The sequence below is a fragment of the Dromiciops gliroides genome, chromosome 2 (genome assembly GCF_019393635.1).
Source record: "Dromiciops gliroides isolate mDroGli1 chromosome 2, mDroGli1.pri, whole genome shotgun sequence".
NCBI classification, from domain to species: domain Eukaryota; kingdom Metazoa; phylum Chordata; class Mammalia; order Microbiotheria; family Microbiotheriidae; genus Dromiciops; species Dromiciops gliroides.
This window is the reverse complement of record NC_057862.1, coordinates 610,509,739-610,581,827: the sequence shown is the minus strand read 5'-3', so window position 1 is coordinate 610,581,827 and position 72,089 is coordinate 610,509,739. Positions and strand designations below refer to the sequence as shown.

At 38.7% G+C, this 72,089-nt stretch overlaps 1 protein-coding gene across 2 annotated transcripts; it reads right to left on the bottom strand.

The window, feature by feature from the left end:
* Window positions 1–15,464: 15,464 nt before the first annotated feature.
* Window positions 15,465–66,973, bottom strand: KCNG3 (potassium voltage-gated channel modifier subfamily G member 3). 2 transcript variants are annotated; one of them, XM_043989979.1, is made up of 2 exons: window positions 66,280–66,973; window positions 15,465–17,753 (listed from the first exon to the last, which is right to left on the bottom strand). In XM_043989979.1, the coding sequence occupies exons 1-2, from the start codon at window positions 66,945–66,947 to the stop codon at window positions 17,108–17,110; spliced, it is 1,314 nt and encodes a 437-aa protein (XP_043845914.1). In that variant the 5' UTR covers window positions 66,948–66,973; the 3' UTR covers window positions 15,465–17,107. The 2 variants fall into 2 exon arrangements, with proteins under 2 accessions (XP_043845914.1, XP_043845915.1); XM_043989980.1 differs by having other exon boundaries at window positions 66,313–66,973.
* Between the last annotated feature and the right edge of the window lie 5,116 nt (window positions 66,974–72,089).

Sequence of the window (72,089 nt, the reverse complement as noted above, 5' to 3'; positions counted from 1 at the left end):
AATAATTATGTATCAGGAGTACCCATTACTAAAGGTAAGAATAATTATGTATCAGGAGCAGAATGTCAGTTTGGTTCAATAATAGGCTCAATAAAACCTATCCCTTGGATGAGCAAAGCTCTTTGTGCTGAAATACTTGGGCATTGATCCAAAACCCAGGGGACATCTAGGTGATGCAGTGGTTAGAGTGCAAGACCTGGAATCAGGAAGACCAGAGTTCAGATCTGGCTTCAGGAACTTACTAGCTGTAATGACCCTGGGCAAGTCATTTAAAACTGCCTCAATTTCCTCACCTGTAAAATCAGCTGAAGAAGGAAATGGCAAACTGTTCCAGTATCTTTGCCAAGAAAACTCCAAATGGGGTCACAAAGAATCTGACTGAACAACAACCAAGTATTTACAAAATAAATACAGAGCAATTTGGGGGGAGAAGTTTGAGGTATGGGGAAGCACTGAAGACTGGAGATATCAGGATAGGTCTTGTGTGGGAGGTGACACTTGAGGGAGTCAGGTTCCAAGAGGTAGAGGTAAGGAGTTAAAGACATTCAAGGAGTTAAGGACAGACTGTGCAAAAGTATGGGGGAAAAAAGTGAGAGATGCCTGTTATAGACAGAAGCAAGTAAACAGGCCAGTTTGACTAGAATATATTGTATGTTTTGAGAAGTAAAGTGAAATTTGTCTAGAGAGATAGGTCAGAACCACTGTGAAGAACTTTAAATGTCCAACACAAGACTTGATTTTATACCTTAGAGGTAATAGGGAGCTACAGAAGTTTCTTGAACAGCAGAATAGTATCTAAGACCTAATCTTTAGGAATATAAATTTAGCAACTGTGTTGAATGGATTAGATCAGGGAGAGACTGGAAGCAAGATCAATTAGGAAGCTATTACAATAGTACAGGCAAGAGGTAATGAGGAAGTCGGGTTAGAAAATTGAACAGCATGATTGAGGTACTTGTTCACACCTCCTTAAAGGAATGGGGAAAAAAGGTTTTTTTTATACTTTCTTTTCCCCATACCCATCAAAACCTGAAAGGAGTTACCTTTACAGGTACAATGGAGCATCTCTCATTTTCATAAGCTTTATAATTTGAGAATGGTCACTCTGAAGTATGAGCCACTCAAAGTTTTAGTCTTCATGAGCTACGAATGCAACCACTCCAAGTGTGAAAAGGGTAAGACATTAACACTTCATCAGCTCCTTTTCCTGGAGAACTCAACTGATCAAGGATTCACTGATCAACTCCCAGCTACAAGTAAAACTAAGTCCATTTTAACAGTCATTCTTTTTTTACCTTAATTTTACCTCAGTTTTACCTTATGTTCAGGTCAGAATTCTCTTTGCTCTTCCCCTCCCGCCATTCACCCCTACTGAGAAAGCAAGAAAAGCAAAACCTCTGTTAATCATCTTGTATAGTCAAGCAAAACAAATTCCCATATCAGCCATGCCCCCAAATGAAAGAATGAATAAAAATATATTAAATAAAAATTAATAGATTAGATAGATAGATAGACAGACAGACAAGATGTCTCGATCTGCACTCCAAGTTTATTTACCTCTATGCTTCATCATGAGACCTCTGGAATTGTGGGCAGTCATCGTGTTTAGCTATAACTCTTATGAACTTAGCAAACAACATGAATATCCACTGGGTGGGGAATCCATCCTGATTTCACTGGAACACTTGCTTAAAATATACTATCCTGGGGCAGCTAGGTGGCACAGTGGATAAAGCATTGGCCCTAGATTCAGACACTTGATACTTACTAGCTGTGTGACCCTGGGCAAGTCATTTAACCCTCATTGCCCCCCCCATACTATCCAGAACATTATTCTTACTCCATCCACAAATCTATCAATGTATGTCGTTAAAAGAGTTATACACACATATATCTATATGTGTCTGTAACTGGCTAAAAGAGGGAGAAAGTGGGGGTAGCTAGATGGTGCAGGGGATAAGACAAGGAGAAAGAAATCATGTGAGAACTGGAGTAGAAAGGCTACACAATCACTCAGTTGCACACTCTTCACAATTAGAAGACAAGTTTTGTGCTTTTGTCACGATTTAGCCACATTTAGCCTTAGGTACCCTATCAGAGAAATAGGGAGAAAGAAACCATAAACAAGTTATACACTAAGTTGACATAAGAGATAACATACAAAATAGTTTGTTCTAGAAGCCAAAATTTATTATTTACATATTCAATTCTCAAAGCTATACAGAATATTTTACAAGTCTGCATACAATATATAAAATCAACATTCTTTAAAAAACTATAAACTATTTAGTAAAGAACTAAAAAGTTTGAAAAGCTGCAACCACCACCATTATTGTCTTTAGAACTGATTAACTATTGAATGCACATTTATATACTTATGGAGACCTAACATATACACAAGTCACAATGTGGGATGAAGAGAAGGGACATCTTCAGCACCATCATGCACCTTAGCAATTGTGCCCTTGACTGATCAGCAAAATCTTAATAAAATGAGCTGGTTTTAAGAATTTTTGTGAGAAGATAAAATCAGATCCCATTTAAAGGTTCTACGTATTTATGAAACAACAAAGTGTTCCTCTTGAAGTCTAAGCTATACTGCTATCACTACAACTTAGTTTTTTTCTTTTCAATTTCTTCACATTATATTTGGTCCTTGAAAAAAGATCTGCATATATCTGCAATGTACACTGTGACCATTAAGATAATCAGCATGAGGCTTTATATACATTGGAGAAAAAAAATCAAACTTACAACACATGCATTTTTACGAATTGAAGATACTCTCATTGATTATGTGGCCAATGGGAAAAAAATGGATATAACCTCCATATTTAATTTGTTTAAATCCAATTCTCTTTAACAACCAAAGCTAAAGAAAATCATACATCCCTCCTCCAGCAAACCTTAGAATATTGAAAATAATCTACATTGAATATTTGGAACATAAGTAGGAACACACTTTTACTCTTTTTTTCCCTCACCTCTACACATTTTATCAGGTTTTGTCTCCAAGTCACCTCCAAATAGGCATACGGTGAGATTGGCATGTTTATAGGACAACATTTTTTCATTTAAGGCAAATATCTGTTTTGCATATACACAAAAAGCTTAAACTATTGAGAAACTGCTAGCAAGAACCTGTATAAAACTGAAGACTAAAGTATGATTTGAATAAAATATTCATCAGAACAATGATGTTAGCTAGATATTATCAACATGTTTTCTGCATAAGTGACTAGTTATAGAACTCTTCTCAAAATATCTATATCAGAAATATTCTAGATTTTGTAATTTAGAAAATAATATTGGAAAATTAAACACCCTAAAATTTCAATAAGGCGATCTGTTGTAAGGCTCCCCTTGATATAAGGCTACTTCAACTTTGTTTCAAAAAACAGCAAAAGTATGCACTAAGCATAAAAAGTATGCACTTTCATAAATTAAAGAAGGCAGTGAGTTTAATTATCAAAATTAACTTTATATTCAAAACAAATTAAGAATATGTCAAATATGAATTTCCAATGTTATATTTTGTGGTATAAAATAAAATGAAAGCAATGTAAAAATTTTAGGATATGCAAGGGAGTAGTAGTAACCCTCATTGAACCACAAACATACCTTGATATAACTTGGCATCCATTTACATATTTTTTATCTATATTCTTAAATCTTTATACAACTAAAGACTTTTTTTAAAGGGGGGGGGTCAGAAGTATTCTAAATTCTTTGGAGCCAGTCAATATATGGCTAGGTTGACAAAATGAAAGATAAATAACCACCCAAGCTCTCAGAAAATCTGATGTATTTGCTCATTAAACTTCAGTTTGGGACACTAATATCTAAATATAGCCTAATCAAATTATTTTCCTGATTTCAATTTCTACTCCTCTTCATGTTTTTAAGCAAATAAACAATATAAATGATGAATACAAATTTCAATTCTGAGGACAATAAATCCTACTAATTTTCAAATTTTTTTTCCTTAAGATGAAAATAAATGACACCAATTACATTGAAATACAACCCGAAGACTAAAAACATGGTCTTTTTTTTTTTTTTTTTTTTTGCAGGGCAATGAGGGTTAAGTGACTTGCCCAAGGTCACACAGCTAATAAGTGCCAAGTGTCTGAGATCGCATTTGAACTCAGGTCCTTCTGAATCCAAGGCCAGTGCTTTATCTACTGCACCACCTAGCTGCCCAACATGGTATTCTTTTAATGTTTGACAGTGAACCCACTTGTTTTGTTAACACAATATCAGAATCATCATCAAAGGAGACACAGCTAGTTATTTTCATCTACTAATTCAATTCAATTCTTTGGAAAAGTTGCGATAGGGATTCTGACTGGTCTTATAATCTCAGCAGCAGAAAAACTCCCAAAAGAGGGAAATCCCTTCAACAATACAGATCAGTACTTCCTCAGCAACTTACCGTCTTAGTTGAAGAAGAGATTTGAAAAGTTAAATAAATGGAAAATGACAAGGCATTGTCTTTAAAAATCACCACATTGAATGAAAACTAAAAGATACTAGGTTCCCTCTACATATGTGGCACTTCCCATTGAGATAGTTGGGCTGCCCATCTATCAAGTGAAAAATCAGAAATACGGGTTATGCCACCCTCACACTTAGGGTACTCTGGTGAGCCATGAAGACCATAGGCAAAACTACTTCCCAAGGAGTTCCCTCCAGATGTACCAGCCAAGGAAGCCACCCCTTAGGTCCCAGTGTGGGTGAGGGATGGTCCCAACAAGGGTTATTTGGAGAGTGCTATGAGAAATCTCTCTAAGGCTGCATTCACTTAAAATAGGTATTAGTTTACATTTGCCACCAGTCACCCAGTTGGTAAAGGGACGGGTCTTTATGAGGTCCACATGGGCAAAGTAGAAAAGTCTTGCTTTTGTCTTCTCTCTGGGTCCATGTATCACTTAAGCAGCCATTTCAAACGAATGAAATAGGGATCTACTTACTTTGTAAATGTCTAGCTGCGATACTGATGGCAACCAAAAGCTAGCTACCCATCTATACACAGCTACAAGCTAATGATTTGTTCTGACTCTGTGACTAACTAAAGTAGCAACTTAAGCTTTTAGTATAAATAATTTACCGTGATCAAGAAAGACACTCCTTGGAGGTACTAAATTGCACCTATACCACCAATCAGGTCATTTCTTTTTCCAAGGAATTTTCATGTTTTCCCCACAGTGACACTGACCTCCACATCTTGAATGCTTTTTTTAAAAAAAATGCTAATAAGAGGCCTAAACAAATATTATAATACTGGGAAAACATATTTTTCCATTATTTGTTCAATTTAAATGTTGGAGTAATTTTTGGTCAAATATCCAAAATACCAGTAATTCATTTATTTGTTCACTCACCACTCATTAAGTGACCATTGTTCAATGCATAATAATTTGGGACCCACATATTCATAAAAATATCAATCATTGTCATCAGTTGGCATAGCGTACTGTTTATGTTCAATTCATGGTCCCAGTACTGCACGACTCCCCTTGGAAGCTATTTTCTCATTCTATTTAGTAAATGGGTGACATTATGAATGTGGTGTCAGAACCTGCAGAGCATAACCCCATTAATTTTGATCTCACATTTGCATTGTTGAAGATTATTCACATTCAGCCAGCACATTCATTTATTGGATTTATTTTAAATGGACCCATTAACCAAAGGCCTCTAGGGCACATGTGCAAAAAATATAAGAATTCAGTCAAATACCACACTAATGATATTGCTCATTAAAAAAATACCACAGAAAGCTCTCTCCATTAGAATTTATCGGGTTTGAAAAACACATCTCACAGGTATTCTTCCAAACTTTAGATTCAGCTTAGTTTACAAATGCTATTGGATTTCTGATCCACTTGTTTTATTTATATTTCCTAGGGAAATTTTGATAAGAATACGTTAGTGTGGTTCACTAAATTTAAAATTCCAGGATTAGCATGGTAGTAAAACAAAAATAAAACCAAGCCTATATTTTGAGGTATCCATGCTGGGTTTTTAATTATTTAAGACCTTTTGAAGAGATAGAGATAAGAACTGAGATACATTCTGGACCTATGATTCCACTGATGAGGGGAAAATTGGTGTTGAAGCTCCCCCTACCAAAGGCAAACCAAATCAGTTTGTCTTCTTAAGATTGATCTAGGTTTCTGAAACACTTGTCTCAGTCACGTCTCTTTCTCCCTTCTCCCAACCCAATTCTTATGTTGTATTTTGCCATTACATGAGGATGAAGAACTTATTCACTACCACCAAGATTCAATGACACAAAACAAAACCTTCCTGAAGAAGGAACAAGTCACTGAACTTAATCCATTGCTGTTCAGATGATGCTGCCAAGCAATAATAGAAAAAACACCCCAACCAATCCATCTCCTCACCTTTAGACCCATAAATCAAAATTAAACTCAGGGTAATTTTTAAAAAGAAAATCATAGCCATAATGTACCTTGAAAACACTGGAGATCATATCAATTGGAGAACTATCATTAAGTCTCAGTGAATTTTTTAGCTTACTATCTCCCAGACACTCTATTTAACAAAATTCCTGGTCTGGGCAGATGAAGAGAACATTATCATTCGATATAACAAAAACCTGTCCTTTGTTCCCTCCCTCTCCTCTCTATATTGAGAGGCAGAGAACTAGCCTTGTTGTTCTCTGCCTGAGTCTGATCATATCTGTAGGATTGTGTTCAATTGAGGCCATGGTGGACCTCAAAACTCAGCTAGCAGTGCCTCCATGAAGAGCTGGCTCTAGGCTCTTCAAGAAGAAGCCTAGAGAAGAGAAGCCTGAGGAGTTGGCAAGGTGGAGGAGGAAGGAAGGGAGAGATGATAACTCACTGTCTTCAAATAGTAGCAGGCTCATTTTACCTGGTCTCAGGGAGGAGCCAGAACTAGTCTCAGTGGGTTAAAGTTACCCAGAGGCAGATTTCAGCTTGACATAATACTGTTCTCAATAAATGACATGGGCAGAGGAGGGAGGCAGCATTATGAGCTTTTCAAACAAAGGTTAGCAGTCATCAGGTTTTTTGTAAGGGAGGATTCTTAGTCAATTACAAACTGAACAGAATGACCTCTGCTACGGTCTCTTCCAACCCGAAGATATTGTCCTATCTCTCTCTATCTCCTTAAAAACTTGTTTAAGTCGTAATGTGTCAAATTGTGACACAGCCCCCCTTTTCATATGATATGCATCACCCTCTCAACATTTTCCATAACTAGATCCAACCCCTCTTGCTATTCAAAGGTAGCCCCTCTTTTGTAAAAAAGCACATTACCTATTTTTTTAAAAAAGGAAAATGAAGAGATGATTATTCACATTAAATAATTTTTTGCCTTTCAAAAAAAGGAATAAACTGTAGGACTCCTTGAAATAGTGAGGCCCTGGTGCATTTGATGTATTATTCAATATAAAGTTTAAATTTATATAAAAAAACTTTTTATGACTATACCTATTGCATAAAGTTAGGAACACCTTAAAAATTATAACTCACTTGCCTATAAAGTTCCTTTTTCCTAAAGACACTGCAATTAGTTATATACTGTGGCACACATTGGCACAGAATGCTAAATATATATAATAGCGTCCCATTTGTTCTATCTAGGTATTTACTGTTAAAGGGACTTTTAAATGGGGACAAATGCAAATCATTCTTTAAATGTTAATAACAGAAACCTTAAAATGTGAGGAAATTTGTTGTATTATTTTGAAAATATTCTTTATAAAAGTTCATACATTTTAGGAATTTCTGTATAAATTATAAAAAGTTATATAGTATCTTTTATAATTCAATGGAAAAACTCATATCTTTACTTTTCTTTGTAATATTAGGCTGAATAAGACATGTTTTGTTCAACTGAACCTCCTTTATTACCACATGATGTGGAAGTGCTTCTTCATCAGTGGAGAAATACCCTGGCAGGTAGTTTGGCAAGTATCAAGTCTGGTCATCCAAGAGGGAGGGGTGCAAGCCCTGTCCCAGAAGCCTTCAGAGTGTTCTAGCTGCAAACAACCTATAGCAGGTCAGCAAGAAAAGTGGCTTTGGGGAGGGGAGTGGGTTAGGTGAAAAACCCTAGGTGGCAATTCATTAGTTAATCCTACAGGAAGGTCCTTGGCTCTTCCCTTAACACAGCAGAAGAATTTGTCAACTATGTTTACCAAGACTCTGGCTATGGGGCAGCTAGGTGACACAGTGGATAAAGTACCAACCCTGGATTCAGGAGGACCTGGGTTTAAATCCAGCCTCAGACACTTGACACTTACTAGCTGTGTGACCCTGGGCAAGTCACTTAACCCTCCTTTCCACCCCCCCTCCCCCCAAAAAGTCCAAGAAGACTCTAGCTTGCCTGTCCTGATGGAGGCCAGGTGGAAGTCACTGCTACCTACAGGACCTAGAGACAGCAAAAATCCAGACAATGCTGTGAAGAACTCAGTGGTTGACAGAATTAAAGTAGCAAAGCCATCAACCCAAAGGAGGAAATGACAGCATGAACAGTGACCAGGAACTCAAGTGTCTGATCTGTCCCACAAGACAGTGAGAGAAGTCCCAGCCATCTTGACATAGACCAATAACCTTCAAGTATCATAGGAACTCTAAGCCTTTGGCACCTAACCACCGACTCAGATTCAAAGTCCTAGCAAAGGTAGGCAGGGGCAGCTAGATGGCACAATGGATAAAGCACCAGCCCTGGATTCAGGAGGACCTGAGTTCAAATCTGGCCTCAGACATTTGACACTTACTAGCTGTGTGACCCTGGGCAAGTCACTTGACCCACCAAAAAAAAAAAAAGATAGGTAGGCAGCCTTTGAAAAGGAGGACAGGAGGTTCCAGCTATCTGCAGGGCAGTCCTGGAGGACCTCAAACCTTAGCTAGGTCTAGGCTCTTCAAAAGGAAAGCTACAACACTTTAGGTATCCTCTACAGTGAATTGAGCAAAAGTATTTTTGGACTGGACCCCCAGAAAAAATGCACCCAGTCCCTCAAGGCTCAGAACTCCTGCCCTGAGCCAAACTGCCTTAATTGGTGACTCTCTATGTAAATACAGTTATGTTAAGAAAAGTGATTATGTATAACCACTTCCTGTATATCAATATTCAGGTTCCCCCGAGTGCTGTGTTGAATAGACACACGCCTCACATTGAGATGTTATTGTTGTAATACTTGGAAGACTACCAAGCAAATGATGAGTCAAATTTAACTTTTTTTAAAAAAAATGAATCTATTCAAAAATCTTCATGGTTTGTTTTTTTTTTTTTTGAGAAAGAAAAAATGTGTATGCTGAAGTCCCTTTCTCAGAGGCAGCTAAGTGGCACAGTAGATAAAGCTGGACCTCCTGTCAGGAAGACCTGAGTTCAGATCTAGCCTCAGACACTTACTGGCTGTGTGACCCTGAGTAAGTCATTTATAACCTCTGCCTCAGTTTCCTCAACCATCAAATAGGGATCATAATTGCACTTACTTTCTACTAAGGCTGTTTTGAAAAGCAAATAATATTTGTAAACCATGCCTGGCATATGTTGCTGTTTGATCATGTCCGATACTGTGACACCATTTGGGGTTTTCTTGGCAAAGATACTGAAGTAGTTTGCCATTTCCTTCCCCAGCTCACTCTACAGAGGAAGAAACTGAGGCAAACGGGATTAAGTGACTTGCCCAAGGTCATACAGCTAATGTCTGAGAGCAGATTTAAACTCACAAAAATCAATCTTCCAGGCTCCAGTTCCAGCACTCTCCACTGCACCACCTAGCTGCTTGCCTGACACACAGTAGTTGTTTAATAAATGTTTGTTTTCTTTCTTCTGTTCACCTCTGAGACTCTGAACATATACTTTGAGTTTCCAGATCTAGCTAAGTAACTCAGGCTTTTTAAAAGAGTAACTGAACAACAGAAGCATCTTTCTCTCCCTTCTGCTCTGCCCTGCTCTTCAGGGTCACTTTTCCTCATACAGGAAGCACAGACTCACTGTCATATTCTCTCTCTCTTTCCCACTCTGTATCCATCAGTGAGAGAGAGTCAACCTGACGCTCAAACTTCCTTCCACATTCCCAAGGCTGGTCTCTACAGCCATGCCTATTTGATTACCATTTTCAAAAAGAACAGATACACCTGAAAAATTTTGGATAGCTTTGCCTTGGCCCAGCTGCTTCAGCAGAATGGTTAAACTAGTTCTACTGAGGCATCCATCACTATAGCCCAATACCTTTGGAGTACCAAATGATGTAAGAAAAGCCCATCTAATCAGATGGGGGTTTGACCTTGTTTTGAAGGGCTCATCCACTTCTCTGCATCAACTAATAGTGAATTAATGAGGTTTCTCACCTCAGGTAAGTCTAAAGTGACTATGTTTTAAATATAGTCCAGTGTAAGTCGGGGAAAGGGGACAGGGCCAGAATAAAGGTGGGAGGAATCCTGAAAATGATGAGTGGTAATGAAGATGACTGGGGGGGAGATAAAGAGTTTAGGAGAGGAAAGATAAGCAAGTTGAAAAAGATAAAAGACAAGAGAGAAGATCTAGGGGAACAAGATAAGAAAGAGGGGAAAACAGTGAAAGATGGAAGGATAAATTAATCTGTTCTATTTGGCTTTGCAAATATTTTGTAAATTTGGCTTCTGTTTAATTGCAATTTGATTGCTGGCAAAGAATTAGAGCTGACTGACAGATGTGACTGAATATCCCACAAATGCTCCCTAGAACTTCCAACTGTTACAAGGTATTTATTACATGTAGTTAGAAATCCACATAAACTTCTTAATAGGGAGAAAAGGAGAAGAAACTATTGCTGCATGTTAAAATTAAATGTTCTCCAAATGAACATTATTGTATGAAGTTAAATTCTGAGCCCTTAAGCCCTAAAGAAAGGTCCTCTTTACCTATTGTTGATACAAAATTAAAAATTAGAGCTACTTCAGTGATTCTTGGCTAAAATCCATGGTCTATATAAATGCAGTGTTTATGGAGATTAAGGTCTTTGCTAACTTAAGCAAGATTAGAACTAATTGGCCATATGTGTTTGTATGACTCTACTATAAGATTTGGACATCAAAATTTGCCTCAAAATGGACCTGTGCTTGCCTCAGAATGTAAATGATGTTATCATCGTCATGCTATGTCAGTTAAAAGGTTGAATCCTCAAGCTGAATGAGTGCCTTCTCTAACCTCTCTTAATTCTAGAGCCTTCCTTCAGTTAATTATTTTCCCTTTATCTTATATATAAACCAGCTTTGTATATATTTCTTTTTGTGTTCTCTTCCCCATTAGATTGTAAGCTCCTTGAGAGCAGGAATTGTCTTTTGACTCTTTTTGTATTCCTAGTGCTTAGTATGGTGCTTGGCACATACTAGGCACTTCATAAATATTTATTGATTGATTCATAGGAAACCCTCTCTCTTACTGTGTTTAATGAAAGCAAACCCAGTGCTCCTTGATTTTCTTCCTGCTGAGTCATTCTGTCTCTAAAGCTTATCTATGCTTTATAGTATGCTATATTCCATAAGATCCTTCACTCTTCCCTTCTATTGTCTCTTTCCCTCCTGGAAGTGTATAAAGATGTCCCTGACATGTCCATCTGTTTTACCCCTCTCAACACCTTGGAAATAGTGCCCTAGTTTTGTTTGTTTGGGGGCTTCTTTATTTGTTTTCTACTTTGGGCTCCTGGACTCCAGCAGACCAATGGCAAGCAATCTTGGCAGGGTACCTCAATGACAGGCTTAGAATACTCTTCCTGCTACTAAGAAACGAAAAGTATTTCTACTTTTGTAGAAGCAATATGGCTATAGACCTAAGACAGAGCTTCTAGCAAAGTATAGTATAGTTATAGTAGCATGGGGTTTTATAGAACTTTCACATCTATTTTTAAACTATTTCCTGGTAAAAGAGTGGTGGATTAATAGAATAGATTGGGCATACAATACACAGTAGTAAATGGCCATAGTAATACAGTTTTTGATAAACCCAAAGATCCAAGCTTTTGGGGCATGAACTGCTGGGAAAACTGGAAAGCAGTTTGACAGAAACTAGGTATAGACCAACATCTCACACTATATACCAAGATAAGGTCAAAATGGGTACATGATTTAAACATAAAGGGTGATACTATAAGCAAATTAGAGGAGCATGGAACAGTTTATCTATGGATAAATGAAGAAGTTCTGACCAAAGAAGAGATAGAGAGCTAAAATGGATATAAAATGGATAATTTTGATTACACTAAATTTAAAAGCTTTTGCACAAGCAAAACCAATGAAGCCAAAATTAGAAGGAAAGTAGAAAACAGGGGAAATTTTTACAGAAAGTTTCTCTGATGAAGGCCTCATTTCTCAAAAATATAGAGAGCTGAGTCAAATTTAAAAGAATATAAGTTATTCCCTAATTGATAAATGGTCAAATAATATGAACAGGCAGTTTTCAGGTGAAGAAATAAAAGCTATATATATATATAGTCATATGAAAAAATGCTCTAAATCACTATTGATTAGAGAAATGCAGTTTAAAACAACTCTCAGACACTACTTCACACCTATCATATTGACTAATATGATAGAAAAGGCAATTGACAAATGTTGTAGGGGATGTGGAAAAATTGGGAAACCATTTTGGAGAGCAATTTGGAACTATGCCAAAAGGCTATATCACTGTGCATACCCTTTGACCCAGCATTAGCACTCTAGGTCTGTATTCCAAAATGATTTTTTTAAAAAGGAAAGGACCAGGGCAGCTAGATGGCGCAGTGGTTAAAGCACCGGCCCTGAATTCAGGAGTACCTGAGTTCAAATCCAGCCTCAGACACTTGACACTTACTAGCTGTGTGACCCTGGGCAAGTCACTTAACCCCCATTGCCTGCAAAAAAAAAAAAAAAAAAAAAAAGGAAAGGACCTATGAATTAGAAATTGAGGGGATGTTTATCAATTGGGAAATGGCTGAACAAGTTGTAGTATATGATTGTAACGGAATACTATTACACTATAAGAAATGACGGAGGCAGCTAGATGGCGCAGTGGATAGAGCACCAGTCCTGGAGTCAGGAGGACCTGAATTCAAATCCAGCCTCAGACACTTAACACTTACTAGCTGTGTGGCCATGGGAAAGTCACTTAACCCCAATTGCCTCACTAAAAAAAAAAAAAGAAAAGAAAAGAAATAACGAAGGGGATGGTTTCAGAAAAAAACCTGGGAAGACTTACATGAACTGATGCAAAGTGAAGTGAACAGAATCAGGAGACCATTGTACATAATAACAGCAATATTATATAATGATCAACTGTGAATGATTTAGTTATTCTCAGTAATATAATGATCTAAGATAATTCTGAAGGACCCATGATGAAAAATGCTATTTACATCCAGAGAAAGAACTGAAGGAGTCTGAATAGAGATCGAAGCATATCTTTTTTTTTTTTTAACTTTCTTTATTTTTCTTGGTTGTTGTTGGGTTTTTGGTAGATGTTTTCTTTTACAACATGACTAATATGGAAATATGTTTTGCATGACTGCATATGCATAACCTATATTAAATTTCTTGCTGTCTCAAAGAGGGGGTGGGAAGAGGGAGAGAATTTGGAACTCAACATCTTAAAAAATGAATGTTAAAAATATTTTATATGTAATTGGGAAAAAATAAAATATTTGAAAAGAAATTTCCTAAAACTTTATTCCTATATTGCAGATGGGTAAACAATGACCCAAGTCTGTGAGTGGTAGAAAGAGAAGGTTTTCTGACACACAGACACAACCCAAGAATCTTTCCACTGGGCCATACTGCCTTAATTAGGATAACATCTGGCTTGTCAGATCTCTACAGATACTGCAAAGACATTTCCATCATGAAAAACAAGAGTGAGTAAACATCTTTAAGATCAACTAAAAAGAAGCTGTTAAACCTTAATTAGCTGAAAGGGAGAGAACTTCATTTAGTGAAAGTTATTTCCCTGTGAGAGATAACTATCAGCATCTGTACTGAGAGAATATAGCATTCTTGTGAGCAGACTTTTGGGCACACGTTCTGAAAGCACATGAACAAATTGGCATCTTGGTTCTCGTTAAGTGCCGCATGAATTTTCCAGTACGCTTTGATCTAAAGTGGTACTGTGCCAGATGTAAAGTTTGTCTTCACCAAAGAGATAAACTAGGGGTTTATCTTATCACTAACTTAGCAATATTCATCTTTACTTTCTTAGGCCTAACAACTAGTGACCCCAATTTAAGGACAGCATTCACTGTCCTGACTGTGCACTGATGTGTTAATGTGTTTGTTTACACTGTCTCTGGAGTCAGAAGAATCAAATCCTACCCCTGATACTACCCAGATGACCTTGGTCGAGTAACTTAAACTTCCTGGGCCTCAGTTATCTTACAAGTAAAGGGGAGCGAAGGAAGCAGGGAAGGCTAAATGACTTGAAGTCACTTCTGTCTTTAAATCTTTGGTCCTATGAGCCAAGATGTAGAAGACATTGTATCCTTGCCCCCAAGAATTTTACAATCCAATTGGGGAGATAATGCACACACATGAAAAATTTCTAGTGCCAGTTAAATTTAGGGTGATCATATATTTTCCCCTACTTGATGTGGGTTTGCTCTAATTAACTTAGTTTCCATGAATCTACATGTGAATTTCTAAAATCTTCATTCCCAGTAGAAAAGACAAAATGAATTCTTGCATGTTACTCCCAGTATAGTCAAATCAAAAGTACGGGAAACAATTAAAAATATTTAATTGAAGGGAGGAGAAGTGTAACATATTAGTGAAAATTCTAGGAAGACTAAATTGGTAACTAAAAGGTTAAAAACATCACCTGACTCCTATATGGCTAGACATTCTGTTCTTCTTTTAAGAATGGCGGATACCGGGGCAGCTAGGTGGCGCAGTGGATAAAGCACCGGCCCTGAATTCAGGAGTACCTGAGTTCAAAAATCCAGCCTCAGACACTTGACACTTACTAGCTGTGTGACCCTGGGCAAGTCACTTAACCCCCATTGCCCCGCAAAAAAAAAAAAAAAAAAAAAAGAATGGCGGATACTGCCAAGGTCTAGTTTCTCAGGACTTTTCCCTAGATTCACAGATAGCTTTAAGGACAAGCTACAGTTAGGGTCAGTGAGAGAAAATCAGGAACTGTCCCTTGACCCTGGATAGTACTGGTAACCTTTAATTACCATGCCCCTCTATGAACCCCTCACGTCCAAGTCCTTACTTTGAGTTAATTATTTTGCTACTTTAAAAAATGTAATATTGTGAATCACACATTTAAATTAATGGTATCTCCATTAGTTTAACTCTCAGTGATTTATAGTCCAAGTTTCTTTTTTTTTTTTTGCGGGGTAATGAGGGTTAAGTGACTTGCCCAAGGTCACACAGCTAGTAAGTGTCAAGTGTCTGAAGTCAGATTTGAACTCAGGTCCTCCTGAATCCAAGACCAGTGCTTTATCCACTGTACCACCTAGCTGCCCCCTATAGTCCAAGTTTCTTGATGGGAGTGATGATTATGAAAACAAACTAGTGATTTAGAGCTGTATTATTATATTGAGGCACAGAAACTTATCACTAACTTAGCAATATTCATCTTTACTTTCTTAGGCCTAACAACTAGTGACCCCAATGAGTATATTTATCATTATCTTCCACTAGATAGAAGTCTGCATGTTTATGCCTATCTGTACAATTTAAAATATCAGATAGAAGAACAGGATCATACTTTTCAGCTGTCTTAGCTGAATCAGTCTTATTACACAGGCAGTTCAATTGATTACACAGAAATCAATTATTAAGACAAGTGAATAAAAAGTTCTGATTAGGAAATTCTTAAATTTGGGAGCAGAAAAACATCATCTTAGCTGACCTGTAGGCCTTTTTACTAATGTCACTTCATCTGAAATTACATTCGGCATAGAGTTTGAAAAGTTATGTTCTGAAATAGCACAATAGGTGTGTGTGTGAGTGTGTGTGTGTGTGTGTGTGTGTGTGTGCATGCACACATTTAGCTGGAACTGAATACTTACTAATAATGTACCACTGCACTTCCACCACTGATCAAACTCTATTAAATTTGTAATGTTGAAACCAAAGCCTTATGCAGACATCTAAAAACTCATTCTGGTGCTTGAAGATTTCCTAAGTGCTTTCCTCACAATGACCCTGTGGGATACATAGTACAAGTGTCATTCTTCCCATTTTAGTGATGTAGAAACTGAAGCCAGATGATTCAGCTATGGTCACACAGGCTTAGGGTTCTAGTCTTCTAGTTTAGATCTCCTAACTCCAGCTTCAGCATTCTTTTTACTGAGCCACAATATCTACTAGGGCAACAACCCTCTGATACCACCAACTTGTTAAGATATGATTTAATGAGTGTAGCCCAGGAAGCTCTTTTTGCTTTTAAATAATGTGGGTGGACATATCAGGAAACAATCAAAAGAAAAACCCATCTGGACAATAAAGGAGTATAATATTCAAAGTTCAATAAAGCTATAATATACAGTGAGTATTATAATAAGAACAAAATATAACTAGTAAATTGAGACAGATGCTGAAGAGTCAAAAATTATCCCCGTTTGCTTATAGCCTCATTCAACAGCTTAAAATTTTTAGCCAAATCTCTTTAGTATGCATTGAGCCATTCTTGCATGCGGTATATATTTCTGGGATACTCCTGACAATGATGTAAAAAACTGTACACCATCAGGAAATAGAAATGCTTTTTTTCCACTAACCAGAATACTATAAATTCCAAACTTTTTTTTTCTCAGTACAAGCATTGAAACACATTTGGAAAATAGGACCTCTAAGTCTTTAAATATTTCAATAATATGTGCTTTTGGAAATCTGTAGTTATTCAAGGCAAAGAGGATAAAGTCTAAATAATGTCCTGAAATCTTCCTGTCATCATTCTAAGAGCCACCGTGACACTTCTTAAGTTCCATCCTACTTCTTTCTTAATAAATGAAATATTCTCCTCCACAGGGCAGGATTACATTTACCCATCGAAGCTGATGACAATCTTCTTTTCGAGATCATCCAGACATGATGGTTGTTGCTTCGATCAGTGGACGTGGAACAGGTAGCAGCAGGAGGAGAGCAGCAACGTGTCAATTCAGGAATTCGGTGGAAAGGCTCCTACTATATCTAGCAGACCTAAACTTGAGCTCATGGTAACATTGCACAAAGCTATGGTAGATAAAAGTTATGGGCAACGCCAATAGAACAATTCCACTCACTACACAAACTCCTCCAAGGATTCTTCCAGGCACTGTGATAGGATACATATCACCATAGCCAACTGTAGTCATAGAGATAATCACCCACCAGCAGGCAGCAGGGATGCTGGCATAATCTTTGTTGGATGTTTCCAGGTCCAGCCCATGTTCAAGAAGCTGAGAAAGTGCACTAAAGATTGCCATAGCAACACAAATAAAGACAAGTAACATAACCATTTCTCTATAACAACGTTTGAGAGTCAAACCAAGTGTCTGAAGGCCAATGAAGTGACGGGCAAGCTTAATTACCCAAAAAATCCTCATCATTCTAAGTACTCTCAAGGTGACTCCAGCTCTCTGAAGTTGAGAGTTCTCTCCTGTAAAGACTGTCATTAACACTGAGATGTAATAGGGAGTGATTGCCAGTAAATCAATGATGTTCAGGGGTCTCTTGACAAACTCACACTTGTTTTTGGAGACGATGAACCTCACAATGCACTCTGCAGTGAACCAACCTATACAGATGGCTTCAATTATCCTGTCAAGAGAACAAAAAAAGAATTGATCATTTTATTTTTAAGCATTTTAATAGCACTCAGATTATTTTTCCAGATAGTAAGACACTGACATTAATTCATCTACTTTTCCAAAGAACACGAAGAACAGAGACAGCCCTACTCTTATCAGATCCACCACGATTTAATAACTGACAAAATAAAGAGTAGAAATGCAAATTCATTAAGCGTGATTAAGTCCTTATTTATTTACAAAATGCAAAGTTTCCACTAAAGTTAATTAGATGCCAGTATCATTATTTCTGAAGAACAAGATCTTATTTAACAGTATGTAATTAACTTGGAGCTATCAAGAATATATAAACAATATAATCTATTAAGCTTTTCTCAAAGGCTCTTTTTTTGGCATGCAGCTAGAGCATAAACTTGATATAAAGCTATATTTTACCTAGACTTCAACTTATCATAAAACAAATTAGTTTTTTTTCAAGTTGAAATCACTTTTTTCTATTCTTTATTCCTCATACACTCCTACCTTGGATTGCATTTAGAGAGGCACAACTTCCAGTAGACCACATGGGGTCTGAGTACCAAGGGAGTTAAGAATGGCATTGAAAAGCTGGACAACATCCAGAGGACAGCAAACAGGAGAGTGAAGGGTTTCATGTCATCTGGTGATTAGTTGAAGGAAATAGGAATATTTAATCTAAAGAAGAGAAAACTCAGAGAGGGCCTCACACCCATCTTCAGGTATCTGAAGGGCTGTCATTCTTTTTTGGCCCCAGTGGGCAGAAACAGACACAATGTGGGGAAATTGCAAAGGGGCAAATTGAGACTTGATCGCAGGAGAAACTTCCCCAAATGAGGCCTATCCAAATATGGTACAGGCCGCCTTGAGGAGGCAGAAGCTTCTGTCTCATTGGAGGACTTTAAGCAGAGTCTGGATAACCATTTGTCAGGTATGTTATACTGGGGGCTCCTTTTTTGGGTACAAGATGGCCACTGAGATCCCATTCATCTCTAAAAATTCTAGGATTCTCTGTCTATGGGTCATCATTGGCTCGGATCTCTCCTATCAGAAGCGCGAGGAACAGATTCAAAACCAAAGAAAAGCGAAACGATAAAAGTCATCAGAAATCTAAGCCGAGCAATAGTTTTCAAAATCATTATCTTATGGTTAGTTTTTGTTTTAAGTCTGAGCTGGTAAACCCAGCTAGTTAAAGCGCATGTTTTTGTTATTCAGTCTTTTTTTTTTTTCCAGTGATGTCTGACTTTATGGCCCCTTTTGAAGTTTTCTTGGCAAAGATTCTGAATTCGTTTTCCACTTCCTTCTCCAGGTCATTTTGCAGATGAGGAAACTGAAGCAAATGGGGTTAAATGACTTGCCCAGGGTCCCACAGCTAATAAGGGTCTAAGGTCATATTTGAACTCAGGAAGATGAGTCTTCCAGACTCCAGGATCAGTACTCAACTTAGCTGCCAAAAAGCATGGTTTTAGCCATGCATTATGAAGCTGCAGGTTCATATGACCTCGTTACCTCCAAACAAAGAATTCTGACTCATTACTTTAGATGGTACATTCCTCGTGGTAGCCAACCATCCCACAAATATATTGCCATTTGTTACAGGTATAACCCATCCTTCCTAATTGGAAAAGTCCTTCAAATCCCATGTCTTTTTGATGGTGGCTTCATGATATGGACTCTGACTATGGAAGCAGTGTCATTAAAGAGCACTGTTTTGGGGAGACCCTAAAAGATATCACCTGGTTTTTATTTGTAAGCCATGCATCCAAATTAAGGTGGGCTCCTCCAATAAGCCCCTTGCCTATCCCATAATGCTATCTCTGCCCCTGAAAGTAGTGAAGGAATCTTTCTATCAGAACTAAGCTCTTCGGCCTCATCAGATTCCTTTACCTCCAACTCCAGACACCTGCCCAGAAAGAAAGTCTGCAACACAGGAAAGCTCCTATAAAAACATTCCAGGAGGGGCGGCTAGGTGGCGTAGTGGATAAAGCACTGGACCTGGATTCAGGAGTACCTGAGTTCAAATCCAGCCTCAGACATGTGATACTTACTAGCTGTATGACCCTGGGCAAGTCACTTAACCCCAATTGCCTTACAAAAAAAGTTAAAAAACAAAAAACAAAAAAACATCCCGGGACATGAGAAAGCAAAAGAGCCTGTCCTTCAGGTCCTGACCACTAAGGGGCCAGACAGTCAGACAACATCTGAGGTCTTTATCCAGTTGTACAAGGCACTGACTGTGGAGAAGCCACCCCTTAACCATCAAAGAATTGAAAACCAAAGCTAGTAGGGGGATGAGAGCCTCTGGCTATAATGGTATAGCCTCCAACCTGGTGAAACCCTCAGCCAGAAGAAAGAGTGTCTTCTGTCCCCCACAATCTCTCCACTGTCGGGCCTGCCTCTTTGTTTCATGTACCCCATCACCTTGCAAGCTAGTAGCAAAGAAAACCCAAAGGGGGCAGCAGCTGTGGAGAAACGGGCTGGCACCAGCTCTGCTTGTCCACCTGCCAAATTCCACCCTCACCAGACTAGGAAGACTATGAATAAAAATGTGACCATTTGGGGTGCTGGGCCCTCTAAGGCTCCTATAAGGAGAAATTCATGAAACCTGAAGATTAGCAAGCTGTCTTCTTCCTAACATAAGGTTCTAACAAAAATAACACTGAGTCATTGTTTCTCCATGGTGAATGTAATGGGTGGGGGGAGCTGAGGGGAAGAGAGTGCCACTAAGTCAGGAATTCCATATCGAGTGCTTCTACATTCAAAGCTTTGGGGATGTTCTTCTTCATTCCTGTGTACCTGGTACAGACCTGGGCACGTGGACAGGTGTTGAACAAAATGGTTGGATTGGATTAGCAGATCTCACAACATAAAATTCCATGCTGCTTCAGCAGCTAGAAAACAGAATAGCGCAGAGGGCACAGAACTGGGAAGCAAAAGCCTACATTGGAGCATTTATTCACGCCCTGACTTTGGAACCTCCGGCAGATTACTCCCTCCTGTCAGGAAGTAAAAGGAGGGACTCTGAACCGATGATCACTAAAGTCTCTTCCAGCTCAAAGATTCTATGAAATGAATTGCATTCAACAGGGATGTTTGCAGAAGAGCAAATGCCAGGACATTTTTTGCTTAATTATTTCTACCAGCAGCCACAATTGTAATCAGAGTAGAAAGACTGTGAAAGAGGGAAATGCAGATGATGCCAAATGTCTAATGAGGGGATCTCACAGGGAAGAGATAGTGTTAGGAAGAAGTCCTTCAGGTACTTCCAATGATAAACCACTCTACACAACGTCCAGGGCAGTGATATAGCTTATCTGGAATTGCAAGCTATAGGAGATCCTATTAGAGTAAAATGGAAGAGTATTGCTTTTACCTAGTAATATGACAGGTTCAGGGGCAGCTAGGTGGTGCAGTGGATAGAGCACCAGCCCTGGATTCAGGAGGGCCTGAGTTCAAATCTGGCCTCAGACACTTGACACTTACTAGTTGTGTGACCCTGGGCAAGTCACTTAACCCCAATTGCCTCACCAAAAAAAAAATGTACACACACACACACACACACACACACATACATATATGTGTGTGTGTGTGTGTGTGTGTATGTATGACAGGCTCAATAAGATTAGATCTGTAAATAAGCACCTTATTAAACCTCAGGCTTAATAAAATAATTTAATTTAATGATTTCATTAAATACTATATACTGTACAGGTGTCCTGAAAGTTTTACTGCAGCTTTAAGTTATTAAAGTGTAAAAGTGTAGTAAGACTTTTAGAACACTGTGTATAATATAGGATCCAAACTAATGCTTTGTCAATAAGTTTCAAATATAATTAAACCTGTGAATATTACATCTGACTGGAATATCTGGTACTGGACCCATCCAATGTATTGATAGTCCACAACTTTTAGTTTTTTTCTTTCTACTGAAAAGATCCAAGTACTGTATCTACCTTGGGGAAAATGTACACACTATTGCTCCTTAGATCAAATAGAAAAAGTAATAAAAAGAGATGTTGGACATATAAATATATTTTGTTTTTGCTGGATTTTTTTTTCCCCACAACCTTAGGCACATGGAAGGAGAGCTTATTATTTTCATGGCTTATGGAAATTTTCAATTATACTAGCTCCAAATTGACCAACTTAAATAAGCTCTTGGCTAAAATAATAGAAAATCTAAAAGTAAAGACATTGACTCTATTTGCTTCAATTTATTAAAGAAAGGTCAGCAGTACAAAACAATTGTCACAACAAGGAGGTCTAAAGATCTTCCCAGAAAGTAGTCAATAACCTTACCAAGCATAGAGACATGGAGGTCAAGGTCAACAATGTTCTCTCAGGCCACAGTGTCAGGTATATGTGAAAGAAAGGGGTATTAAGAAAGGTATGTCACATAGGAAAAGCAAGGGAGAACAGATGGGCAGTAGAAGCACTGTGCTGGAATTCATAAAATATTAAAAGACCCAGAGGAAAGTCTCTAGTGTGTTGAGTAGCTCTATGAAGAACTTACAGAAGGAGATGAACAAGAATTGCATGTGACAAGAAGGCATGGATGGACTAGAAGATGCATGGATAGAAAGAGAACTTAATCCAGTGAGGTTATGAATTCATTAAAGTATGTTAATATTTGAAAATACTAATGTTTCATTTAAAAAACAATATTAACTGTGATAATATATTCATTGAACATATTCTAATCTCCCAGTCCCAAAAGTGCCTGACTGATAGGAAGTACTTAATAAACGCTTGCTGACTTGACTTAACAAGACGTATAATAGTGTACTTCCACATTTGCTTCATCATTACAAAGGTACCACCGCTTATAGAGAACCCTTCATTTACTCTATTCAAGTGAAGGTCAAGGCAGCCCCAGAGCACAGAGAACAAGAGGTAGACAGAAGTTCCTCTACCCTCTGGGACTGGCCCAGGCCTTCATTAGACTCTCCAGGGTGGTTATTCCCCGTATTCACTCCCTGCTCAGAAGTATTTCAGAGGGCCACAGACACTCTGGAACTAGAAGAATCTAAGATGGGACAGGTTGTGCAGTGGAGAGGAAGATGTGTGGAACCAAAAGTAGTTGAAAATCATGCCACTCAGCAATGTAGAACCTTTAAAAACTGGCAAGAACCTGAAAATAACTGTTTTGCTCTAACTACATGTCACATCACAGAGAACCTGATTAAAATCCAAAATGATCATGGAGGACCAAGATTTAAAATCCCAGCTCTTCTACTTACAACCTATGTGAACTTTGGGAAATTATAACCTATCTAGGTCCCAATTTCTTCATCTGTAGAATGAGGGTGCTGGATTCAAATATCTTTTCTTTTAGTTCTAAATCCTATGACAAATTGGAAAATGGAAAGATTTAAACATAATGCAACTGAGAAGATGGAAAATTAAACTGAATAAATATAAAATGACACAGAACTGGAGTATCTTGTGGTCAGAGTGGACCACAAAGTAAATGGAAGAACTGGGTTCAGATTCAGGCTCTGCTATTTATTACATTTGTGACTTTAGTAAATTACTTAATCTCTGAGCCTCAGTTTCCTCATCTATAAAATGAGAGTGTACAAATCCTATGGTCCTACATGGACCATGTTTATTGTTATAATTTAAAAACAAGTATAATATTATCTGTGATAAGAAGAGGCAAAATGGCATCATGTATATGGAACCAGCCTCAAAGTCAGGTAGATCTGGGGTTCTGGTCCCACCTCTGACACCTAATAGCTGTATGACCCTATACTAATCAACCTCTCAGAACTAACAACGTTAGATGAAATCTCTCTGGAAATTACTTGTATGGTCTAAAGCTGGGAATAAGGAAGGTTTCAGTTTTCCAGGACTGTTTGATGAGAGAATAAGAAAGAACTGTGTATTTTTTTAAAAGGGGGGGGTACTGTGGTTGTAGGTTTTGCCCCTCTTTACTTAGAAGTAAAGTGTAAGAACAACTCTCCAAGGACATGTTAGAGAGAAGATGCAGACCTGCATGAACACAGGGAATTTTCTCACCCACAAGTTCCCTGTGCCAATGAAATCACAGGTCTGGTCCCCATCCTGTCTCATATCATAATATGTAAGTAAGGGTGTAGAATATGGAAACCATAGGGTGCCGTTCTCAACATCTGTCAGACTAGTTTGGGAATGCTAAAATACCCTTCAAAAATGAATGTAACCATGCTTTAAAAACATGAATAAACACTGAGGCCCTAACAATTTTTAATCTTTGGATCAGTGGACTATAAAGCAGAATGGAAGGCGCTTAAAGTGAAAGAGAAGAACTTTAGACTATATATTAGAAGAATCCCCCAACTGTAAGGCTTGTGAAGCCAATGTATGACACTTGGTGACAAAAGGGAACCCAATTTCCTCCTATGGCTATTTTAAATAAACAAACAGATCTACTTTTCCAGTGGGTGGTTTAAGTACTGTTTTTCTTAAAGGCAGGGAAATGGACTGAATGGGCAATTAAGGTCATTTTTGGTCCTGTGAGTCTATGAATCCATGAAACACAAATCATTTAGTCTATCACTTAGATTATCTTTAAAATGCAGTAGACATTTAAGATTCAAATTTATAGCATTTGGCAGAGGCCCTCGGAGCTTCGTGTTCCTTTGAAACACACAGAAATGTACAAATGATATGCAGTTATAAATAATCAGGATATTTAGCAGATTATTTACATTTCCTTTCCAAAACAAAAGTCACATTTACTTCATTTTGCATCATCTATCATCAGATGAACTCCTCTTCCTCTCAACACAAAAGGACCAGGTACACATCTAAATGCATCAGGGCAAAAGAATGCCCTATAACCCCAGCCTTTTCTCATTCTCCTCTCAAATGATGCTTGGCTAAAAGAGTCTAGGTACATCATTGCTCTGATTTTTTCTCTTATAACATGACTAATGCAGAAATAGGATTAATGTTATTATGTGTATATATATATATATATAACCTATATCAGATTACCTGCTGTCTAGGGGAGGGGGGAGGGAGGGGAGGGAGGGAGAAAGATCTGAAATTGTAAAGCTTGTATGGACAAAAGTTGAGAACTATCTTTACATGTAACGGAAAAAATAAAATATTTTATTAATATTTTTTAAAAAAAGAGTCTAGGTACAGTCATGAACCAAAGCCAGCATGAACCAAACTGGATAGTTACAATACTGGAAAGGGGTGAGGGGGGAAGGCTAAATCTTACTAGCTTTCAGCCTCTAACCACAGGGATAATTTCTAAACAGATTTCTAACTCATCATAGCCATAAAGTAATTATACTGGTTTCTATAAAGCACACACAGCAATTTAGTCTTCTTTTGGAAGGCCTATGCCCCTACAAGATTCTGTTTCCCTATATTTAGGGGAAAAAATCTAACAGACTATCTCTTTAATACATCTGATAAAACTGTTTCCTCTTTTTTAAAAAAAAAGGTTATAGGATTACTTCTCAGTTTTCTTGTCTTTCATGAAATAAATTCAGGGAAATGGCTGGATATCTCTCTTTAAAAGAATAAAGCAAAATTATTTTGTATTTACTTATTTGTGAAGACACAGACAGACACAGAGAGGAGGGAGAGGAAGAGAGAGGAGAGGGAAAGAGAGGGAACGAGAAGGGGAGAGAGACACACATAGAGAGACAGAGAGAAAGAGAAAGAGAAAGAGAATGAGAAAGAGAAAGAGACAGAAAGACAGAGGGAAAGAGACAGTGAGAATGTATTTATTAAACTCTTACTAAGGGCCAGGCTCTGTGCCAAGTGCTAGGAATACAAATTCTAGCAAACAAGACTCATTAACCTCAAGATGATGGTGATTCATAGTGTCAAATTGTGTATCGGAGAGATAAAGAAGTGCCCTAAACCCTAGAAAAGAAAGCAATTTGTAAATACTAAGCCTAGTTTCTCAGTTGACAATAAGGGGGTCAACTTCCAGTCAATGCCAGGTCCTAATTCCCTTAAGGGAAAGTCCCACAGGGTCTGGGAAGCTCTGAAAGGATCAGCTTTCCCTCTGAGTTAGGAAGTCTATTCTTTTTGCTTACCCCCCCCCCAACACCCACCCTATTCAACACCAAGTCAGGCACTTGCTGAATCATCTTTGGTAAACTTTGTAACATTCCTTGTTTGTTGAATCTGCACAACTTTTTATTTCAATATGGTTATGATTTTCACCTGGACATATGGGACTGTACAAGATCCTCATACACAAACTGCTTTGAGACTTTTTTCTATATGGCACTGGGGAAAAACAAGTGAAAAGGACAATATTTATGTTTCCCGAGAAACCCTAGTGCACTGATTGTTCTGGATTGGGAACGAGAACAATGCATTCAAAACGCGCCACTTCCTATTTGCCAATGGCAACAATTTTTTCAAAGGGCTTTGGAGGGGCAGGTGTAATGCCTGGCTTGCTCAGCTGATGGAAACTCTCCATTTGGAAACTAGTAAGAAGCTTGTCAAAAAGAGGCAAAAATAGCCCCTGAGCTCAAGGAACTTATCCTAGTTTGGGAGATATGTAACTAAATAGGTACAAACAAGATACATATGGAGTAGCTAGAAAGTAACCTTAGAGAGGAAAGCTTTCGCACCTAGCGGGAGAAGGTGACCTAGAAGTGGCCTCTAGAAGGGGAAGGAATGAAGTAATTATTAAGTGCTTACAATGTGCAAAGCACTGTGATAAACCCAGGGGACATAAAGAGAAAAGAAACTCAGTCCTTGTTTCAAAGAGCTCACATACTAACAGTGAAGTCAGATAGAAAGGATCTCATAATCCTAAGGGTTCAGTTACAATGTAGATGGTAATGTTCCTTTTTTTCTTGTCATTTCCACTGATGAAACTCTATCGGTTTCTGATGTAGAACAGTTCCATAGCACCGAAAGCTCTGGTGGCAAGAATGTTCTTGGTGGCATTTGAGCTGTCTCAAAGGAAATTAGAGATTCTAAGAGGTGAAGACAAACAGGGAGAGGCTTCCAAGCAATACAAAGTCCCTTCATCTACAGCTTTTCATTGCTCTGCTCTCTCCTCGTTCTCTGCCTATTTGTCTAACCACTTTTTCTCAGTGTCCCTTGTGGATTTTTCACCTATGACATGCCCTCTAATTGGGGTGCTCTCTTGTCCTAGGCCCCTCTTCCCTTTTTGTTCTATAGTATCTGACTTGGTGATCTCTTTAGCTCCTATAATTTGAATTTTCGTTTCGATGTAGATAATCCCCAAATCTATATATTTCCAGGCCTAATCTTTTCGGTCATGCATCTCCAACTGCCTCTTTGTCATCTCAAACTCAAATGACTAAAAGAGAACTCATTATCATTCCCCCCAAACCCTTCCCCATCCCAAACTTCCCTAGTACTGTTGAGAGTACCACCATCTTCCCAGTCATCCAGACTCAGAATCTGAGTGTCATCCTGTACTCTTCACTCTTACTCAAATTACATCAAGTGCCTACTATGTGCCAGGTATATGGCCCAGCTTTATTACCAGATCCTGTAATTTCTACTTGCACAACATCTCTCACATTTGTTCCCTTCTCTTGAATTATAAATCACACACACACAGAGTTTAGGTCCTCATCAGCTTTTACCTGCACTATTTCAATAGCCTTTAAAAAATTATTAATAGGGGCAGCTAGGTGGAGCAGTGGATAAAGCACTGGACCTGGATTCAGGAGTACCTGAGTTCAAATCTGGCCTCAGACACTTGACACTTACTAGCTGTGTGACCCTGGGCAAGTCACTTAACCCTCATTGCCCCGCAAAAAAAAAAAATTATTAATATGTTTTGATTTTACTTCACATAAATTTTCCCCAATCTCCCTCCTACAAAGCCATACCATATAACAAATAATTTTTGAAAGAAAAAGAGAGAAGGAAGAAACAAAACAAAACTGATCAATACAATGAAAAACGGTGTCAATATATGCAATATTCTATAACAGGTGGATCCCCACCACTGTAGAGGAGTAAAGGGGAGGTGTCTTCCCAAAACTTTTCTTTGGGGATAAGTTTGTTTTTTGTAATTTTGAAGCATCCATTTTTGGGGGCTGGGCAATGAGGGTTAAGTGACTTGACCAGGGTCACACAGCTAGTAAGTGTCAAGTGTCTGAGGTCAGATTTGAACTCAGGTCCTCCAGAACCCAGGGCCAGTACTTTATCCACTGTGCCACCTAGCTGCCCCCAGCATTCATTTTTATTGACCTATGATTCTTCTTTGCATTTATATTGTTGCAATCATTATGTATATTGTTTTCTTGGTACTGCTTACTTAACTTTGTATCAGTCCATGCTGGTCTTTCCATGATTCTATGTCTTCATCATTTGTTTGTTCTTATAGGGTCTAATATTTCCATCACATTCATGTGCCATGTGATGAAATAATGGGATTTAGCAGATACTCAAAGACCCACCTGGAGATTAATCTATACTGATTGAATCAAGTGAGAGTGATTGACTGCTGATTAAGCCTACTTCAAGTTAATTGGATTGTAATCACACCTGGCTATCCCTTAAGACGGTATTGTTCTCAGAAGCTAGACTGTGAACTCAACCTGAGAACACCTTCAAAACCAATGGATTTGGATGATGCCAACCAATCAGCTTGAAGCAGTGTGTAAGGACTGCCTCTGTTCCAGACCTATAAAAAGCTTCCCCAATGAGCTTGCTAGAGAGTTCCTGATTAAAGCAGGCTCGTGGAGGAGGACTACAGGAAGAACCCAACCAGGCTGGAACTCTAGGCTAGGTAGGACTTCTTTTTCTTAACTTTCTGAACTCCTTGTGAATACCTCTATGCTTTAATAAATGTTTAATGCCCAAAGACTGGTGCTGAAACTTCTAATTTAAGGTGACCACAATTTAGATTTTAAACATCACAGCCACAGGTTTTTTTAGCCATTCTCTAATCAATGGGGGTCTCCTTTGTTTCCAGTTCTTTGCTATCACAAAAGATGCTGCTATAAATATTTTTGTATATTCAAAGACTTTTTCTTTTTTTTCTTTTTCTTTTGTGGGGGGTGGTAATGAGGGTTAAGTGACTTGCCCAGGATCACACAGCTAGTAAGGGTCAAGCGTCTGAGGCCAGATTTGAACTCAGGTCCTCCTGAATCCAGGGTCGGTGCTTTATCTACTGAGCCACCCAGCTGCCCCCTCAAAGACTTTCTTTTTATCAATGACCTCCTTAGGGTACATTCCAAGCAGTAGAATCTTTGAGTCAAAGAGTATGAGTGCTTTATTTGTAAAATTTCAAAATGTTTCCAGAACAGTTATGTTAATTCATAGCTCCATCAACAATGCATTAATATGCCCATATTTCTGCAGCTCCTCCAACAGTGACCACTCTGGTCTTTTGCCATCTTTTGATTTTGTTTCTCTTATTTTTAATGGCTTTGAACATTCATATGGCTCTATTCTAGCCCATATTCCATTCAACTAAACAAGGTGATTTTTTAAAAAAGAACAAGTCTGACCATATATTCTCCCCAAGTCTTCCACTCCAGTGGCTCCCTTTCAACTTCTAGAATCAAATATAAAATCCTTTGTTTGGCATTTAAAGCTCTTTTTATCTTTCCTCCTCCTCTTCCTCCTCTTCCTCCTCCTCCTCCTTCCCAGGGTTAAATGACTTGCCCAGGGTCACATAACTAGTAAGTTGCCTGAGCTTGGATTTGAATCTATCAGATTCTCCTGACTTCAGAACCAGCATTCTATCCATTGCACCACCTAGCTGCCCCTCTTTCTAGCCTTATTACACTTTATTTCCCTTCCTTTATTCTATGATCCAATTATACTGGTCTACTTCATCTCCTGTCTCTGTGCCTTTGCCCAGGCTATTCCCCAGGTCTGTAATGTCCTGCCCCATGTGTAATTTAAGATTCTAAATGTGGATTCTAATCTGTTCCCCCAGTTTTGGGAGAAACTGACTAAAATCACTGATAAAACAAGTTTAGGTTTTTAAGGGTTTATTGAAAAATAGAAAGAGAAAGATTGAGAACAGAATTCCAACAGCCTGGCATTCCTATCTTTCCTCAAATTTCCTGTGAAGTTCTCTGCCGCCACCACCACCATCAAGTCAGGAACCCAAAAGAGACAGAGCTCTCCGCGCAGGCCCTCTTTCCTCCTTCCTGTCTCCTCCCAGAAAATAGGAGGCTCCTTAAGTTGATTGGCTGGTAGCCTTGATAGACAGCACCCATGAGCTAACGTCACTTCCTGACGCCAAGGAAAAGCCACATGACCTTGCCCTCTGAGGCATTCTCCTCATGGTGGAGCTTTCCTATATTAAGTCTCCAGTAGGTGGCATCATTACAATCATTACACCCATAACTTCCACTTCTTAGTTTCCCTGGATTTATTCAGGTGTAACTCAATCCCCATCTTCTGCATGAAGAAAGGCTGTAGGGTAGGACATGAAATTCCTCAGAAAGCTTTCCTTTATTGAAAGAAGGATTTGGACTTCCGGAACATTCAGTTTTCCATCTGCAGTTCTGCTTGGTTTCAACTCCAACTCCCCCTGAATGCCCCCACCCCTACTACCAGCTTCCTTTTGTGTTCTGTCTTCCCCCATTAGATTGTGAGCTTGAGGGCAAGGATTGTCTTTTTCTTATTTGTATTCTTAGCTCTTGGCGTAATGCCTGGCACATGGTAAGTGCTTAATAAATGGTTACTATATTGTATTGAAGCCTTTTCCAGTCCCCTCCTCCAGCTGTTGATAAAGTCTTCTCCTTCCATTGTTTTTCTGTGTTCCACTTCCATGTACCTAGTGGCTTACAAACTGTTTTCCCCATTAGCTTCTCGAGAGGAAGAATTGGGTTTTTTGGAGGGTTTGGCCTTTCTTTTATAGCACACTCAGCACCATATTTGGCACAAAGCATTTAGTAAATGTTTTTTGACTAACCACAATAATTCAAATAAAAATAAAACAACATTCTAAACAATAATAATAATAATACCTAATTTTAATGTAGCACTGCGCTAAGCACTTCACAAGTATTATTTCATTCGATCTTTACAATGACCCTGGGAAGCAGGTGCTGGTAACTAATCATTGTCATGACCAATCTTGGCCACACAGAAAAAGTATGGCAGCACCTATTCCATTGGAATACACAATGAGAAGAGATACACACACTGTGGAGCATAACTAAGTGATATGGTGACTGAATTCATTCAGTGGAAGAATGTAACATATCCAAAAATCACTGTGATATAAAAACAGAAAGCATTCATAAAACTTCTTTTAAAAAAACAATAATGGAGAACACATGTGTGCATTGGGACCCTATTCCAATAAAATACTTCCCAGAACTGATGACAAATAAAGCTCCCTACATAAGCCATGACAGAATCACTTAGTAAGGATACTCAACTGCTCAACTGCTGTGATGGGGAAGAAAATTCTCAAGACCTTAATAATAACACACCAGGGGCTCTGATGATATTAGAATCATATAAGGTTGGAGCTGCGAGGAACCTTAGACATCATCTAATGCAATGATCTTATTTTAAAGATGATTAAATGGAAGTTCAAAGGGGCCGAGGAATTTATTTGGTGAATACCAACTATGTTTGGTTTTTTTTAAGTGTCCTTTCTCTTCTTTCTCTGCTTATCCTCTCTAATGATGAGTAAAGGAAATGGGGAATTTCAAAATCTTCAGTCTGAAATTTTAATCACAGCTTAGCTCTACTCTGGTTGACAAATGTTTAGAAAATGAAGACATTTCTGTATAGAGAACAGTAACCAATGGTATAGGTTACCTTGAAGAACACATTAAAGCCTAGGAATAGAGTCCTTCATTTCATAGGTCAAACAATGAGGTAGTCATATTCATCACCCAAATAAATATTAATTCCATTAATTTTTTGGCAGTTTCAGCAGCCACAAGTAGCTATACATGAAGCACACCAAAGCAACCACTATATAGGCATAATGGAGAACAAAATAATTACTCAGTGAATTTGATCAATACAGACAACTCATGTGTATCATTCCTTTTATTTCCTCAGTAACAGATTTATGGGCCTGAATTATTTAAAGAATTACATTAACTTTCCTCTTGATTTTACATATATAGCTATAATAAGAGACCAAGGCTATACAGGGTAATTCATTACATAATAAATACAATTTATTTAGTCCTGACCTCTCTGGATCAAATTCCCTATAAAATGCCTTTTCTACTTTCCTTCAGCTATTGGGATCAATTAGGAGCCCAACTTTAACTAGTTATCCAGAAAATATGTGGAAATTTTTGTTGTTTAGAGGCTAAGAAGCATACATTCTGAAAGAATGCACTGAGAATCACTAGGCATACACCTGAACAGATCGCTGTTTGTCTGTTTTTGAAGAGGACCATGACATCAGGAGGTGATGTCATGACTTGCAGTGAATTGAATTTAAGTGAGGGAGGGCTGTGCAAAGTCACCAACCTCACTCTCTCCTCCAGAGGCATCTGGGTCCAGTGGCAAGATATGCATCAGGATGATTGGAGATGGCTCTGAATGTTTGAGGCAATTGGGGTTAAGTGATTTGTCCAGCATCATACAGCAAGCCAATGAAACCCTTTGGTGACTATACTTCACCAAAGCAAATCTCTCCAGTCACAAGAAAATAAAATCAAGAAAATCAGAAATAAGGCAGTCTTAATTCACTGCTAAAATAGAACCCATTTTAAATCCAGAACAGCCTTGGAACCATGTCTATATGTTAACTTCAATTATCACACTATTTCCAAGTACCCGAATGTTTTACCCTAAAGGGGGGAAAAAGCCAACCATAACTTAAGTCAGTTTTCTGTGACAACAAGGTAAATGATCTACAAAACTAAAAACATAGATCTAGATTACTGAAAACAAATTTCTAAGAGAGTACATTTTCCCTTATAACTATTTCTATTTTTAACTATATTTACCTATTTTCTATTTTTATTATTAAATGAGTTATATAATAAAATAGCTAGCATTTACATAGAATTTTATGGCTTTAAAAATATTACAAATATTATCTTATTTTATTCTCACAATAACCCTGGAAAGCAGGTACCATTATCATTCCCATTTTACAGATGAAGAAACTGAGACACAGAGAGTTTGTGACTTGCTTGGGGTCAAAGAGCTAGTAAGTGTCTGAGTCCAGTTATGAACTTAGATTTAAACAATTGCTACTTATTGGTGATTCCAGAGTCCCAAGTTTTAAGAAAAATTTCAGTTGTAATTGAATTATAAGTGTAAAAAACCCTAAATAACATTTATGCAAATGATTTCAACATTTTAAAAGGGAAATTACCCTGCTCCAGAAAACTTCCTTAAGTTGTGTTATTATCCTGCTAAAATGTGAATGTTGAAGAAAAGTTAAAAAGTGAAATTATAATATTTCTTAAATTATCAAAGATGTGCTAAATATGCTATTAAAGAGAGCTCTGTTAGGTTTTAAACACAAAGGAGCAAAGTTTTGCTTTTAGCCCTTTTGTCAAAAGGCTTGAATTATCAGGCACTTAAGAAATTTGGGACCTAGAAAGAATCTTAAAACTCCAATATTGCTTCATCCCCTTGCCAGCTACATGACTCTGGGCAAATTGCTCAATATTTCTGAGTCTGCTGCCTCATCTGTAAAATGGAGATAATAATATTTGTACCACCTACCTTGATGGTAGCTAAAAGGATAATATGAGATAATGTAGGTAAAGCACTTTGAAAAAGAGAATAGAGGACTGGCCCATTGTCACAAGGCTAATAATTGGTGGCAGAAGAGAGACAAAAGCACATCACAATTTCTACTCCAGTGTTCTTTCTATTATATTTTATGCATTAAAACGTTTCTCCAAAGGGTATATTTTTATTCAAAACACTACCATATGCACAATTTTCTGTAATTATATTAATGGCCTCAGATATAAACCAATGCAAAGTTAATAAAGGGTACATGGAGGCATAAATACCTTATCACCAGTACCAGTGAGATGGAACTCATTACTTTACTATGGTAATAGGTTAAACCTTGTCCAGTGAATAAATTAGATAATCCCTCTCTAAGATATTTCCATCTATATGTCTCATGATCATCTCGCCATGTCCAAAACAGAAGTTACTATCTTTCCTCCCATTTACACCTCTCTTCCTAAGTTTCCCATTTCTATTGAAGGCATCTGTTCTATCATTCCACTACTCCTGACACCTTATACAATCTCATCTTTAATCCTTCCAGCTCTCAAGTTTTCTCCTAAGTCATCACCCCTGTTCTAATATATTTTCCTCCCTTCCCAATCTTGATCCTCCAGTAAACCAGTTCAAATGAATTATCCTCTATGTTCAATTCCCTTTGCCCCCTTGTACTATACATACTCACCCCTTAGGAAACCACAACTCTGCATCAATCCTACCTCTTTACCTTATACTTCAGTGCTTATTAATGAAGCTGAAAGAAACTATATAACTGAGGGAAATGAGTCCACTACAAATTTATATTATCTAATCTACATTGGCTTTCCACCACAGCAAGGCAATTCTTTTACTTCCTATGTAACTCTTCAACTTCTTGTCTACTGTGTAGAGTACTGCCATAGAGACATCTGACTTATAAATGGCCAATTTTGTCCCACAGTAGTTTGTTGACATTTGTTTTTTGGCTTTGGGATTTGTCAGAAAGAAAAGCAGGAATATCTTCCATCTTCAAAACAATACAAGAGGGAGAATAATGAGCAAAATCAAAAATATATGTTTGATCTTTGGATGCGAATGTAGTACATTCTCTGAGGTGGCTATCCCCAAAGCCTACTATTACTGACTAGTTGGGTTTCCAGAGTAAGACTCTGACATTCCGGTAGGATTCTAGAGTTAACCTGGAGGGGCTAAGAAGGTATCCTTCTAATGTTATGTAGCTCACAAGCCCCCACCAGTGAGTTTAATCAGTCAGTCTAAAATAGCTTTTAGAAAGGGGTATTTTCTAATGTGGTAGAGTAAAGATAGTTGGTATAGGATACCCCCCCCAAAAAAAATTCTATTTCATACTCTCCCATAAGTGCTTACAGAGACCAGGAGAAAGTGAGTTCAGTCTTACTTTTTTTTTGGTGAGGCAATTGGGATTAAGTGACTTGCCTAGGGTCACACAGCTAGTAATTGTTAAGTGTCTGAGGCCAGATTTGAACTCAGGTCCTCCTGAATCCAGGGCCTGTGCTCTATCCACTGTTCCACCTAGCTGCCCTGAGTTCAGTCTTAAAGATCACATATGCAAAGGAGTAACTCAGTTCCTGGAAATCATTTTGCTAGAGTCCTCAAGATGTCCCCTTTGGGTATAGTGTAGCTTTTTGTGGGGGGGGGATGCTCTTTGTACAGCATTGAATCTATATACTATCTTCACTTCTTTCTATGTTCCACTTCTCACTCTTGAGACTTTTCAGTGTCCTTACCAACAGCCTTCTAACCCCAGAGATGCCCCTACTTACAGTCCTCTACTTTGATAAATGAGTATCTGCTCAGGACCACCATTTCATGAAGTGCCCAAGCCATGCATGCTCATAACTCTCTTAGCTTTATTTCTAACACTCCAAATGTTTCTACGTCCTCCACAACAACCTTGTCTCCATTCAGGGATACTTTTCCCTCCCTTTTTCATCTTCCTTTTATGTGTTATCTTTTCTTTCTTTCTTTCTTTCTTTTTTGCAGAGCAATGAGGGTTAAGTGACTTGCCTAGGGTCACACAGCTAGTAAGTGTCAAGTGTCTGAGACCGGATTTGAACTCAGGTCCTCCTGAATCCAAGGCCGGTGCTTTATCCACTGTGCCACCTAGCTGCCCCCATTATGTGTTATCTTTAGAGTGCAAGCTTCTTAACAAAATTCATCTGGAAGAACAAAAGCTCAAGGATATCAAGGGAATCAATAAAAACATTACAAAGGAAGGTGGTGTGAGAAAATAATTATTAATAATGAATTTCTAGGAGAAATCCAGAAGCTGTTCTCCCCCTCCCCAGCCTGGGAAGAGCCTGAAGCTTAACAAAAGGAATGAAGATTGACCTTCCTGACTTCCTAAAGGAAGGAAGCCCACCTTGACTACCCCCCCAAGTCATGTCAATCAATGGAGTTGAATGATACTAACCAATTAATTTGGATCAATGTGTGGTGACCTGCCTCTACCTGAAGGAGGATAAAAATCCCTGGGGACAGGGCGTGTTTTACTCACTCTCTTGCCACACTTGTCCCTGATACTCACTGCTTCTCTTACTGCGAGGCTGGCTCTCCCCAACCCCCCTCTTCCCTGGGACTCCATGCTGGCTGTACACGTAGTCAAATTAATAAATGGTTGCTGCCAAAACTGGTTCAATAGCCTCAAATTTATAAGTAGAAATACATTAGAAACCCCAGCTAAGTTCCCCAATAACTTAGAACAGAGACAGGCTTCCCCACAATATTTTAAATGACACAGTGATCTAGTAGTACCAGATCTCAGACTGTGTTATAAAGTGGTAATTATCAAAAAAATCTGGCACTGGCTGAGAAATAGTGTAGTGAATCAGTGGAATAGAATAGGCATGAATATATATATATATATATATATATATATATATATATATATATAGTAAATGACTATAGTACTCTAGTATATGATAAACCCAAAGATCTAAGCTTTTGGAACAAAAACTTATTATTTGACAAAAACTGCTGGGAAAACTAGAAAACAATATGGTAGAAATTAAGTATAGATCAATATCTCATGCTGAATACTAAAATAAAGTTAAAATGGGTACATGATTTAGACATAAAGGGTGATACCATAGGTAAATTAGGAAAAGAAGGAATAGTTTACCTCTCAGATCTATGGAGAGGAGAAGAATTTATGACCAAACAAGAGATAGAGAATATTATGAAATGCAAAATAGATTATTTTGATTACATTAAATTAAAAAGTTTTTTGTACAAACAGAAACTATGCGTCCCAAATTAGAAGGGAAGCAGAAAGGTGGGAAACAATTTTTACAGCCAGTATTTCTAATAAAGGTCTCATTTCTAAAATATATAGGGAACTAAATCAAATTTATAAGAATGCAAGTAATTTCCCAATTGAGAAATAGCCAAAGGATATGAACAGGCAGTTTTCAGATGAAGAAATCAAAGCTATCTATTGCCATATGAAAAAATGCTCCAAATCACTACTGATTAGAGAAATGCAAATTTAAAAACTCTGAGGTACCACTTCACACCTATCAGATTGGCTAATATGACAAAAAAAAAAAAGGAAAATAGTAAATGTCGGAGAAGCTATGGAAAAATTGGAACACTAATGCATTGTTGGTGGAGCTGTGAACTGATTCAACCATTCTGGAGAGCAATTTGGAACTATGCCCAAAGGGTTATAAAACTGCATACCATAAATAACAAAAATATTTATAGCAGCTCTTTTTTTATGGTGGCTAAGAATAGGAAATCAAAGGAATGCCCATCAATTGGAGAATGGCTTAAACAAGCTGTGGTATATGATTGTGATGGAATATTATTATGCTATAAGAAATGAAAAGCACGGGGTCAGCTAAGTGGCAAAGTGGATAGAGCACCAGCTGTGGAGTCAGGAGGACCTGAGTTCAAATCCGGCCTCAGACACTTAACACACTTACTAGTTGTGTGACCCTGGGCAAGTCACTTAACCCCAATTGCCTCACCAAAAAAAGAGAGAAAGAAAGAAAGAACAAGCAGGATTATTTCAGAAAGGCCTGGAAAGACTTGTATGAACTGATGTGAGCAGAACTGGGAGAACGCTGTCTATAGTGACAGCAATATTGTTCAATGAAGAACTGTGAATGACTTAGTTATTCTCATCAATGCAATGATCCAAGACAATCTCAAAGGATTAATGATGAAGCATACCATCCACCTCCAAAGAAAGAACTGGTATTTATTGAACACAGACCGAAGCATGCTATTTTTCACTTTCTTTCATTTTTTTCTTTTACTCAAGTCTTCTTGTACAAAATGACTAATAAGGTAATGTTTTACATAATTGTCCATGTATAGTCTATATCTGATTGTTTACCACCTGAGAGAGGAGGAAAGGGGAGGGATGGAAAGAGGGATAGAATTTGGAACTCAAAACTAAATTAAAATGTTAATTATTGTTTTAAAAAGGAATACAAGCTCCCTGAGGGTAAGGACTATATTTTTAATTTGTGTTTATATTCATAGTGCTTAGCACAGTGCCTTGTACTCAGCTAAGTGCTTAATGAATATTCTATTTATCCATCTTGGCTCCAGAAGCAAATACTTCGGCCAGTTGATCTGGGTACATTGCTACAATGGGAATAGAAATATGGGAAATCCTCTAAAATTCGTGAACTCCTCTTTCAGTCAAGGCAAAGGAGGAAACTTAAGACTGAGAATTAAGCCTAGAACTCTATTTCTCTACCCCTGCCCCCCAGATTGATTTTGATACCATATCGGGGGTCTAGGTAGAATGTTTTGTCATTTCTCATCTTGGATCTTGGGTTCTGATCTCGTGTTCTATATCAGGTTTCCTTAGTCAATCTGAACAGACTTCCCACCCAGGGTGATATCCAGGCCATGTTCACAAATGTGAGGTGCCTTCGCCTGATAAATGTATCAGAGCTAAATGAAGTGAAAGTAATTTCAGTCCTCTTGCATATATGTTCTTCTTCCTATTTTTCTTTGGACCTTTGATGAGCTGTTGTGTGATGGTGATAATAGACACTGAAGGGATGAGGAAGACACAAAAGGAAAGAGTGTGAGGCCCATCCCTTTTAGCCATTAGCCAAGAGCAGCCAGTGCTACTCACATAATTTATTTCTTGACTGCCTCCTTCACATTTGATGTCTGCTAAATGCCCCCCAAAAGTTTTGGTAAATGCTGACATCCTAATTTGTATAATTAATGCTGGCATATATACATATAGATATAGATATATAGTAATCTAGGAATTTGTTTTGACCCTTTAAAGTAACAGGAGATATTAATCTTTCAGTAAGAGCTAAAGTTGCTGGTGTAGAGTAGATATGGATTCTATTTAGATTTCCCATAAGCAAGAGCATTTTACCTATATCCCCTAGCCAAATGCAAATTTTCCATACATGAAAAAACATAAAAGTGTAAGGATCAGGTATTGAAGAAATAAATTAATCAAACTGACTCATTCAATTTTAAGTAAGTGATAAGCTTTCTCTTCCTTAACAAGGTATCAACAAGTCTCAGTTAACCGATCAGTCAAAGACTTGAAAGTTTGTGTGAAGACTTTATTGTGTGAAAAACATTTTTCCATGTGAAAAGTCCTGAAAAACTGAAAGAGAATTAAATTGACAGAAAAAACCATTTAGATGGGCTAAGGAAACTTAGGCATGCCCTGTGGGTCTTCTATAAAATAGGAAATCAGAACTCAGCCAGAAAAAAAACAGCAGCCCAGCAGCAACCACCAAAAGCAGAAAGAAAGAAAAAAATGGGACTGATCTGTGACAGAAAAGGGAGATGCTGAGGAAGACTATTAGCCCTACAGGCATCTCAGAGCAGAAAACTCAGGATGATACCACCAGTTGAATCATCATCCTTAGGGTATGAGGAAAATTCTGAGAAAAGTCTGCTCTTTCCTCATCTTCCCCTCCCAGTGCCTCTCTATAAACAAGCATAGTAATATGTTATGCTCCTTCTCTACCCAAACTTTTTTAATAACCTGAATTTTTCCTCAACCACAGAGAAGTCAGGGTTAACTAGAGATAGATAAAATGCAAATTAAGAAAGAGAGCCAAACATCTGCCGAAATATTAAGACTTTTCCTAACTAAGGCTCTAAGAATTTGTGACTTTGTCTAATAAAAAGTCCCTAAAGCAGGAGTGGGAGAACTATTATATTGTCCCTCATCTTACATGAACAAATTATTGCAACAGGGTGTTACTTGAATATACACCATAATTTATATGCCCTTAGACCTAATAGATGTAATAATCTATATAATATCAAATAATCTATATGTAATCCTATTTAATTATCTATATACGCCCCTAAAGCAAATGAGAGCTTGTGTAGGAAAAGCATCTTGAGCCTCTGAAGTATCCTCATCCAATCTCCCTTGAACGGTCTCGTGGGGAAATCTCAGGGCTCTCTTCCCTAGACTTCCCAATTCCTACATGAACTACATGTGACCATTATTACATGTGTGATACTCTTTCTTGGGAATTTATTTTTAAAATGTCGTTCTGATTTCCTGTTACTTTCCCTCCTGCTATTGGGATTTAACCTTTATTTTTATTATTATTTTATTTATTTCTTGTGAGTGGAGCTTTTAGTGATGGTTTTGAGTTTTGAGCTGATTCCTACCCCAGCTTTTGTTTGATGCTGGCTGGAAGATATTGTATTTCATTCATTCATTCATGTCTTGGTTGCTTAGTTTAAATTTCTTTGTGCTAATTCACTGATTTCTCTCCCTGCCCTCCCCATCGGCACTTAAAATCTTATTTTCACTTTTTGTGTCCTTCATATTTTGTTTTGTCTCCAATGGGCTTTCCCCCAGAGAGACTACAGATCCAAGTTGGGAATCTTTTCGGTATAGGAACCATCTCTGCTACCCTACCTCCTACATCCAAGAGTATAAAAATTGATGCCTTAACCCAAGAGAAATATACATAGCTGGGGGAAGGAATGACTTGTAAGTATTGGCAAAAGGAGGTAGAATGAGAGGAAGATGTCACCCCATACCCGAAGCATAGTGAAAATCACCCCATCATCAATATCTTATGAGACTATTCCATTTGGACTCTTAGGACCCTTTACAGAAATTAAAATGAAAACTGAGGATATGGACTGCACTTCTGTCTTAAACAGTGGAACCCAAGTGATTATTATATTCCAATCATAATATATGAGACACTTGAGGAAAGTAACTTTATAATCTATGAAAGGACCTAGACTTGGAGGACTGTGATATAGACTACCCATATTTGGGAGTGGAGAGCACACTGGGACTAGAGGCAGGAAGAGTCTGAATTCAAATGCAGTCTGACATTTACTAGCTGTGTGACCCTGAACAAAGCATTTAAATTCTGTCTGCCTCAGTTTCCTCAACTGTAAAATAAGGATAATAACACCACCTATCTCACAGGACTCAAATATGGCGAGGCTCAAATGAAATAATATTTGGAACAAGCTTAGCTCAGTGCCTGACACACAGCAGATGCTATGTGAATGCTTAGTCCCTTCTCTTCCCAAGAAAGTTATTAGTGTTAACAGGAAGGTAAACTCCATGATTTTGGTATATTTAGATCTATCACTTTTTACTCAAGTATCAGCACTCACTGGAACCAATTCTACTCTATTCAAAATACTAGTAAGGGAATGCAACACATATATTTGACAATAAACTCAGCCTATGAAGAAGCCTACAGGGAACTAGAAACAAGTGTAGCAATGAACATCATGTGAGCAGCAGGTCTTCAAATTTAGAAGTGGATTCTAAGCTATTTGACTTTGATGACTCCTGGGCACCAGAAGACAGAAAGGAGCAGATGAGGCAGAAGCACAGCAAAAGGATAAGCATGTTCACACCTCATGAATGGGGTATGAGGTGTGCTCAGGAACAATCTATGAAATCAAATTATTTGACTCCTGGTTGTTCTGAGAACAGTCCAGAAAGATTACTTTATCTGCAATGTCAGACTTCAGAAAGCATCTAGTGGAACAGGGTCGAATAGCCATTACACGTCACATAGAGTAAAGGTATAAAAGAAGAATGGAAAGGAAGATGTGTAGACTACTGAACTTCAAACATAAGAATTTAAGTGGATTAGCAAATATGCACCAATGAGTTAAGATATTCTGGACTGGGGCAGCTAGGTGGCGCAGTGAATAGAGCACTGGCCCTGGATTCAGGAGTACCTGAGTTCAAATCTGGCCTCAGACACTTAACACTTACTAGCTGTGTGACCCTGGGCAAGTCACTTAACCCCAATTGCCTCACTAAAAAAAAAAAAATAAATAAAAAAAAAAAAGATATTCTGGACTGTCTGCTAGGCAGCCAAAGGTTCTCATTCTTGATTTTACACAAAGGATACTATCAAATTCCTATTGCCAAAGAAGACAAAGAGATTACTTTCATTTGCCTGGCAGGATCTTACCAATTTGAACAGATGACTCAAAGCATCTCAGGGACACTTTCCAACAAGTGATGGAGAAAACAGTTGAAGACATGTATTATCTGGATGGGCTTGTGTAGTCTAGATAACTGGACCAAAGAATGTGAACAAAGACCATTTAAGGTTTTCGATCAGATGGAGAAAGTTGGTCTGAAGCTATCAATGAACATGTGAGAGTTTTGCAGAACTTCTGTTAAGTTTATGGATCAAAGTGATCCAGAAAAGATAGAGATGCTCTTGAATTGGCCAAATCCTCAGAATCTTCAAGATCTAAGATTTGGTGGTTATTATCACAAATTTGTTAAGAACTATGCTCCTGGGGGAAGCTAGGTGGCACAGTGGATAAAACACTGGCCTTGGATTCGGGAGGACCTGAGTTCAAATCCAGCCTCAGACACTTGACACTTACTAGCTGTATGAACCTGGACAAGTCACTTAACCCTCATTGCCCCACCCCACCTCCCAGAAAAGAACTATGCTGCTATCACCACATCACTGAATGATCTCCTTTATTCATATATGTTTAAAGAAACCCAAAACAAAAATAACAAGAAATGTCATATTGTTCTGAAATCCACAAAGCCATCAGGAGATCAAAGAACAACATCTTATAGCATAATAGTTTTCCATTACATTTAAGTAACATAATTTTTGCATGAATATGACCTTTTCCTCTTGCCTGAAAAATGCTTAGTATGAATTCAACTTAGAATAACCCTGACAAATAAAAAAAAAAGATAAAGGTGCTATATGTATAAATGTATATTTAGAGCATCTCTTTTTGTGCTGGCAAGGAACTCGAAACCAAAGGGATGTCTATCAGTTTGGGAATGTCTGAGCATATTCTGGTATATGAATGGAATAGAATACTATTGTGCAGTGAAAGGAACAGTTTCAGAGAAACATAGGAAGGCCTCTATAAAACTGATGCTGAGTGAAGTGAGCAGAATCAGAATAATTTATGCAATAGCAACAACAGAGTAAAAATGAACGATTCTGAAAGTCTAAAGAACTTTGATCAACGTGACAATCAACCATAACTCCAGAAGACCAATGATAAGGAATATTGCCCTCCTCCTGACAGAAAGGATATGAGCTAATTGTGCAGAATGAGCCACATTTTAGGACGTGGACAATACAAGAATCTTTGTTTGCTTGGCTATGCATATTTGTTGCAAGAGTTTGGCTTTTTTACTTATTTTTTCTTCATGAGGTCGGGGGAGAAAAGGACAGAGAGAAGATAGATGTTTGGTTAATTGACAAAATTAACCTAAAAAAAAATAAAAGAAAGAAAAGCTCTTGCAAAAAGATATAATGAGGGGGCGGCTAGGTGGCGCAGTGGATAGAGCACTGGCCCTGGAGTCAGGAGTACCTGAGTTCAAATCTGGTTTCAGACACTTAACACTTACTAGCTGTGTGACCCTGGGCAAGTCACTTAACCCCAATTGCCTCACTAAAAATAAAAAAAATAAAAAAAGATATGATGACATGATGTCCTAATGCAAGGGTCCTTTCCCTTTTTTTGTTTGTTTGTTTTTTGGGTTTTTTTAGTGAGGCAATTGGGGTTAAGTGACTTGCCCAGGGGCACACAGCTAGTAAGTGTTAAGTGTCTGAGGCCGGATTTGAACTCAGGTACTCCTGACTCCAGGGCCGGTGCTCTATCCACTGCACCATCTAGCTGCCCTCCTTTCCCTTTTTTATGTCAGTCCACTGATCCCGTCTCAGAATACTGCTTTTAAATGTGTAAAATAAAATGCATAGAATTAGAAACCAATTAAATTGAGATACTATTATCTATTTATATTTAAAGTTCATGACCCACCAGGTTAAGAACATTATGTTGTCATTAATGTTTTCAAGACCTCCCAGAAGGTGAGTTCTCTAAGAAACTATGGTGTTCAAGTTACATAGACTACCAGAGTAATGGAAAGCTGTCCCAGACTAAGCTGTTGAGATAGCCAGCAACTAGCAACTTGCCTGCTTGGAAAATAGCCTTAGAAAGTAATAGGGTACAGGGCAGCTAGGTGGCGCAGTGGATAGAGCACCAGCCCTGGAGTCAGGAGTACCTGAGTTCAAATCCGGCCTCAGACACTTAACACTTACTAGCTGTGTGCCCCTGGGCAAGTCACTTAACCCCAATTGGCTCACTTAAAAAAAGAAAGAAAGAAAGAAAGAAAGAAAGAAAGAAAGAAAGAAAGAAAGAAAGAAAGAAAGAAAGAAAGAAAGAAAGAAAGAAAGTAATAGGGTACAATAAATCTAATTCATTACAACCACTTATTGCTCATAGGAGAGCTAGATGGACTTTCTGATGAGAATAAAGACAAGCAGTGGACACAACCACAGTAAACTCTGGGAAAAAGAGACCTTCCACTAATTAAATTGTCTGAATCAGATGCAGGCTTTGAGTGACATTTCTAGTGGAGAAAATGTATTCCATTACCAACAACTGCCTGGAATTGAGGGGAATCTCAATTTATACAGGAGACTGAACTAGGAAGTGATTCCTTTCTTGCCTAGAAATTCAGCTATTAAGCCTCTTAAGGTACAGAGCCTACAGAGCATGGAAATAATGCCACTTCAACAAGTTCCAATTTAGAGAAGTGTGACTATAGTTAGGAGCAGCTAGGTGATGCAGCAGATACAATGCCAGGCCTGGAGTCAAGAAGACCTGAGTTCAAATCCAGCCTCAGACACTAGTTGTGTGATCCTGGGCAAGTCACTTAACCCTGTTTGCCTCAGTTTCCTCATCTATAAAATGAGTTGGAAAAGGAAATGGCCAACCACTCCAGTACCTTTGACAAGAAATGTGCACACCCCCCCCCAAAAAAAGGAGTCACAAAAACTTGAATATAACTGAAAATGACTAAACAACAAAGCCTATATTTAGGATAATGATGATGATAACAACCCATACCATCAACCAGCTCGAGTATGGGGGCAGAAAGGCCCTCAGATTGCAAAAGAATTAGACTCACTCCATTTATGACTAGCTAAATTTATACTGTTACCAGTTAACCAAAAGCAGTTTCTTGTCCCTTGTAGACAAGGGACAATACTAGGGCTTGCTTGTGTAAAGCCTGCCTTACGTGTAATTGCAGACTTATTGATGTATATATATAATTGTACGCTTATGTTTATATTTTCTTATTTTATGATTGTTTATTAGCTTATACACTTCTGTTGTATTTGTAGTACAGCTACATCTGTCTCAGCTATTCACGATTTTATTCATTGTTTATTTGCATATATGCTAATGATTACATTCATGGTGGCTTTTTTCAGGCCTATTGATTTTTTATACTTAGCTAGCTTTGTCTTTTCCTGTTTATTATTAGTTGTCTGTGTGATATGGATATGCATGTTGTTTTAAGATATGTACATTCTATGTCCTGAAGGTAATTTACACATTTCAGCACTGAAGTGCTCTTCCTATATGAGCTATATCTATTGCATGCATTGTTAAGGTACGCTTGCTTTAAATATTATGGGGCTGATTACCTGAGCCTCTGGGATAATCACTCTTGTTATTTTTAAGTGCTGATGTGTTTTCTACCAGTTGTGCTACACAATCACAAATGGCAAATATACCCTGGCTGACTTTTTGCAAGGGACTTTAAAATTTCTGGTCCCAGGAAAGAATGTAAGCCTTTTGTTCTTGGGCTGCTGGAAGCATTGACACCAATACTTGAGACTAGCCAAATAGGTTCTGTCCCGGAGTTCACTAACCTGTGATTTTTTTTTAATTAGCTTTAGGAATCTGGAAAGAGAAAAGTTGGATGATCGTCCATCTTATACACCATGCAAAAGAGAAAGAGGCACAGGGTCAAACACACATCTGATCTCTGTATGACAGCTTCCTTCCTTGTCTTCTTCTAGAACTTGATAGAGTTTCTCTTGTAATATGGCATTAAATGAAACTGATGGGATGCTCACTTCCCCCTCTACTTCCTGCTCAGTTAGGGGAAGAAGACACAGAAGGAGAAACAGATAGAGGTTTGTCCTTCTTGGCTGCTAGTCAAAAGCAAATATGCTTCCTAAAATTGCTTACTTCCTGACTGTACCTCCTTTTGCATTCTATATATGTCTACGTATCTGTCAAACACCAAAAAATATATATCAGACAAGCCTATATCATTGTTTATGTGATTAATGTCAATGTGGATATTAGTCTGGGAAGAGGTTTTAATTCTTTTAAAGTACAAATTCTTAAGCCAGGGAGCATGGAGTATGTGGGTACATTTGGGGGTGGGGTATGATGTGGGATAAAAAGTTACATCTTTATTTTCACTAATTGTAACTGAAACTTATTGTTTCTTTCGATTAGGAATTTTTAAAAATAAAAACCTTTTTCTGAGAAGGAAGGTTGCTAGATTTCACCAGGCTGCCAAAGGGGTCCATGACACAAAATAGTGTTAAAAACTCCTACTTTGGTGGCGCAGTGGCTAAATCAACAGGCCCTGGATTCAGGAAGATCTAAGTTCAAATCCGGCCTGAAACACTTGACACTTACTAGCTGTGTGACCCTGGACAAGCCACTTGACCCTCATTGCCCTTCAAAAAAACAAAAACAAAAAACAAACCTCCTACTTTAAGGGGACAGGAGGTATTATTCCCTCTTAGTAAAGGATGAGGCTCCAGGGGATGAATTAACATAGATTATATTTGGATTTCCAAATTAATTCTCAGTTGGTGAGGGCACCCCCACTGCCTTACTAGGCTTCCAGACCAAGATGCTTTGGCCCCACTTTCAGCTAGTGAAGGGGGACCAGGATAAACACTGCCTGCTTCCACATTAGGCTTCTAGACTGGGTCAGAAGAATAACATGGCCAGACTCTAGTCATGGCTAGTGAGAGACAGGGCAGGATAAGTCAACTGACAGAACATTTTTACCCTCCTCACTAGACTTCTAGTTGGGGCACACTACCTACTACCTCTTTCTCACTAGGTTTACAGATACCTTGAGGACAACATCACCACCAAGTATGCCCCAAACTGTACCTAGACAGAATGTACTAAGAATAATAGTTTTTTGATGGTCAATAATTTAACTTGATTGTTAGTACTCTAAAGATCTCACATTGAGGAAAAACCTCAAAGATATGTTGATTAACAGAAGAAGCCTCACATTTCTATATTATGAACACATTCTTTAAAAAAAAGAACTGGAAGATTAGAAAAGTTGACAAAAAGGGAAAATGACAAATGCTGGAAAGACTGCAGGGAAACATGTACATTAAAGCACCTTTGGTGGAACTGGGAATTGGCCCAGTCATTCTGGAAAGCAATTTAATACTATGCCCCCAAACTTATTAAACTGTGCACTCCCTTTGACCCAGTGATACCATTATTAGTTCTATACCCTAAAGACATAAAAGAAAGAACAAAAGGACTCTCATGTACAAAAATATTTATAACAACTCTTTTTGCAATAACAAAGAACTGGAAACTGAGGAAATGCCCATCAATTGGAAAATACCTAAACAATTAATGTGATATATTACTATTGTGCTATAAGAAATGATGAAGGGGAAGGTTTCATAGAAACCTAGAAAGACTTTTATGAACTGATTCAGAGTAAAGTGAGCATATTCAGAAGAACAATTTAGGTAGCAAAGTGGCACATTGGACAGGGTGCTAGACTTGGACTCAGGAAGACCTGAGTTCAAATCTGACCTTAGACACTAGCTGTATGACCCTGAGCATGTTACTTAATTTTTGTTTCCTCATTTATAAAATGGGGACAATAGTAGTATCTATATCTTGAAGTTGTGATGAGGATAAAATGAGATCATATTTTTAAGGTGCTTTGCAAACCTTAAAGCACTATATAAATACTAGCTACTATTATAATATAACAGTCTTATTGTAATGACAAGCAATGAAATATTTTAACACTCTGATTAATGCAATGCCCAACCATAGTTCAAGAGTAATTATGATGAAAAAAATTATGATGAAACATGCTACCCCCTTCCTGATAAGAGAGATGAGGGACTCAGGGCAGAGTAACACTTTTTTTTTATATAGCTAATGGGAAGAATTTATATTGTTTGACCACACATTTTTTTTTTTTGGGGCAATGAGGATTAAGTGACTTGTCCAAGGTCACACAGCTAGTAAGTATCAAGTGTCTGAGGCCGGATTTGAACTCAGGTACTCCTGACTCAAGGGCCGGTACTATATCCACTGTTCCACCTAGCTGCCCCTTAACTATACATTTTCAATGGGGGGGGGGTGTTTTTCTTCTTTCTCATTGGGGACTTAAGTGGAGGTTTGGGAGGGAGAAAAGACAGATTTTCTTGACTGAAATTTAATTAAAAAAATTAAAATAGACTTCTAGTGCCAAGATGGTGGCATGAGGAAGGAACTCCCCAAAGTCTCCCTAAATTTCCCCTCTAAACAACTAAATAATGTCTCTGAATTGTTCCAGGAGCAGGGAATCAGCTTTCCAGCAGCACAGGCAAGGGCTCTCTTAACTGGGTGGGAGGGGAGTGAAGTCCAACAGCAGCAGCAGCAGAGGCCAGGGCAGTGTTAGCAGTGACCTGAGGTGGCAGCAGCAGTAGCAGCTACAGTAGACCTCACAGGAGGTCACCTACAGTAGGACTCTAAGCCTGGGGCAATCCACCAGTGAGGCCCTATTTCCTGTAAACCATCTGCCCCCTAGGCAAGTGAGTAGTCTGGGCCAGCATAGGAAGGCCCCAAACCAGAAACCCCACCCCACCCCCTAGCATAGGCCACTAGGAAGGCCTTGACCCCATTGCTGACCGTGGTGAAGGCCTGCCCTCAATGCCTACAGTGAGATCCTGGTCCTGGAGCCTACCAGCAAGGGGATTCTGTTTCTATAACAACCAAATAGCAGGGGGCCCCAACCCTCAACCAAGTCACCCCCCAAAAAAGCATAAAAATGAGCAAGAACATAAGAAAAAGCTACTATGGTAATAGGCATAAACTTAAAGGACAATAGTGCCAAAATAGCTATAGGTGAAGCTTCAAAAAATATATATAATTTGGTCTCAGGCCCAAAAAGAATTCCTGGAAGCACTTAAAAAGGATTTTAAAAAGCAAATTAGAGTAGTAGAAGAAAAATTTGGAAAAGAAATGAGAGTAATGCAAGAGAATCATAAAAAAAAAGAGTCAATAGCATGGGAAAATATAGGCAAAAATTTACCAAGGAAAATAACTAAAAAACAGAATTAGCCATATGGAAAAGGAAGTACAAAGGGTCACTGAATAAAATATTTCCTTAAAAATTAGAATAGAACATGTTGAAACTATGAGATATCAAGATATGACAAAACAAAATTTAAAAATTAAAAAAAGAAGAAAATCTGAAATGTCTCATTGGAAAAACAACTGACCTAGAAAATAGATATTAAAATAAGAATTATTTTATAATTATAAAATAAGAATTACTGGACATCCTGAAAGTCATGATAAAAGAAAAAAGCCTGGACAGTATCTTTCAAGAAATTATCAAAGAAAACTGCCCTGATATATTAGAACCAGAGGGCAAAAAATAATTGGAAAGAATCCACCAATCACCACCTGAAAGAGAACCCAAAATGAAAATTCCCAGGAACATCATAACCAGATTCCAGACCTCACAGATCAAGGAGAAAGTATTGCAAGCAGCCAAAAAGAAACAATTCAAGTATCATGGAGCTACAATCAGGATTACAAAGGATTTGGCAGCTTCCACATTAAAGAACTAGAGAGTTTAGAATACAATATACTGGAAGGCAAAAGGGTTAGGTTTACAACCAAGAATCACCTACTCAGCAAAACTGAATATAATTTTTCAGGGGAAAAAGTAAACATTTAACTAAATGGAGGACTTTCAAGAATTTCTCATTAAAAGACCAGAGCTGAATAAAAAATTTAACCTGCAAATACAAGACTCAAGTGAAACACAAAAAGATAAAAAACAAAACAAAACAAAACAAAAACAAAACAAATTCAATAAGATCAAACTGTTTATATTTCTATATGGCAAGATGATATTTATAACTCTTAATAACTTTATTACTTATAAGGGCAATTTTAGGGTGTCTATAAAGACAGAAAGTATAGACATAAGGTGATATTGATGTAATGATACCCCAAGGAACAAAATAAAGGGGCTAAGGGGCAGCTAGGTGGCGCAGTGGATAGAGCACCAGCCCTGGATTCAGGAGGAACTGAGTTCAAATCTGACCTCAGACACCTAACACTTACTAGCTGTGTGACCCTGGGCAAGTCACTTAGCCCCAATTACCTCACCAAAACAAACAAAAAACAAAAACAAAATAAAGGGGGTAAGAAAGAAATTGCACTGGAAAAAGGTAGAAGGAAGGAGGAGATCAAGTGGAGTAAATTATCCCACATAAAAGAGGTGCAAAAAAGCTATTATAATGGAGGGGAATATGGGGGGCGGGGTGTGGCAGGCAAAGCTTAAACCTTACTCTCATCAAAATTGGCTCAAAGAGGGAATAACATACACACTCAGTTGGATATAGAAATCTACCTTACCCTATACGGAAGTGAAAAAAGGGGACAGGGAAAATAGGAGGGGGTGGGAAGACTGATAAAAGGGAGAGTATACTGGAAAAGGTGGTGATCAGAAGTAAAAAACTTGTGAGGAGAGAAATGGTGGTGGAGTAAGGGGGGGATAAAAAAGTGAAAAATGGCAAGGAGGAAAATATACAGTTAGTTAACTCACCCATTAAACGGAAGTAAATAGCAAAATGGATTAAAAACCCAACTCCTACAATATTTTGTTTACAAGAAACACATCTGAAGCAGAGAGATACACACAGAGTAAATGTAAGGGGCTATAATGGAATTTATTATGCTTCAGCCAAAGCAAAGAAAGCAGGGGTACCACTCATGATTTCAGACAAAGCAAGAGGAAAAATGTTACTAAAAGAGATAAAGCTGGAAACTATATCTTGCTGAAAAGTACCATAAACAATGAAGTTATATCAATATTTAACATCTATATACCAAATGGTATAGCATCTACAGGAGGAAATAGATAATAAAACTATACTAGTGGGGGACCTTAACCTTTTGTTCTCAGAACTGGATTAATCTAACCAAAAATAAACAAGAAAGAAATTAAGGAAGTGAATAAAATTCTGGAAAAGTTAGATATGATAAATCTCTGGAGAAAACTGAATGGGAAAAAAAATGCTTTTTTGCAGCAGAACGTGGCACCTACACAAAAATTGACCAAGCATTAGAACATAAAAACCTCATAACCAAATTCAAAAAAACAGAAATAGTAAACACATGCTTTTCAGATCATAATGCAATAAAATTACATTTTTTTTTTTAGTGAGGCAATTAGGGTTAAGTGACTTGCCCAGGGTCACACAGCTATTAAGTGTCAAGTGTCTGAGGCCGGATTTGAACTCAGGTACTCCTGATTCAAGGGCCAGTGCTCTATCCACTGCTCCACCTAGCTGCCCCGTAAAATTACATTTAATAATGGACAAAGGAAAGAGAGATTAAAAATTAATTGGAAATTAAGTGATCTTAAAAAACAAGTGGGTCAAAGAACAAATGAAAGAAACAATTGATAATTTCATTAAATAAAATGACAACAGTGAGACAGCATATCAAAATTTATGTGACAGAACCAAAGCAGTACTTAGGGGAAAAATTATATTTCTAATTGCTTATATCAACAAAATAGAGAAAAAGCAGATCAGTGAATTGGTCATGCAACCAAAAAAAAACCCTAGAAAATGAATAAATTAAAAATACCAATTAAACACCAATTTTGAAATCCTGAAAGTCAAAGGAGATATTAATAAAATTGAAAGAAAACCACTGAACTAATACATAAAGCTAAAAGCTAGTTTATGAAAAAAACAATAAAATAGATAAACCATTGGTTAATTTCATTTTAAAAAGGAAAGAAGAAAACCAAATTACTAGTATCAAAAACGAAAGGGGTGGGGCAGCTAGGTGGCGCAAGGGCAGCTAGGTGGCACAGTGGACAGAGCACCGGCCCTGGAGTCAGGAGGATCCGAGTTCAAATCTGACCTCCAACACTTGACACTTACTAGCTGTGTGACCTTGGGCAAGTCACTTAACCCCAATTGCCTCACCCCCCCCAAATTTTTTTTTTAAATGAAAGGGGTGAACTCACAACCAATGAAAAATAAACTAAGACTATTGTTAAGAGTTATTTGCCCAATTATATGCCAATAAATTTGACAATCTAAATGAAATGAATACTTGTAAAAATATAAATTACCTAGATTAACAGAAGAAGAAATAAAATGCTTAAATAACCCCAAAGCTCAAGGATATCAAGGGAATCAATGAAAAAAAATACAAAAGAAGGTGGTCTAGCAGTACCAGATCTCAAACTGTAGTTTAATAAAGCAGTAATTATCAAAGTAGCCTGGTACTAGCTAAGAAATAGAGTGGTAAATCAGTGGAATAGAATAGGTATGAATTATACTATAGTAAGTGACTATAGTAATCTAGCCTATGATAAACCCAAAGATCTAAGCTTTTGGAACAAAAATTCATTATTTGACAAAAATTTCTGGGAAAATTGGAAAACAGTATGGCAGAAACTAGGTATAGGCCAACATCTCACACTGCATACTAAAATAAGTTCAAAAAGGATACATGATTTGCACATAAAGGGTGATACCATAAGCAAATTAAGAGAGCATGGAATAGTTTGTCAGATTTATGGACAGGGGAAATATTTAGAACTAAAGAAGATATAGAGAACATTAAAAATGTAAGGTAGATAATTATGATTATATAAAATTAAAAAGCTTTTGCAAAAAACCAATGCAACCAAGATTATAAAGAAAGCAGAAAACTGGGAAAGAATTTTTATAACAAGTATCCCTGATAAAGGCCTTATTTCGCAAATGTAGAGAGAACTGAGTCAAATTTATAAAAAAAAAAAAAGTCATTCCCCAATTGAGAAATGGTCAAAGGATATGAATAGATAGTTTTCAGATAAAGAAATCAACGCTATTTATAGTCATATGAAAAATGCTCTAAATCACTTTTGATCAGAGAAATGCAAATTAAAACAACTCTGAGGTACCACCTCACACCTATCAGAGTGGCTAATATAACAAAAAAGGAATATGTTGGATGTTGGAGGGAATGTGGAAAAATACAACACTAATCCACTGTTAGTGGAGTTGTGAACTGATCCAACCATTATGGAGGACAATTTGGAACTATGCCCAAAGGGCTATAGAACTGTGTATACCCTTTGATCCAGCAATACCACTGCTAGATTTATATTCCAAAGACATCCAGCTAAGAATGTTTGACCTTGAACTATTTAAACAAGATATATAGAAAATAAAAAGTGAAGTCATTCTCAAATGGATGTGACCAAATGTACAAGCAGTTCTCAAAAGTAGAAATACAAACTTAACAATATGAAAGGATTATTTTTTTAAAAATAAGAGATATACAAAACAAAACAGCTTTGAGGTTTCATCTAACATCTAGAAAGTTGGAAAAGATGACAAAAAACCAGAAAGGTCCAGTGTTGGAGGGGTTGTAGAAAGATGGGCACATTAATTCATTGTTGGTGGAGCTGTGAATTAATAAAACTATTCTGGAAAGTGATTTGGAACTATAAAAATAAAGTGGCTCAGATGCCCATACTCTTTGACTCAGAGATTCCACTCTTAGTAATAGAGGTCATTAATAAAAAGAAAGCTTGAAAATACGTCAAAATATATATAGCAGCATTTTTTTTGAGGTAGCAAAGAACTAGAAGGAAATAGATTCCTGTAGATTGGAAAACAACTAAATACATTGTGTTACATTAATTTAATGAACTATTAGAGTGATGTAAAAAACAACAGTTGATGAATACATAGAATCATTGAAAGACTTATGTGATATGATGCAAGCAGAACCAAGAAAACAACATACATGATAATACTGCAATGAAAATGAGGGGGAAAACCCAACCACAAAACAATTTTAAAAAATGAATGTTGGGCAGCTAGGTGGCGCAGTGGATAAAGCACTAGCCCTGGAGTCAGGAGTACCTGAGTTCAAATCCAGCCTCAGACACTTGACACTTACTAGCTGTGTGACCCTGGGCAAGTCACTTAACCCCAATTCCCTTACCAAAAAAAAGAATGTTGCCAAATTACAAAGGACAAACTTGGTCCCAAAGAAGAGATATGAGAAGACACATTCCTTCATTCCTTTCTAGATGTGAGGCAGGAGGTCTACCAGTGTGGAACACTGCATATAATGTCAGACTTTTTCAATGTATTAATCAGTTAGGTTTCTCATCTTCTTTTTCTTTTTTTGGTGGGGTGGGGCAATGAGGGTTAAGTGACTTGCCCAGGGGTCACACAGCTAGTAAGTGTCAAGTGTCTGAGGCCAGATTCGAACTCAGGTCCTCCTGAATCCAGGGCCGGTACCTTATCCACTGCATGACCTAGCTGCCCAGCTTCTTATTCCTTTTTAAAAAATTCTTTGTTGTAAAGGATGGCTTTCTACGAAGGGGTAAGAAAAAGGATGAAGGGAAGTTTGGGTGAAATAAAAACAAAAGATATCAATAAAATTTTATTTTTTAAAAAAGAGTATAAAAATGGATCACAGAAATGTCACTGGTGCCAACCAGTATATTTTCCAGAAGTTAAACCAATATAAAATAATTTTTACAATGGGGAAAATAAAGAGCCCAGAAAGTCAGTAAATATTTAACTTACAGGAAAATGAAGTTGCCTTCCATAGGCAACACTTAATTAGAATATAAATTTATAAAATCCTACAAAGAAGGATGATGGGAGGTTATGAACAATGTCAACTCATAAAGCAGAGAGAAACAGTGGATGGTAAAATCAGTCCAAAGAAAGTTTGCAGTATAGCCAACTAAGCAAAATCATTCCAAGTACATTTAAAAAATGAAAACTGAAAAATCACTACAAATAGAAGAAAAATAGAAAAGATTTACAAAATTTATTACAACAAAATGTTTTAACTATCAATGATTATGGAACCATAAAACTTGGTCCCTAACATCACAGTGCCTGAAATGCTTACAGAAGAAGTAACAAAAGCATCAGAAAAAAACAAAGACAGTAAAAGCATTAAATTAGATTAAACATAGATTGAGAAAATATGTGCTGGAGGTGATACAGTTTTGGGGGTGTTCAGGGCGTTTCCAAAATATCTCAAGGAATGAAAGGTGCCAGTAGTGTACAAAAAATTTTGGAAATTAATAATATCAAAATAAGGTTATTGGAGGGGCAACTAGGTGGCTCAGTGGATAGAGCACCAGCCCTGGAGTCAGGAGGACCTGAGTTCAAATCTGGCCTCAGACACTTAACACTTACTAGCTGTGTGACCCTGGGCAAGTCACTTAGCCCCAATTGCCTCACCAAAAAGAAAATAATAATAATAAAATAAGGTTATTGGAAACACATCAACAACTAACTATAGCCTTAACTTCTCATCTATACAAACTCATTAGGATAATGATTTTTACCCTCTACGAGGGTCTTAAGAGGGAACAAAAAGGTTTTCACAAATGATATTCAATCCCAGCTTTACCGTCTTGAAATGTACTGAAAGATGTTGAGCACAAAAGATACCCTTGTGCTTATTGTGTTTTTTTTTTCAAAAAACCATTCAACTCAGTAGAACAAAACACCACCTTATAGGCTGTTCTAGAACAAGGTGTCATCTGTCCAAATATCAAGATCATTAAAGATTTCTTGGAGGTTATAATAAAAATAACCTTGTTCATTCGCCTTCTAATATCAGGTTCTATAAGTATAAAAAACAAGGAGAGATATACTGGCCAAAAACATTTGTCAATGTGATGGAAGAAATCCAGTGAAGAGTCCCAAATAAGAAGGAATTCTCAGTGGAGAGTGAGGTTCTCCAGATGTTTCTGTTGCAGATGACATTATGTTGATTGCATTGAGTCCCACAACACTACTGAGACATTTCTGGGAAAGATCTATTATCACTCAAAAGAGTTTGGCCATCCATGCAGGACAAAACAAATGGATGAAGAAGGTCTATTGCTCAAGTTTCAACATGCTTCTGAATAGATACTATAGAGCATGTTCAACAGTATGTATATCTGGAAGACAATATAGATGAACAGTTAACAATACAGATGAACAGGGGCAGGTAACTGAAAAGGAGGAGAGCAAGCTAAATGACTTCCAGGAAATTGGAAAGCATTTTTAAAACTTTTTTTCCCATATCAGCTAAGGCTCATCTTTTCAACAAACATTTAATGGTATTGCTGTATGGAGGCAATGCCTGGAATACCCCTGCCCCAAAGAACTAAAGTTGAGGGTAATGAAAAGGCACATGGCAGATGTGAACAGGCTACAACAGAAGACCCAAAGACCTCTGGACAAAAGAAGTAAAGGATGTCATCAAAGAGCTACATGACAAAGGATGGGATAATCACATACTGAGAGCTAAGGATTAAGGATGAATGGAGGCTGGCCAGAGGGTTCCACTGGTGGCCCCAATCAGTCAGTCAAACATTTATTAAATGCCTAGTGTGTTCCAGGCACTGTGCTGAGTACTAGAGTCACAGATACTAAAAAGAAAAACAGTCTGCACTAAAGGAGTTTACAATCTTATGGGGTGGGGGAACATAAAAAAGAATCAAAGTTGGGGAAGGAAGGAGGAGGAATGAAGGTGGGGGCATGATGAAGTCCCAAGTAATGTAGCCAGGTGGGGAAGGAAGAGATAGTTGACCTGGAGATCATCTTTAAATGGAGGTTTAGGGAGGAGCTCTTTGATCTATCCTCCATTCAGAGGTCCCAGGGGGTGGAGGGGACTGTTAAGGTGTAAGTATCAAGGCTAATTTGATCTTGAAGGATGATATGGTTTGCACAGAAGTGCAGAGTAGAGCAGCCAAGAAGAAAAACCCATAAGGAAGGCTTCCCCTATGTTTGGTGAACCACCTGTGGCAAACTCCTGGGAGGACATGTTTAAGGGTTGAATACGAAAGGCAGACATGGATGGGTTCTGACTGGCATCATTGGAGTGAACTCCAGAATCAATGAGATTCGAATATTTGAAAGTATGGCATGAATAGTACAACAGACCTGAGTACTGCAAATGTCCTATAAACTTTTGTAATACAACCTATTTGAACATTGGAATCTGCTCTACATGGTGTACAGTCCCAGATTAGAAATGAAGGAAATCTAGATTCAAACCTTGCCTCTGACCCTAAACTATTGTGGCCATAGACATCACTTAACCCTCCTAAACGTCGGTCTCCTTATCTGTAAAATGGGGATAATAACACTTCTGGCACCAACTTTCCTGGGTTGTTGGGAGCTTAAAATGTAATAATGTATGTAAAGTGCCTTCTGAACTCTAAAGTCCTATATGAATGTTATCATTATTCAATTCTGAAGCTATATTGAAAAATCCAAGTAAGAAGAAACCTAAGTCATCAGTTGACTTATATTGTCATATATAAAAATACCAGAAGGCAAAAGGCTTAGCAAACTAGCCATTGGTGGATAAGGTTAAGCAAACTTTTTCTCTTCCAAAGTATTTTTTGGTCTAAAATATTCAGATAATTGTCTCAATTCCATATTTGCTTTGCCTGTACATTTCAAATGTTAACAAGTTCTGACTGTTCATAAGCTAAGAAATTATTCATATATGCATAACTGCTTCAACCCCTATATTTAGTAAAAAAAAAAAATACAACCCTCAGATGGAAAAATGAAATAATTTTTTTTTTATTTTAGGAGTTCAAATGTATCTTAGAAGGTATAACCAGCCAAGTTATTATCAGCCAAGAAAGAGGCAAAGCTGCACTTCAGAGAAGCAAAAAGGAAAAAAAAAGCTCTTTATGTCTCTGAAGGCCAATTTGGGTCGTTTTTATAATCAAGTATGGGTTTTAGCATTGTAAAAAAAAAATCTAACTCTATATAATACCATCAAAATGTCATATCTTACTTAGAAGTGATTTGGAATTTCCATATGTTGTAAAAATTAACATTTACATAATATTAAAATATTTAAGATTAACACCAAAAATGTTTTGCTTTCTGAAAAGAAATGAGCACTTTTAGTGCTTTAGTAGGGGTAAGGGGATTGACAAATGAGCAATGTTTACAGTGAGTTCTAAAATTGGCAGAAAAAAAGATTTTGCCTATTTGTCATTGAGTACTGTTGTGCTACTGTAGAATTTCACTGAAACCCTGATTTATATTCTATCACAATCATGGATCATGTATATGATTAAATTCTCAAATAATCCAATTTATTTGAATATTTAAAACAAGGTCAGTGCATTGGGGGCTGTAGATATTTCAGAACAAGGTTAAAAGTTAGCCTCCAAAACATATTATTAAGAATTAATATAAAACAAATGAGATTATCCAGCTACCAAAGTAATTCACCCTAGGAAATGGTTTATAAGCATCCCACTAATAAGATTGGGGCCTTTCCCACATCTCAGCAAAGACTTTTGGTGTCTCTTATAAAAAGGAATCATTTAAAATGTAACTAATGTAAAACAGGCCATAATTTTACAAATTATAACATATCTATCTCTGATACTTCAGCAAACTCATGGTGCAGATCACAATCCAGCCACAGCTTCTTATCCTGTGAGACTTCTGTCCATATGTTCCCTTGAATCTCTCCCAAGGAATGGACCCATATCCATCACAAGGATACAGGATACAGATGTATTTGGTGAATGCTAAGGAAATCTGAAAACTGAGCAATTTCATAGTAATTTCTACTGAATCAACACAAGAGGCTGACCCTGAAAAAAGAAAATTAAAAAGTGATCTAGATTATTCTAGCTGAGGACAGAGTAATTTGGGAGGGAAGACACTACTAGCTTGTGACCAAAGGACCATAGACTTAAAGCTAGGAGAGACTTCAGAGGTCACTGAGTCCAACCCTTATTCCACAGATGAAAAAAGTGAGATCTAGAGAGGTTATATGATTGGTCCATAGTCACTGAGAGTGTGTTTGAGGCAAAATTTGAATCCAGGACTTCCTAGCCCCAGGTCCAGCACTCTATCCACTACAACAAAACATCCCTTAAGGTCACCTCCCTCTCTTTCAGATTCTGTATTCACCATGCAATTATCTACTCATACTTTCATTTTCCAAGTATATTTTCCTAAGATGAGAATATCAATGCTAACTTCCAGTTAAGGGAAGTGCTCCCACTGCTTTGGAAATTATACGTTTCATTGTAAATAAACAAATCGACATTCTAGTTTATCAAAACCATCTTGTGGAAGTTTCAGTGATGGGAATCATCTACCAATGACCAAAGCATCTCCAGTTGAGATGAAAAAAATCAAGTTCCTGAGGACTATACTCTGGACTTGCAATGACTGCCATGCAATGGAGATTTCACAGGAGTATCTTCTGCCTTAGCTACCAGCACAGCAAACTCTCTCTGAGTCCATGCTTTAGCCATATATATGTGTGTGTGTGTGTGTGTGTGTGTGTGTTTGTGTGTATACATATATGTGTGTATATGTGTATATTAAAGCATAGACTCAGAGCTTGCTGGGCTGGTAGCTAAGGTAGATAAGTATGTGTATATATGTATGTATATGAATAACATGCATTTCATTTATATGCATAAAATATATGTGTTTATATATGAAATATGGTTTTCAACTAAAAAGTCAAATGACAGATTCCCAATTTTAAGTACTACTTTTACATAGAAAGTGGTTTACAACTACCTCCTAAATTTCATTTTAAAATGTTATGACTTTAAGCCAAAAAACTATGAACAATATAATCAACATTTAAGATCAAAATTTCAATATAGGAGCTCTAAGGAGCATGTTCTTAACATTGAATGAAAGCGGGTAAGATTTATTAAGTAGAGAACAATAAAAACATTTATAGAAGTATAATGAACAAAATCTTTTAAAGGATGCCAATTAGTAGAGTATGTGGAGCAGAAGAAGAGAAAAAACAAAAGGGAGAAGAAATCATTGCTTCACAGCTCACTTAGCCTAGCCTTCAGAAGTTAAAATTCTGTGCCAGGAGGGCACTGGGGATACAAGGGCAGAAATGAGACAGTGACTCCTCTCATGGGACTTCTATTCTCTCACAGATATACAAGGTACAAGAAGATACAAGAGATAGACAAAAGAAATCATTTTGGAGGGAAGGTACTAGGAGCCAAGAAAAGCCTGCTGGACCAAGAGGTGTCTGAACCGAGCTTTGAAGAAAACCAGGGATTCTAAACCATGATGATTAGAAGGGGAGGGGTGCATTTCAGACATGGGAATCTCTAGTACAAAGGGACTGGAGGGTGAAGTTTTGTATGTGAGGAAAAGCAAGGAGACAAGGTTGGCAAGATCAAAGTTGGCTGGAAGGGGCAGCTAGGTGGTGCAGTGGATAGAGCACCGGCCCTGGAGTCAGTAGGACCTGAGTTCAAATCTGACCTCAGACACTTAACACTTACTAGCTGTGTAACCTTGGGCAAGTCACTTAACCCCAATTGCCTCACCAAAAATAAAAAAAAAAGTTGGCTGGAAAATAGGGTGAGTGAAGGGGAGTAATGAGGTTGGAAATGTAGTATGATCCTCATAGATCATAAATTTAAATTTGATAGGGATGTTAGAGGTCAATCTAGTTAAACTCCCTGATTTTAAGAAGTTCAGAGGTGACTTGTCCAAGGCCATACAACCAGTAAGTATCTGAATGAGATTCAAACCAATGTCTTCATTCCAGGTCCAGTGCTTTATCCACAATATGGATTAAGTGTCAATAAACACTCATTAAGGGAGTGAATAAAGCACTAGGCTCAATGAGGAAGCTCTGAATTTAAATCCAGCCTCAGACACTTACTAGCTATGTGACCCTAAGCAAGCCATTTAACCTCTGTTTGCCTCAAGTTCTTCATCTGTAAAATGGGGATAATAATAGCACCTACCTCCTGGGTATGTTGTAAGAATCAAATTACATAATATTTGTAAAGCACTTGGCACAAAGCAGGTGCTATACTTGTTGTTGTTCAGTTACGTCTGACTCTTCCTGATCCTATGGATCACAGTATACCAATACTGTCCATGGGGTTTTCTTGGCAAAGATACTAGAATGATTTGCCATTTCCTTCTCTATTAGATTAAGGCAAACAGAGTTTAAGTGATTTGCCCAGGAATACACAGCTAGTGAGTATGAACTGCCAGATTTGGGTTCATACTTTCCTGACAAGGTACAAGCCCAGGGCTCTATCCACTGAACCACCTAGCTGTCTCAGATACTATATAGATGTTAGCTATTACTATTATTGCCTCCCAGGGTTATTGCGAGGATTAAATGAAATACCATTTGTAAAGCTCCTGCCACATAGTAGATGCTTAATAAATGCTTCTTTCCTTCCTCCTTTCTTCCCTCCCTCCCTTCCTGCATTCCTTCATCTCATAGCCAAGCTGCCATCAAGTCACATGATCAAAGATTTACACTTAGAATATCTGTCATAGGGGCAGTTAGGTGGCGCAGTGGATAGAACACCGGCCCTAGAGTCAGGAGGACCTGAGTTCAAATCCAGCTTCAGACATTTAACACCTACCAGCTGCATGACCCTGGGCAAGTCACTTAAACCCAATTGCCTCACACACACACACACACACACACACACACACACACACACACACACACAAATAGAATATCTGTCATCAAATCAAACCCCCTTGTTTTAAAGTGGGGAAACTAAAACAAAAAATGACAAATAGGGCAGCTAGGTGGTACAGTGGATAGAGCACCAGCCCTGGATTCAGAAGGACCTGAGTTCAAATCCGACCTCAGACACTTAACACTTAATAGCTGTGTGGCCCTGGCCAAGTCACTTAACCCCAATTGCCTCGCCCCCCCCAAAAAAATGACAAATAGCAGAACTGGGGTTTGAGCCCAATCCTCCACTCCAAACAGAGTCCTGTCAATCCTTCATCCATCCATTGTACTTCTTCAAATCCCTAACTTCCTTCACAAATCAGCTCAGGCATCAATTCCTACTGGAAGCTTTTCCTGGTCCCCTCAGTCATTAGGCTCTTTCCCACTTCAAATGACCTTGCTTTATCTTGTATTTGTTTATTGGCTGCATACTAGCATCCAGGATGGTGCCTTGAACATAGTAGGCTCTTATGAAATGATTGTTCTTCTCATATACGTTCTTTCCCTTTACATTCTACTAACAGTGCCCTAGTCCAGAATTAGAACTTGAACCTTCCTCCATGACTCACTCTGGTGTTACCTCCTACTTTCCTTATAAGCCTAATTGTTAATGTTCTCTCCTTTCCTTAAATTATCCTGTATTTACTTATCCCCTTAGTAGACTGTAAATACCTCAAAGGGCAGGGACTAAATATCTCTCCCTATACTCAAGCATCTAGCAAAATGTCCACTATACAATATACTGAAGATAATGAGATAGGGCTAGAAAGGAAACTTGGAATCACACTATGGAAGTGTACTTTGAAGGCCAGAGTAAGTTTTTATTTACTTTATTTATCTGAGAGACTGAATGGCATGGTTGAAATACTAGACATGGAATCGAGTAAACATGGATTCACAGTTAAGTTCTAATATTCACTTAACTATGGGACCTTGGACAAGTCTCTTATCCTCACCAAGGCCTAATGTCTTCATCTATTACTTACACTACTAATGGACCCATTACTTATACTATTTCACAAGAAACATTTTGAGGGAAGTGTTTTGGACACCTAAAAGTACTTTATAAATGTGAAATTATTTCATCGGGTTTGCATTAGGGAACTACGGAGGCTTTGAACAAGGGAGGAGCAAAAACAAAGCAGTTAAAAGAAAATAGATCTAACGGTGTTGTAGAGATAGAGTACAAGCAAGAGAGAGAGGGATGGAGCCAAAATAGGAGAGTAATTACAACAGTTCAGTTTTGAAATAATAGGAGCCTGAATTAGGGGGTCACAAAGAGTTGGGACTGAAACAACTAAAACAACAATAAAAAATGTTAGGGGAAAATCTTTTTTAAAAGAATTAGTGGAGTAAAAAAGAACTAGTTGGGGGCAACTGGGTGGTGCAGCAGATAAAGCACTGACCCTAGATTCAGAAGTACCTGCATTCAAATCCAGCCTCAGACACTTGACACTTACTAGCTGTGTGACCCTGGGCAAGTCACTTAACCCTCATTGCCCTGCAAAAAAAAAAAAAAAAAAAAAGAGAGAGAGAGAGAGAGAGAGAACCAGTGAATTTGTTTATTAAGTGAAGACACCCTCCATAAGCCAAGCTGTCACTCTAATAAACCTATTTTGTCTTTTAGATACAGAGTTTTCTTAAGTGGAGCCCAACTGTACAAATAAAAATCATCCAGCCACTGTGCTGGTCTATCTGGTTAGGGATGGTAGGCATAAAAAGATGAAAGGATAAATAGCCAATGCCCTCAAGAAGCATTTACACAGATTGAAAATACAAATTGGAAGAGGAAGAGAGCATTAGCAGCTAGAGGGATCAGGACAGGAGGTGGGGGCGGGGGGGGGGGGGGTGCTCCTGTAAAGATAGCATCTTGAGCTAAGCCTTAGAGGAAACAAAGGGTTTGAGAGATGCCATTCCAGGGAGACCACAGCATCTGTGCAAAGCTGCAAAGGGGGGAGATGGACTGAGTCAGGAGAACAGCAAGTAGTTCAGAGCAGCTGAAAAGCAGAATAGACTACAGCCACACTGTGAAGGTTTTGAAATGCCAAATTAAGGAGTTTGTACTTTATACAAGATGCAAATAAGGAGGCACATCATAGAAACTGGGTAAGTCAAGAAAAAGGTTCTTTCACCTGAAATGTCTGGATATCTATAAAAAAAAAGAAACGTTCATCTAAATGTTATAAAAACACACTAACCCTTTTCTCTTCCTTTTCTTTCTTTCTCTGTATCTTAGCTTCTCTCCTTGACCTCTTCTGTTCCCTTATGACCAACTGACAATACATCAGCGGTCCCCTCTGCCCTTGAGGCATTCCAGCATAGATCTGACCCTACTAAATGAAGTCCATTTCACATTCTAGTTAACTTACATTTTTCCTGCAAATCTTTTTTTGAAGTTTGGTTCTTTTTCTTTATTATATATGGCCATTAGCCAGACCTCTCGATATCTGTACCAACAATGGTGTTCATTCTCCACTTTATTTTTCTCGTATAGAGCAACCAAACATATCCTTGGAATTCTGCTGATATTGTCAAATCATTCCCAGGCCGGTCACTTTCTTATGATGTGTTTCTTCTTTATTTCTTACATTACCCATCTAAAGAATCAAGACTTTTTGTATGCTTGAATATATACAATAATTTTACTGTAGGGTGAAATATAAGTAGATATTGGACTCTGCCACCTGTGTCCCCTGGCTCTCAAAGATGAGCATTCTTTTGCCTTCTCCTACCCACAACCAGGCCTCCACACCATATCCCCTCCACTTTCATCACCCTTTTATATGTTGTCTTCCCCCACTTGACTGTAGCAAGCTCCTTGAGGACAAGAATGGTGTTTTTTAGGGGGCAGCTAGATGGTGTAGTGGTTAAAGCACTGGCCTTGGATTCAGGAGGAGCCGAGTCACTTAACCCTCATCGCCCCACCAAAAAATAAATAAATAAAAAAGAATTGTGGTTTTTTTTACTTCTATGCATTTGTATTCCCAACACTTAGCAGTGTTCCTGGCACAAAGTAAATAAACATTTAGTCGAATTTTAATCTATCTAGATAATTCTTATATGTAAATTGAAAACATAAGACTCCTAAAACACTCAACTAAATGGCTAGTCTAATGAATTTCTTCTCAAAGTATATCATCTTTTATTTCATCACAAAATGGCATCCCTTTGACTCTAGACAATTTTATTAGATTTATGTAGCCCCTTTCCTCCAAAAAAAGAGAAATATTTATAAGTAAAATAAATACTCTTTAATTGTAAGGCAAACCAGCACTTCTCAATTAGAGAAAGATGAAATGAGTCTATGTACTCTGTGATTAACACTAATGGGTGATGAGGGAAACTAAGCTCTAGCAGCCTTGAAGTTTAAGCACAGCATATTTTTGAGAATTCTTTGTATTTGTCCTATCTGTAAAAAATAAAGCTGTAAAACTAGAATTGAGACAGTATGGTGAAGTAAGAAAATAGATTGGATTTGAAGAGGACCTGGGTTTAAACTCAGCTGTGACTACCCGCTGAAACCTAGCACAAGCCACTTCTCTGAAAGCCTGTTTCTTCATTATGAGAATCATAGTTCCCTTCCATCTGTGTAGCCTGTGGTCTTAAAGGTCACTTTTGGGTCCCTCTATTTCCATCTATGATTCTACATACATACATTCATGCATGCATGCATACATACATACATACACATACACACATGCACACACACATTCTTTTCTAGAAGGTACAACTGTACTTTACATTAATTCCTGACACTAAGGTACCAGTATTAAACATGTGAAATAAATACCCTGCTTTTCTTTGCTCAGGCACTGCCTAAACACAGGATTATGGTATCATCATAAAAAGGGCAAAGTAAGCTTTAGGGAAACCGGAAATGTTGATCTTTCATCACAGTTAATAAGGGTTTGGGTAGGATTAAATGTTCTTCTTTGCCAGTCGTTTTTTCCTTTGTGTAAGTGTGACTGAAGGCCAGTGTCAATCTTTGATGTCACAGTAGGGACAGTTGCTTTGTTCTCTAAATACTTTGCTGGTGGAAGGGAGAAGAAGGGAGAAGGAATTAGGATGGCATTTGGGGAACTGACTAGTGCAACAAGAAGACTGCATTAATAAAACTTTTTAAGGTGGGAGGATAGGATACACATTATTTACGGCGTGCTGGTGAGTTAGCCTCTTCTATGATATAAAAATTCAATTTCAGCACACAAGCCCAAGGCTTAGCATACAGATTGTTCAACAGTGTACCACATTTCACTTTAACAAGCCTGCAACCTTTCAAACTGACTAAAATGGGCAAATAATTCAAAGTCCCCTTAGCTCAAGGCTAAGGTGTTAAATCAGGAAGCTAGACGTTTAGAAGTCCAATTAACCTGTTGCTTCCTACAAAAAAGAAACCTTAATTACAGAAAAAGGTGGTTTCTGTCTCCAATAACAATTTTCTCTGACGAAGGACTTGGGGAATTTTCGCAAATAGCTAAATTGAAAAGGAATCATTTCTCAAATTGAAAAGGAATCATTTTAATAACATCTTATTCACTGTACTCACTGTGTCCTATTCTGTCCTAGCTTGGGCTCCTTATTATGCCTAGGCATAGTGAGAGAAGTGCAAGGGAAGACCCCCTTTTTCCTTTAGCTTATTTAAGGGTTGGAGACCTGAAGTCCGGCAAGCAGACAGAACAGAGAAACTGGACAGACGGACTGGACTGGACTGGACTGCACTGGACTGGACACTGGGGAGAGGGCAAAGCAGCGGTGCATCCTACCCGGAAGGCTCCCTCCCAGGGCCGGCGGTGTACCTGCTCTGTTCCTCCAGGCTGTGGTTATCCACAGCCGCGGCCCGCCAGTCGGGCAGGGTGCTGGCACACAGTACCACCATAGATACGATCACGAACACCACCGATACGGTGGCCAAGATTTGCGCGGCCAGAGAGGATGTGGGCTCCTCGAAGGTCCTGCGCATCCGTTCTAGCCAGCGCTTCTTGGCGGCCGCCGGCTCGGACCCCCTGGCAGCCCGCGCCTCCTCGCGGCCAGACGCGCCCAGCTCATCGGCCGAGTAGAAGGTGTAAGTGTCCGACATGCGGTCGTCGAGGCGCCGCTGGCAGCAGTACTCGAGGTGTGCGCCCTCCAGACCCCAGTAGACCATCTCGTTATAGAAGGAGAGCTCGCACATTCGCGGCGCGAAGCGCAGCTTGCCGTGGCCGCGCACGTAGAGCAGGATGAAGCCGAAGGCCTCCGAGTGCCTGTCGAAGAAATATTCGTTGCGCTCACGGTCGTAGTCGTCGCACACCTCGAGCACGTCCCGCTCGGAGCGGCAACCGTGTAGCCTACTCACCCGACTCAGTGGGAAGTCCTTCAACAGTTCCCGGGACAGCGAGTATCGGGCGCCGCCCACGTTCAGCACCACCGAAGCCATCCCTCGGCCCAAGGTCATGGCCGGCGGCCCCGGGCCTGGCCCGTCGGCTCAGGGCTCTCCTCGTTCCCCACCAGTTGGGTTGCCTCAATGCACAACGAACTGCGCGGAGTAACTGCCTGTCCGGAGGAGTACGTGCTGTCGGGGACCCCTAAACAGACTGACTGAGTCTTCCAACGGCTGCTGGGCAGGGGCGTGCGTTCCTGGATGTCCCCAAGGGCTCCCCCCTCCCGGGGCTGCAAGGCGCGTCTGGCCGCCCCGCAACCACCCCCAGCACCGCCCACGGCCTCCTGGTCGGGGCACGCACTACGGAATTCCCCAGCAAAGTGCCGCCTGCAAGGGGGAGAGTAAGGATGGCAGGAGGTGGGAGCTCCTCTGACCTCACGGGAGTCAGAGGCAATGGATGGTGAGGTCCGGTCTTCAGCCGTTCTCCCCTGCCCGTACCCCAATATTCTCTGCCCTTCAGAGTTCTCGCACCCCCCACGGGGGTGAGCCTGCCTCCAGCCTCGATGCAAAAAAATGTCTCGGTGGTCAGAGCTGCGCCCTCCGGGACCGATGACCCGTCGGCGCCGTCCCCCCTGCTGCAGCCCCAGAGGGGATGAGGGGGCTCGGGTAGAAGAGATGCCGGGTGTCTGGGAAGGGGAGCGCTCTTCGACGCCCCCAGGGCTGCTCCCTCAGACGAAGGTTGCAGCCAACAGCAGTCCTGAGGCAGAGGCAGAGGCAGAGGTAGAGTCGGCGAGGCGGCTCCTCCGAGGGAGGATAGAGGCGGCGGGGGCGGGGCTTCCCTCCCGGCCCTCCCTCCTCTCCCCGCCCCAGGCCCCCTCGCTTTCCCCAGCTCCGCTTCCTCCTCTCCTTCCCCAGCCTCCCCTTTCCTCTCGGTCCCTCCCTCCCCTCTCGGCCCCACCTTACTCCAGCCCCCCCTCGCATGCCGGGATTCCCCGGGCTCCCTGTTCCCCACGGCGTCAGCCCACCCCTCCGTGGCAGGTCCCGGAGCCAGTGCCAGCGGCTCCCACGGACGGGTAGACCCCCCTCTGCTGCTGGGAATGAAGACACAGTCGGGGAAACCCTCGGCTGGTGGGAGAGGAGATTGGGGGGCGGGGAGGGGACAGCGGGGACTGGCATTGTGCGGGGCTGCTGCTGACCCGGAGAGAGAGAAGGGAGAATCCTTCAGCTGGTGCCAGAATTGGGAATGGGAGAAGTGGTAGACCCGGGGAATGGGGGAGCAAGAGGCGGATGAAATGAGGAGCTGAACCTGGAGCTCCCGAGGATGAGACGGGGCACCCGACCCCCCCTCCCCGCCCAGCACTGGGGACTGTCGGGGAAGCTGCCAGTCCCCATGCCCTCTTCAGAGCGCCAGCAGCGGGCGCGAGAGCCGAACAACCCGTGTTCGCTGCAGCCGCCAAAGACTCCCAGTGCCAGGGGTTCCCGGGAAGAGCTGGGGATGCCCAGACCCCGGCGCCGGATTGGGGAGTGGGCTTCCCGAGGGAGGTGGCAGACGGCGTTTGAAGCGCCTTTTCCAGAAAATTGTGTTCCTGAGCCAAGCTGGGGTTCTGGAACGTCCCCGATGAATTTCTCGGTGACTAAACCCCAGTCTTAGCTTTTCCTGCCGACTTTCTTCTATTCCCTCCCCCGCTCAGAAGAGACCCACGTAATGTGTGCTGGAGAGAGCGAGAGAGGGAGCGCGCACACATCAAAGCATCCATCCGTCAGTGTCTACTGCCCGCGCTGCTTCCCTCAGTTTCCTCTCTTCTCCTAAAGAGAAGCCGCTCCTACCAGTTCTCCCGCCTCCACAAGCACACTCCTCCGCAGAACCCTAAAAAAATGGAGCGAGCACATTGGCAATGATCCTCAGTAGGACCTTCTCATTACCACCCCCTTCAGAATGCAAGAAAAGCCCCAAAGGGCGTGGACTTGGTAGTGGGGAAATATGGATTATTTTTCTTTTCTCTTTTTCCGATAACTCCAAAGAGGGGGAAGAGGGCTGCTCCCCAAGTCTGGAGACTGTCTTCAAATCTCCTGTCCCTAACTAGCTTCTATAACCACAGGCTAGTCACTTAATCTCTCAGCTTCAATTCACTCATTTTCAAAACGGGGTGATTATAGTTGATATTCATAGGGTTTTTTGTGAGGAAAGTACTCTGCAAACCTTGAAGTGAGTTACATTATTATGCTTCGTAATGTCCTGATTTCCTGAGCATACATTGATGGATTGCAGCTTTTAGTACCCCAAAACCTAGGGAAGGTGCTTACCTTTAGAGATCTAAGGAGTCCCTAAGGGATTCTGCTGTAAAAAGAAGGCGCATGGGGCAGCTAGGTAGTGCAGTGATTAGAGCACTGGCCCTGGAGTCAGGAGGACCTGAGTTCAAATCCGATCTCAGACACTTGACACTTACTGGCTGTGTGACCCTGGGCAAGTCACTTAACCCCAATTGCCTCAAAAAAAAAAAGGCGCATCTAGACTTTGGCCTGTCCCCAAGGTTGCTGGGTTCCCTTGTCTTGAATTACCTCCCACATTCTTGGCTGTTCATTGGGACACCAGCGGCTAAAAGATCTCCCAGTGCCTGAACTGTTTTAGTAGCAAAACACAGAAGTAGAAAAACAAATCGTTTATTGAAGTGGGTGTTACGGTTTCACAGTCTCTTGGGACTGGGTGCTCAAAGAATTTTTGTCCCCTACTTAGAATTTGGTAGGATTGAAAAACGCCCACTAGAGGTCACAAAGAGTCATTCTACTCTGTTGCTTTGACTTCTTATGAGAAAAAAAATAGAATTGGGGTTCCCTGTACTCAGTAGAATTATTGTGGATCATTTCTTAAACATAGCCCAATTTCTTTTTTTCCTCCTCTTAAGATTTGGACAATTTACATTTCCAGCACTTAATGGAATGAAAAGCTCGGAAGCGCTTTATTTGCTGTATAGGCATCATTACACTAATCGGGAAAGGCTTCCTAAAGGATGTTAGTCCCAGTTCAGGTTTTGGTGATGAACTTGGCTTGGCAGAGAGGAAAGAAGAGTGTATTCCCTATAGCAAAAGCTTCAGGATTTTATGTACGTAGCAAGTCCAGTGCTGAGGAGAATGAGCACATTGGCTTAGCTGAAGATATGGGGGAGGGGAAGGATTTTAAGGGCCCAGCTAGCTGTCTAATTTCGATCTTATCTAAATGGAAAGTTTTCAAAAAGGAATAACATGAAAGCAATGTTTTAGGAAGATTATTTTAGAAAGGTATGATGAACTGGAAACAGGAAGACCATTTACAAGAGAGTAGCAATAATCTAGGCTAGAACACTGTCCCTTGGGGTGACTGAGGGGCAATGCTGAGAAACATTAAAGTCAGAGAATCGTCAGGGTGCGGGAATGGATTAGTTTATGGGGCATGAAGGACAAAGAAAAGTCCAGGAGCATGAGCCTGGAGACCAGACTATGGAAGAGCCAATTCCATGAGGAGTTGTTGAAAAATACTTTCAAGCATCATAAGCAACAGAATGTGGATCAGCTGCAAAGATTATTATTTGCTCTGGCATTTGCTATTTCTGTTTTTGGTTCCTCTCTGTACAAAATTCTTTTTAAAACCTTTTCAATTGAATCTATTGATGAAATGAAACAGGCTTCAAATTAAATTTGGAGCTTGGAAAACAAATTAATTTGATGACAATACAATTTTGTATCTCCTAGGTGTACTTTACATTCTGAATGCACAGAGGACTGTTTAAATCATTTAATTTATTTCAACAGCAATATCCTGGTTTCAGCTTAAATTCAGTGATCATTAGGTTCCACTGACAGAAGGAGCATTCAAATAATTTGGGAAAAAATTAAAGTAAAAGAAAAGCATTTATGTTCCTCTAAATAGGAGTTTGGGAAACACCCTCAGAAATCACGTTTCTTTGGTTTATTTTGTTATGACAAAACAATCATTTCTCAACATATCTGCTATCTTTTCCTTTCCCAGGCTGTCTTCTCATAATAAAAATTGGAATTGAATTTATAATCTCATTGGTATAGGAAATTCCTGTTAAGGAAACTCCCCCATTCAATGCAGTCCAGCATCTTCTTTGCAATTTATAATCTTAGAAAGTTTTATTTTTAAAAGGCCGGAGAATCAGCACACTAACAGAATCTGACAAAAAATGCAATATTGTGATATATACATTGATATATACATACATACATACATATGTATGGTTAATTGGTTCTGTTTTCTACTCTGTATCATTTCATATTAGTTTTCCTATGATTCTTTGAATTCTTCATATTTGTTATTTCTTACAACATAGTAATATGCCATTATATTCAAGTAGCTATCTACTCTATAACAAAAAGTATCACAATGACTCTCTTGAGATATACTGAAACCTTTCTTTTTGCCTGATCTCCTTAGGTAAATGCCTAAACCACAGGAACAATCAGTTATAGGGTATTGGACATTTTAACAACTTCATTTTAAAAATTAAATCCAATTGTTTTCCAAAATTCTTGGACCAATTCACAGCTCCAGCAACTGCGTATTAGTATCCTATCTTTCTGCAGTATTATCTCCATCTTTTCCAATTTGTAAAGTGTAAGATAAAACTTGAGATGTTTTTATTTGAATTTGATTTGAATTTCTCTTTTTATTATTGTAATTTAGAGAGATATTGTTAATAGCTATCAATTCATCTTTTGAGAACTTTTTTTCATATTCTTTGAACATTTACACAATGGGAAATGGCATATGGTCTTATATAGTTTTGTTAGTTCTTTCTATATCTTAGATATGAAACCCTTATCAGTGATATTTGATACAAAAATTTTTTCTCAATCAACTTTCCCTTCTTACCTAGCTGCATTTATTTTGTTCATGCCAAAACTTTTCAATTTCATGTAATCCAAATTATGTTTTACATTTTCTGATCTTCTTTACCCCTTGTCAGCTAAGGAATTTTCCCCATTATAGTTATGAAAGATACCTCTATCCATCTAATAATTTTTGTATATGATCTTTTATATTTAAGTTAAAGCTTCATGTTGATTTGGAATTTATTGTGGTATATGCTATAATATCAACATCTAAACCTATTTTTTGCCACACTGCAATTTTCAATTTTTCAGTTTTCCCAGCAGTTCTTATTGAATAGGGAGTCCTTCCCTACAGAGCTTATGTTCTTGTGTTTTGTTTTGTTTTGT

What these genes read in the sequence shown, in the direction of transcription:
- KCNG3 (XM_043989979.1), bottom strand. Translation starts at nt 66,947, where the DNA reads ATGACCTTGGGCCGAGGGATGGCTTCGGTGGTGCTGAACGTGGGCGGC. An exon ending in CCTGGGAGGGAGCCTTCCGG is followed by an intron (nt 17,754 to 66,279) that starts GTAGGATGCACC and finishes TTCTCTTGACAG; the next exon opens with GATAATTGAAGCCATCTGTA.